Raw genomic sequence first — 72,089 nt, 5'->3', positions numbered from 1 at the left:
GAACTCCGAGGTCAACCGGATGGACGCCAGCAATCTCGCCATCTGCATTGGGCCCAACGTGCTGAGCCCGGAAAACGAGCACAGTCTATCGCTGGAAGCCCGGAGAGACCTGAACGATAAGGTTTGTGCCCGGCTATTTCTGAGAAACTTGACATCTGCTTGTCAGAGCCAAGCAGTGAGGTCTGCTGTGGCCCCAGGTCCACCCTCTCAGGTGCATCCACTGGATGAGACCCGGTAAAGCCAGGTCATCATCCTACGAGACAGGGGACAGTGATGCCCGTCTCCACCGTGGTTTCCAGAATGGAAAGGCCCTTTCACTTTGCTCTTTTTTGTGCATCACGCTCTGTCAGTTCAGCTACCAATCCGCGCAACTCCTTTAATGAACATTTTGGTTACTTTAATACATTTTTTAAATTCACAAAGTTAAAAGGCATAATCTTAAAAATGATTTTCACAAAGGTGATTGTTACCAATTTTCTGAATGCTCCTTTCAGACCCAGTAAACATCTGGTATGTTGATTTTGAAAGTGAAAATGCTGGTTGCTCAGTCGTGTCTGCCTCTTTTTGACCCCATGGACTAGCCCACCAGGCTCCTCTGTCCATGGAATTCTCCAGGCAAGAACACTGGAGTGGGTAGCCATTCTCTTCTCCAGGGGATGTTCCCAACCCAGGGATCGAACCCAGGTCTCTTGCATTGCAGGCAGATTCCTTACCACCTGAGCCACCAGGGAAGCCCATTTTGGCACCTCCCTAACTGCTGACCCTCCCTGTGTCCCCCTTGGTAAACTTCTTCCATTAAAAATAAATAAAGATCTCATTAAGCTGACAAGATATTAACTTCTCCTCACAGGTTAAGACACTGGTGGAATTCCTCATCGATAACTGCTTTGAAATATTTGGGGAAGACTTTCCAGCACATTCCAGAATTGCTTCTGATGACTCCCTGGAACACACGGACAGTTCAGGTATGGAATCTGTTCTCAGTTGACTCTGACTATGGGGTCAAGTTCATGCCTGGCTACAAATCCAGCCCAGTAACGTACAGCACCCCTGGTATCTGAAGAAGTCAGCAACACACATCACCAAATCAGAGTAGACACAGGTCTGTAGGGAAGTCATCAAGCAGGGAAACTTTTCTCTTGAATTTTCCTGCACTATTTCCTCAGGCTGCAGCCTGGCGCCTTCCCCTTCTTATTCTAAATCATGAAGAACTGCTCCTTTTACAGAGTAATCTTTGGCTAGAGGATTGGGGTAATAAACTTTTGTTTCCACACAATGGAATATGGGTCTAATGTGGGTCTGTTTAAATAGAGATGAAAGTGAAACTGTTAATTGCTCAGTCCTGTCCAACTCTTTGCAACCCCATCGACTGTAGCCTGCCAGGCTCCTCTGTTCATGGAATTCTCCAGGCAAGAATACTGGAGTGGGTAACCATTCCCTTCTCCAGGGGATCTTCCCAACCCAGGAATCGAACCCAGTTCTCCTGCCTCGCAGACAGGTTCTTTACAGTCTGAACCACCAAAATGGGGATGGATCCAATGAAAAGAGCCATCCAGAGGATCAGCTTTTAAATCTAAGACCAATAAATTTTCAGAGGAGCGCTGTTTTCTCTGTTTTCTCATTTTTTTGCTCTCTCTCTCAACCTCTCTCTCTTCATTTTCCTACTTATCTTCTCCACCTCAAAATAGTAGACATGGAAAGAAACAAGACTTGAATGTGGCCAGTTGTCTTTCATAACAAGCCCCAAATCAGCTTAGCTTCACCAAATTCCCTAGTGCCATACTTGATGTTAGTAGGGTGGACGGTGCTAAAGTGAATTTCTAGAAGGAACTGAACAAAAACTCAGCTGTCCCTTACCTTCCCCCAGACATGTCGACCCTGCAGAACGACTCAGCCTACGACAGCAACGACCCTGACCACGACGTGGAGCCTGCGGGCTCCCCGATCGCGCAGCCCCCAGGGCCCCCGGAAGTGGCTGCTGGCGGCGTGGAACCCAGAGCCCCGCTGCGCCCTTGGGAGACCGTGGTCAGCACCACGGCCAGACTGAAGGGCTTCCTCGGGCAACCTGAGCGGAGGTACTCGGACCCCAGCGCTGCATCCTCCCCGGAGTGCCTCGAGGGCAGAAGAGCAAACCCGAAACTCACGCGAAGCCAGGACGACTTCACCGCCGTGGCCCAGGCAGCCTCCCGCTTTGCCGGCGAGGAAGCCGAGGACCCGTTTCCCGAGGAGGTGTTTCCTGCAGCCGAAGGCCGGGCCCAGAGGCCCCGGGACCTGGGGGAGCAGAGCCCGACTCAGGGCTCGGTGTCACCGTGTGCACGGGTCCCCAAAGCCGCCTCCAGTGGCTCCCTGGACGCTTTCTCCGACAGCTCGCCCCTGGCCTCTCCTTCCAGCCCCCAAAGAAACTTCTTCACCAGACACCAGTCTTTCACCAAGGCTGAGAAAAGCAAGCCCAACAGAGAAATTAAAAAACACTCCATGTCATTCTCCTTCGCCTCTCACCAAAGAGTGCTGACCAAAACGCGCAGCTTTGGAGCCGCGAAGTCCAAGGGCTGCCCCCAAGACCAGGAGAAGCGAGGTTCCAGGAAAGAAAGCCAGCTCGCCGGCCGGATCGTCCAGGAAAGCCTGTCGGACGCCCTCGGCCAAGCCGCGCTGGGCTTTAACTCGGGAGCCCACACCCTCTCGGTGGAGGATGTGTTCCGGCTGGTGGATCAGAGGCACCCCGGCCGCCCCCCCTCTTACGAGGAGGCCGTGCGGCTCCAGGCGCTGGAGCTCGCCTCCCGCGGGGGCCAGACGGTGGGCAGCCTGAGGGCCCGCGTGCTGAGCCTGGACGCGGGGCTGCTGCCTCCCCTCCCTGCCCACCCCCACGGGGACTCGAGAAACATCCGCGGGCCGGAGCCCCTGGACGGGCTCCGACGGGGGTCAGGGACGGAGACCTGGAGGCAGAGCCTGCCCGACTGCGCTCCTAGGGACGCGGCAGGACAGGTGACGGTCCCCAGGACATCCGAGCTGCAGCGGCTGAGAACCGCGTCCGAGTCGCAGCAGAAGGGCAGGCAGGCCGTCCTGGCCCGGCGGTGTAGCCAGCCCGTGTTTGACGCCGAGCAGCTCCGGTTCGCTAAGGAATCCTACATCTAGCGGGGGGCCCCTCTGTACACAACGGGAACTGCCTTTAGACTTGTTTTCCGAAAAGTCGTGAATAAGCTCCTCTGGCAGGTTGTGTCTGAGACCTCCTCCGGGAGGACAGCCACACAACTGCACACCAGCAGTCTGTGCGCCTGATTTGTACAATGTGTAGCACATGTATAAAACGCATTCTAGACAAGGCATTGGGTACACGTACGCAGATGCGTGTGTATATATTTGTTTGTGAACTTGCGCCAAACTGCATTGCTGTTCTTGGCCTCCTGGAGGTTTTGTTTTTTTTTTTTAAGTGGTTAGTGTCTAAAAATAATGTTTTCTGTTTTTGGCATTGCCTCAAACGGCACGCCAAGTTTCTTATTTTCCACAAACTCCATTTAGGAGAACACGTCTAAGTCTCTGTTAGGAGTTTCCTCTAATAAGCCGCTTTGTGCTAACTAATCACCTCAGTAGGATGGAAGGAACAGACTGTAAGGAATAGAGTTCAGTGTTTGGAGTTATCAAAGGGCATTATAAACTCCAGTAAAAGAAAAAAAAAAAGGTTGTTGTTAACAATGCATGAAAAATACTTCAATGTGTCCTTTAACTGTCTAATTTGAAATTTGGGTAAGTTAGTGAAAATGCATTATATTATGCATCATTAACTGATGTCAAGCACTTTGAGTTTCTTTGTAGTTCAATGGTGTCTTCTCCGATAGTATGGAGGAAATTACTTCATACGCATTGGGGCGGTCGTATGTAAAACTTCAATATTATCTCACTACAATAAATTGCCTTCCTTATTTCAAAGTAAACATGTTCATTCTTTACTGATATGTTGCCTCCTCTCCCTCAGTTCATAGAAACCCACCAGAAAAATCATTCACACATTGGTTCACTCAACCAGCATTTATTACGTCTGCCCAAAATGCAGGAGACCTGGGTTCAACCCCAGGGTTGGAAAGATCCCCTGGAGAAGGAAATGGCAACCCACTCCAGTACTCTTGCCTGGAAAATCCTGTGGACGGAGGAGCCTGGTAGGCTATAGTCCATGGGGTCGCAGAGAGTCAGACACGACTGAGCGACTTCACTTTCGCTTTCACCCTGGTGGTACAGCGGATAAGAGTCCACCTGCCAATGCAGGGGACACAAGTTCGATCCCTGGTCTGGGAAGATCCCACGTGTTTTGGAGCAACTAAGCCCATGCACCACAACTACTGAGCCTGTGCTCTGGAGCCCATGCTCTGCACCAAGAGAAGCCACCGCAGTGAGGAGCCCACACACAGCAGCTGGAGATGGTCCCCACTCTCCAAAAGCAGAGAAGGCCCACGTGCGTAACTGTGAGTATAAATAAACTGTAAAGAAACAAGCATTTATTGACTACATTATTCTCCTTGAATAATGAGACAAGGAGATCAAACCAGTCAATGCTAAAGGAAATCAACACTGAACATTGATGGGAAGGACTGATGCTGAAGCTGAAGCTCCAATACTTTGGCCACTTGATGTAAAGAGCTGACTCATAGGAGAAGACCCTGATGCTGGGAAAGATTGAAGGCAGGAGGAGAAGGCAGAGACAGAAGATGAGATGGTTGGATGGCATCACCGACTCAATGGACATGAAATTGGGCAAACTTTGGGAGACGGTGAGGGGCAGAGAGACCTGGTGTGCTACAGTCCCTGGGGTTGCAAGGTCAGACATGACTGGGCAACTGAACAACAACTCCATTATTCTAGGCAGAGCAAGATGTGGATCTCATGTTTAAGAAAAAGAGACAAGCCCTGTTCTCTGTACAAATTTGCAAAACCATAAAAATGTACCTTCTTTAAGCCATTTTTGGGCAAACGGTCACTCAGAGGCTAGAAAATTTAGTGTACAAATATCAGTATTTCCTGGTTTTAGTGGCTTCAAGTTTTCAGTACTTTCAAAAATCATATTTTTACGATGCTCAGTTTGCTTGATTGTTAGCAAACCCAGTGGTAAAACATCATACATTAGGACATTCATGCTCAGTGATTAAGATATTTATCTGGTATCTTTGATACTGGACTTTGATTTTCCTTACTTCATCAGTTTTTCATAAAACACTGCATGTTTTTTATATGTTAAAGAAGGGATTTTGTGTTGGCTAGCTACCAGGTGGTGAAGACCTAGTCTTTTGAGAAGTGATTTATTAGTAACGTGATATACAGTTTACAATGTTCTCATCCAGACTGCTCAGATCTGTTAATCATGTTCAGATTTATTAATGTCATTTAAATACCTTATTAAGCACCACCGATCATGCATAAATTTCAACCGGTAGACATTCCCCCTTTAACTGCTGACTTAAGAAGAGCAATCCCTTTCCCATAATTGGACACTCAACAGTGGTAGTTGGGACTTGCCTGGTGGCTCAGACAGTAAAGGCAGTTTTCAGCACCTTTCAGTTCAGTGCTAAATATTTCAGGATTGAAAGAAAAATCCTCCATTGTGTTTTTAGCAACTTCTCATTGAGAATCAGAGAGTTTTCATCAATAGATGACTAACATGATAAGCTAGGTTAGCTCCTATCTATCTATTCTGTTACCATTGACCTGACCTCCACATGACCCAACTCAGATCACGAAAACTCTACCCCAGTTTCCTTATTTTACCAAAGCAGGAGTAAGACTGAAAGTCTTCTATTGCATGCAAGCAGTCTAGTTTATTGACAAACACTGATGAGCTTCTTGTAGTCAAAAAGCTACTGTATTTGCATAATGGAGAAGAAGGTATGATGTGTGTGTTAGTCACTCAGTCGTGTCTGACTCTTTGTGATCCCTTGGACTATATCCCGCCAGGCTCCTCTGTCCATGGAATTCTCCAGGCAAGAATACAGGAGTGGGTTGTCATCTCCTCCTCCAGGAGATCTTCCCAACCCAGGGATCAAACCTGGGTCTCCCGCACTGCAGGCAGATTCTTTACCGAGCCACCCAATGCACCGTGTGGTATTCTCAATTCTAACCATGAAGTCCACTTACTTTTTAAAATAGGAGAGCCCAACCTGGTCTCCAGGCATGGTCGTAGGTTAGGGCTGACATAACCAAGTATCACAAATGAGTAGCTGACACAACAGAAGTGTACAATCTCACAGTTCTAGAGCCTAGACCTGAAATCAAGGTGTCAACAGAGGGCTTGTGCTTGCATTGAGATTTGGGTGATATTAAAAAATGATACAATAGGCAAGGACCCCAGAACAGCACAGTGCTGTCCTCCATGGACCCTGTAAGGGCCACACAGTCATACATGGGTTTGACACTCTAATGCAAGGTGAATGGTAAAACCAGGTTGGAAGCCATGGCCTACGTAGGGGCTTTCAACCTAAATCCAGGTCTGACACCCACTTCTGAGCCACTGGACCTCTCCATCACCCAGGGTAACCCTGCGTGGGTCAGCTTGGGAGGGATCCCAACCCTCTTACCAAGGGAAGAAGTGGGGAAGCGTGTATATTTCATGTGCCTATTGGTAGACACTGGCATTATATGCCTTGGAATCTGGCTGAAAAGAGAATGTCTTCCTCTTGGGGAAGGTAGATTTTCTCTCCTCCTAGAAAGAAGGGGACGGGTGGGCTTCTGAATGCATCTGAATGAATTTCCAAATGCATGGTACACCAATTACCTGCCATCATGCCCTGTGCCCAGCACCACCCAGGACTTGGTCCAGAACCTGTGATTGTTAACCAAGCTGGGGGCTGGCCCTGGAACTGAGCACACACAATCGCCTGCCAGCTCAAATCCAGCAAAAATAACGTGTCACCCGGGGTCTTAGAGCAGTGAAGTGGCAGCCATGGCTTGTTTGCTAATAAAGCTGACAACAGTTATTGACCACAGTGCTGCCCATGGCTGAGCATGAAAACATCGAAAGGGTGGTCAGCACTGTTTACCCTAATGCACTATTAAAAGAGTACATTCTAGCTGAAGTTTCCTGATTGTGATCTCACAGGAAGGGCCGCCAGTACATGCTTTCCTCCGAAGGGTCAAGTGCTGGAAGTGATGGAAAGCCACATCAGATGAGATCTCACATGTTTTGAGTTTCTTTTTTAATTGACTTATGTAAGATCGTAACGCTTTATTTACAAAGGGAGAATTACTGAGGAATCAGAGTATAAACACTTTGCTAGAAGCAAAAGTAAATCACTTTTTGGCATGGTATTTCAAATGTCTGCATCATGTCCTCCAGACAAATGAAATGTGAATGAGGAACCACCAATGGGATGAAGAGTTACCCTCTTCCTATTACAGGCTTCAAAGAGAGCCCAGGTGAGACTAGCAAACCTGAAGAATCCAACAGCTCACCAGAAAAAGGAAACACAGAATGATCATATCTCTAGGAAAAGAAAGACAATTGTGTTGGCACAAGAATATGTGAGCCAGATTCACAGGGCCTGAGTCCACAGCCCAAATGGGCCACCATGGATCAGTTTCCAAACTATCTGAGCGTCGGTTTCTCCACCTGTAAAATGAAGATAGTCGTAGCACTGCAGCAGTTTCGGAGTGCACCTCACAGCAAACCCACATCACAACGCAGGAGCGGTCTGTATAACACAGCTTAGCATCCAGAAGGTGTAAAAGAATGTGACAAGTCAACATGGTCAAGATAAAAACTGTCTATGTGAATAAAACACCATAAACAAAATCAAAGACAAAGGAGAAACTTGGAAAAACATTTGCATCTTATATAAGGGAAAAAGAACTAATTTCCATAATAAATACAGTTCCCATAGTTTGATAAGAAAAAGAAACAAAATAGAATTCTCTTTTATTGGAGTATAGTTGCCGTACAATGTCGGGTCAGTTTCTACTGTACAGCTAAGTGAATCAGCCACACGTGTATGTATGTAAATACACACCCCTCTTCCTTGGATTTCCTTCCCACTGAAGGAAGAGCTCCGAGTAGAGCTCCTTGTGCTGTGTAGTAGGTTTTCATTAGTTCTCTACTTTATACACAGTGCTGTACACGTGCCCAGATCTGACAGACAGAGTGCCTGATGAACTACGGAATGAGGTTCGTGGCACTGTACAGGAGACAGGGATCAAGACCATCCCCATGGAAAAGAAATACAAAAAAGCAAAATGGCTGTCTGGGGAGGCCTTACAAATAGCTGTGAACAGAAGAGAGGCGAAAAGCAAAGGAGAAAAGGAAAGATATAAGCATCTGAGTACAGAGTTCCAGAGAATAGCAAGAAGAGATAAGAAAGCCTTCTTCAGCAATCAATGCAAAGAAATAGAGGAAAACAACAGAATGGGAAAGACTAGAGATCTCTTCAAGAAAATTAGAGACACCAAGGGAACATTTCATGCAAAGATGGGCTCAATAAAGGACAGAAATGGTATGGACCTAACAGAAGCAGAAGATATTAAGAAGAGGTGGCAAGAATACACGGAAGAACTATACAAAAAAGATCTTCATGACCCAGATAATCATGATGATGTGATCACTCATCTAGAGCCAGACATCTTGGAATGTGAAGTCAAGTGGGCCTTGGAAAGCATCACTACAAACAAAGCTAGTGGAGGTGATGGAATTCCAGTTGAGCTGTTTCAAATCCTGAAAGATGATGCTGTGAAAATGCTGCACTCAATATGCCAGCAAATTTGGAAAACTCAGCAGTGGCCACAGGAATGGAAAAGGTCAGTTTTCATTCCAATCCCAAAGAAAGACAATGCAAAAGAATGCTCAAACTACCGCACAATTGCACGCATCTCACATGCTAGTAAAGTAATGCTCAAAATTCTCCAAGCCAGGCTTCAGCAATATGTGAACTGTGAACTCCCTGATGTTCAAGCTGGTTTTAGAAAAGACAGAGGAACCAGAGATCAAATTGCCAACATCTGCTGGATCATGGAAAAAGCAAGAGAGTTCCAGAAAAACATCTATTTCTGCTTTATTGACTATGCCAAAGCCTTAGACTGTGTGGATCACAATAAACTGTGGAACATTCTGAAAGAGATGGGAATACCAGACCACCTAACCTGCCTCTTAAGAAATCTGTATGCAGGTCAGGAAGCAACAGTTAGAACTGGACATGAACAACAGACTGGTTCCAAATAGGAAAAGGAGTACATCAAGGCTGTATATTGTCACCCTGCTTATTTAACTTCTATGCAAAGTACATCATGAGAAACGCTGGGCTGGAAGAAGCACAAGCTGGAATCAAGATAGCCAGGAGAAATATCAATCACCTCAGATATGCAGATGACACCACCCTTATGGCAGAAAGTGAAGAGGAGCTAAAAAGCCTCTTGATGAAAGTGAAAGAAGAGAGCGAAAAAGTTGGCTTAAAGCTCAACATTCAGAAAACGAAGATCATGGCATCCAGTCCCATCACTTCATGGGAAATAGAGGGGGAAACAGTAGAAACAGTGTCAGACTTTATTTTGGGGGGCTCCAAAATCACTGCAGATGGTGATTGCAGCCATGAAATTAAAAGACGCTTACTCCTTGGAAGAAAAGTTATGACCAACCTAGATAGTATATTCAAAAGCAGACGCATTACTTTGCCGACTAAGGTCGGTCTAGTCAAGGCTATGGTTTTTCTTGTGGTCATGTATGGATGTGAAAGTTGGACTGTGAAGAAGGCTGAGCACCGAAGAATTGATGCTTTTGAACTGTGGTGTTGGAGAACACTCTTGAGAGTCCCTTGGACTGCAAGGAGATCCAACCAGTCCATTCTGAAGGAGATCAGCCCTGGGATTTCTTTGAAGGGAATGATGCTGAAGCTGAAACTCCAGTATTTTGGCCACCTCATGCGAAGAGTTGACTCATTGGAAAAGACTCTGATGCTGGGAGGGATTGGGGGCAGGAGGAGAAGGGGACGACCGAGGATGAGATGGCTGGATGGCATCACTGACTCGATGGATTTGAGCCTGAGTGAACTCTGGGAGATGGTGATGGACAGGGAGGCCTGGCATGCTGCGGTTCATGGGGTCGCAAAGAGTCGGACACAACTGATCGACTGAACTGAACTGAACTGTATATGTGCCAGTCCCCATCTCGAAATTCATCCCACACTCCCTTCCCCCTTGGTGGCCATGTGTTTGTTCTCTATAGCTCTGTCTCTATTTCTAACTCGCAAATAAGTTCATCTATACCATTTTTCTAGATTCCACAAGTATGCATTAATATATACTTGTTTTTCTCTTTCTAACTTCCTTCACTCTGTTTGACAGTCTCCAAGTCCATCCACATCTGCAAAAGGCACACATTCAAAATTCAGTTTTTAAATGTGAAAGTGATATGATCATAGAAAAAGAATAACAAATGGCCTTTAGACATTTGAAGAGATGCTCAATGTCACTCTTTTTTTAAAAGCTACACTAAGACACTGCTTCTCCCATTGGGTAGGCAAAACTCTAAAAGTTTAATGACACAGTGTGTTGGTGAGGTTGTAGGGGAACTGGTGATTCATGCATTCTTGTTGGAAGTGAAAACTGATATGACCCCTATGGAGCACAGTTTGGCAGGAAGTATTAAAATTACAAGTGCATAAATCATTTTTCTGATCGGTTCTGCTTCTAGGGATACACTTCATAAATAAGTTCTTAGGCATGCAAAATTATATGTGAATATTTTTAGCATTGTTTATAATGAATGATATAAATGTTTGTTTAGAGAATAAGTTATGAACAATTAATTTATGGCACATCCATACAGCTATAAAAATTTCTTTCACCTACTGATACAAAACCATCTTCAAGATATATCCAGCAGAAAAAAACAACATGTAACAGGCTGATGTGTACTCTATGCTATAATTTATCTTTAAAAGAAGGAATTAATAATAGTAGCTTACACATTGGGGTGGGAAATGGGAACTGAGATGATGGAGCCAGAAATAAGCAGAAGACGTTTCGATAATACATTTCCAAATCTTTGGTGTTTGAATGATATAACTCTATTACTTATTCAAATATTAAATAGAAAATAATGCTGCTGCTGCTGCTAAGTCGCTCAGTTGTGTCTGACTCTTTGTGACCCCAAGGACTGTAGCCCACCAGGCTCCTCTGTTCATGAGAGTCTCCAGGCAAGAATACTGGAGTGGGTCACCATTCCCATCTCCAGGGGATCTTCCCAACCCAGGAATCAAACCTGAACCTCTTAGGTCCCGCATTGGCAGGCAGGTTCTGTACCACCAGCACCAACTAGGAAGCCCATCTGGTGCTCAGCTAGTTTTCTCTGGGAACAGAAAAGGTAGATTGTGTGTGCGTCAGTCTCTTAGTCGTGTCCAACTCTGTGACCCCCTGGGCTGCAGCCCACCAGGCTCCTCTGTCCAATAGTTCCCATAAACTCATTTGTTATGTTATTTGTTTCCCATAAACTCAGATAAAGAACCCTATATAACTTCAGATTCACAGGGAAATTTTTTAGACTTCTGAAACAATGTGGTTATTTTGCTGTTTGGATAACAAACGCTTTTTAGAAATGTAGTTTGAACTATGCAGTTGAGCCTTTCGGATACATAGTTAAGTATCAGAAATCATGAAAAGTGATCATTTAACTTTGCTTAGAAAATCAACACATGTGAGCTCAAGTATGAGTAAGGGCTCGTCCTTTGAATTGGGCTTCCCTTGTGGCTCAGATGGTATAAGAATCTGCCTGCAATGCAGGAGACCTGGGTTCAATCCCTGGATCGGGAAGATCCCTTGGAGAAGGGAATGGTCAACCCACTCCAGTATTCTTGCCTGAAAAATCCCATGGACCGAGGAGCCCAGTAGGCTACCGTCCAGAGGGTCACAAAAAGTCAGACATGACTGAGCAACCAATACTTTCTTCTTCCTTTGAATTAGCAGCTTCATTTTTCTTACCGTGAAATTTTAACATCAATGTCAAACTTAGTGCAACAATCATTTAGGACATCAGCAAGTTCAAGATGACAAAATTGCCCTTTTGGGGAACACTATCAAATTTCAGTTAAAAGGGTTCCTAGGCCCAATTCCAACCTGTGTGTGGTAGAGGCTTCCCCACACCAACTAGCAAGTCGTGGAACACCAGCTGAGTGTCCTATGACTCAGCTCAATTCTGACACTATTTACCTGGAGATAACCTAGATTCCATATTTTAAGGGTTCAGTTCTATAAGACCCCTCCGTCCTATGTCCTCTTCAAGGGCCACCCTTCCAACATCTCCATGTGGTCACCCACCTAGAGGCTCTCTGAAGCCTCTCCCTTCAGGTTTTCATGAGGGTTCATTACACAACCATGATTAATTATCAATAAATCATTAGCCATTGACAACTGATTTGACCTCCAGCCCTCTCTCTAATCTGGTGGCTCAAGTGGTATAGAATCTCCCTGCAATGCGGGAGACCCGGGTTCAATCCCTGGGTCAAGAAAATCCCCTGGAGAAAGGAAGGGCTACCCACTCCAGTATTCTTGCCTGGAGAATTCCATGGACAGAAGAGCCTGGTGGGCTACAGTGTATAGGGTCGCAAACAGTCGGACAGGACTGAGCAACTAACACTTTCCGTTTTTCACATCCTCCTTCCAATCACCTGGCATGTTCTCCTCCCAACAAACCACTGTCCTTAGGTGGGATCCAAAATTCACCTCATTAGCATAACAAAAGACACACATCACTTCGACACTTAGGAAATTCTGAGGGTTTTAAGAGCTATGAGCCAGAAACTGTAGATGAAAACCAAATAGGTAGAAAAGTATTATGTTGGTCATCTGAGTGTCCAAATATATTTCTCATAAATCACAATACCACACAGTGAATTTCTTCTTAAGCCCAAGAAAAATGTAGAAGAAAAGTAAGATATTACATTTAATAAAATTAAATACATTATAATATATTAATTTAATAATAAGCAAAAAATAATAGCAAACTTGACATACTAATTCTAAACAGCATTAACTCAACACATTCTCTGCACGTTCTGATTCTTCCTAAATTCTTTACACACTTTTTTTAAAACTATTTACCTATTTTTATTTTGGGCTGTGCTAGGTTTTCTCTAGTTGAATTGCCGGGGCATCTCGTTTTGGCGCCTTCTCTTGCTGTGGAGCACAGGCTCTAGAGCGCGGGCTTCCATAGCTGCAGCCCGTGGGCTCAGTATGTGGGGCTCCCTGGGATCTGGCGCACGGGCTTAGCCACTCCAAGGCATGTGGGATCTTGTCAGATCAGGGTTGGAACCCATGTCTCCTATAGGTGGATTCCTTACCACTAAGCCACCTGGGAAGCCCCCTTTACACATTTTTGATGCATCTACATAACTTAAGCAGTTTCCAAAGGATGTTTACTGGTGATCTCAGAAACTGATCAAAAGCACGCCCCCAGAGTTCCTCGTTCACGTATCCCAACGGTATACGGTGTAGGTCACTTGAACTTTGTATTTTAATGTATATGATTCAAATCGAGCCTGTTACAATTAGGGAAGAGAAAGGAAAACAAGGAAGCTATTTTGAAAGTTTGAAACTTTTCACAGGTGAAAACAAGACGTGACTTAACTGCAGCAGGGAAGTGTTTTGACGTTACCAGTTGGGACAAGACTAAAGGTCTGAGTTACAACAGATCGATTCTCAGGACACTTGTTTCTCTTCTTGTTTTTCCCTCTTCTTCATTCCTAAATTCGATGCACAGCAGCATGATCTAACTGGAAGAGAAAATAATCTGGATGAAAGTCTGATCCTAGCTACACTTACTACATGAATATCATCTTGAGCAAGTGCCTGAACATCTTTGTATCTTTGGTTCTTCATCAGGATAATAAACAATTTTATTCTTCCATAGGCCTCTTTAAAAATCAGCTGCATTGAGGTTTAATTCACATATTGTGAATTAAACTGCATTCACTCAAAAATGTTCAGTTTGATCAATTTTGCCTGATATGTATACTCATGAAACCACCACCATCATCAAAATATGAAATAAATTAGTAATACTGGTATTGTCATGTTTGCTCATTTTGTTTTACCAATTCTGTTGGGTATGTAGTAGTATCTCACTGTGGCTTTAATTTGTATTTTCCATAGACTAACAGTGTTGAACATCTCTTCATATGTTTATTGGCCATTTGTGAAGTACTCAATCTATGCCTATTTTTTTTAATTGAGTGTTTAAGTACTAAGTTTTCAGCATACTTTATATATTTTATTGACAGTCCATTTTAATACTTCTTTGTGCTTTCAATGTTCTGTTTAATAAATTTTTTCCTCTCCAAGTCACAAAGATCTTTTATTCTGTTATCTGCTAGAAGTTTTATACCTTTTTAAGAGTCTACATTTATAGATCTAAATGTAAAAATATAGATTTTATTAATGCATTTAATTCTATGATCCATTATAAGTTAATCTCTGTGTATGATGTGAGGAAAAAAATCAATGTAATTTTTTTCCATATGGAAAAACTACTTTTTAAAAAACTTTTGATGACTAATAATAAACTAGTTTGGCGGGGGCGAGTTGGGGGGGGTAGGGGGAACCACACTGCATGGATGTGAGAGTTGGACCATAAAGAAGGCTGAGCACCAAACAATTGATACTTTCAGACTGTGGTGTTGGAGAAGACTCTTGAGAGTCCCTTGGACTGCAAGGAGATCCAACCAGTCCATCCTAAAGGAAATCAGTCCTGAATATTCATTGGAAGGACTGATGCTGAAGCTGAAGCTCCAATACTTTGGCCACCTGACGGGAAAAGCCAACTTACTGTAAAGACTCTGATGCAGAGAAAGATTGGGAGCAAGAGAAGGGAGTAATGGAGGATGAGATGGTTGGATGGCATCATTGACTCAATGGCCATGAGTTTGAGCAAATTCTGGGAGATAGTGAAGGACAGGGAAGGCTGCCATGCTGCAGTCCATGGGGTCTCAAAGAGTCAGACAAAGACTTAGCCACTGGACAACAACAACACTGGCATCAGGACCTTGGTTTGTTGTGGAAAGCTCAGCTTCTCTGTCCACAGGTGCAGAATCAAATCTCAGAGACAGAGTTCTGGGTGAAGCGGAAAAGGATAGCTTTATTGCTTTGCCAGGCAAAGTGGGCAAACCAGGTTCATGCCCTCAAATCACGTGTCCCAACTTGGGGAAGATAGGGAGAAGTTTTCTAGTAACTTTTCAAAGAGGGCATGATCAGCTTGTGGACATTCTTCTGATGGGTTGGTGGTGAGGTAGATAGGAGTCAGCATCATCAACCTTCAGATCCAACTGGTCTGGGGTCTACATGCTTGTGGGTAGCCTATCATCATTAACTTCTCCCATCTGGAGGGGGTTTCAATATTTGCAAAACAGCTCAAAGATACTGTTGCAGCTGCTGATGGAGAAATAGGACCTTGCCCCAAGCCTGCTCTTGACAGTTTCTCCCAGGTCTCACGTCCCCTCCCTTCCTTAATTTACAACTGCATGTATCTGCCTCATCCCTGGGTTGGGAAGATCCCCTGGAGAAAATGGCAGGTATCCTTGCCTGCAGAATCCCCATGGACAGAGGAGCCTGGTGGGCTACAGTCCATGGGATCACAAAGAGTTGGACATGGCCAACTGACTAACACTTTCACTAAATCTGCTCACTGGAACTGAGGGAAGGTCATGGAGTCTGAATGAAGGCTGTTTCCCATAATCAAAGAAACGGGGGACACAAAAAGGCTCTGTGCCCAGGAGCCCCACAGTGTATCAAGTTTCCCCAACCAAGGATCAAACTCATGCCCCCCTGCAGTGGAAGCGCAGAGTCCTAACCACTGAACAACCAGGAAATTCTCTCCAAATTCTCATATGATTTCCCATAAGCCTACTGAACTGTAAATTTAAATATTCCATTAAACTTGGGATTCCATTAACTTTTCTGTTGTTATTCCTTCAGATATTTTCCATCTTGTTCTCTTTATCCTCTTCTTCTGGAACTTCAACTATCTATATGTTAGCCTTTTTGATACTGTCCCACACATCCCTGAGGGCTCTCTGGAATGTTCTTATTCTTTCTCCATCTCCCCTTCCTCCTCCTCTCTTCCTTCCTTCTCCCCCACTTCGTCTTCTCTCTTGGCGGCAGGCCACTTTCTCCTGGTTCTTCTTGTCTTGACTAGTTTGGGATTATGACCCAGGCATTGTGAATGCTTTGTAGTCAAGACTGAGTTCTGCTGCATTCATCCCAACATTGTTGATACTTTGTCTTAACAGGCAGCTGACTTGATTCAATTGAAATGGCAAGCTCTGTCTCACCTGGGGTGGGTGGCAATGCAGATCTCAGTTATGCTGTCCCTCAGGATCCTTGAGGGATTGATTCTGGAATCCCCAGCTCCTCCATCAAGACCCCTGGATGCTCACAACTCTTAGTTGAGCCTCCTGTTCTCAGGGTATAACCCGCAGATAACCAGCTGTACTCCAAACCCTGCCTTGTGCAGTGTTCAAACACAGAATTCAGGTCACCTCTCTTCTGGGCAATCCCTCACTTTCTCATTTCTCTGATTGCCCCAGGCTCCACCCTCTGCTTCCTTGGGCCAGAACACGATAGATCTTCCGTTGGGGTTTCAGCCAGTCACACATCCTTTTTGACCATGTCCCATCCTCCGGTCAGAGCTGATGCCAGGAAATATACACCTTCCTCTGACGTTCAGTGCCCCTCTGCCTGCATATCCCTTTGTTCACTCTCCATATCCCTTTGTTGATCTTTGTGGATTGTCTGGAGTTTATAGTTGCAATGTGCTGGGGGGGGGGGGGGGGGTTGGTCCATTCAGTGCCCACTCCGCCATACCACTGGGCATGTGTCTTCTCCAATATGTGTGCAACACCTAATAAAGAACTCTCAGGCTGATGTCCCTGACAACCTCCCCCCGCACTCCCTAGTAGGCTTATTGAAGGAATAAGATATGATCTTTCGGCATGTTCCATATTTAAAGTATAAGGAGGCATTTACACACGTAAAAATTGAGCAGCCTGTAAAAAGGCAATGCAGCCCAAACAAACATTATGAAAAATATATTAATGTCTTAAGGAACCAGAAACAACTCGAGGTCCTCACCTAGCGGATATATAGGTATTCCCTTTTATTTTCGCAAAAAGTGACAGAGTTTTCATTGTAATTCGAAATGAGAAAAAGCGTAGCTTGGTTTCTGGCAGAATTGTAGGTGATACGACACTTGGATAGCATGCATTTAATTGCTCAGAAACATTCTCTATGGCAAGATTTAAGTGTCTAAATCCTGAAAGTTACAGCAAACATCCACAGTCCTCAAAGCACACTGAGATGCACACGACCTTAATGTATTTCTTCTGGGATTTTTAATTATAAAGTTCAATAACTCCTTTAAAGACAGGAATTGACATTTCATCAGAGCCAAGCAATAAAGCAATCTGTAAAACTGGTCTTGCCAGGTGACTCAGTGGTAAAGAATCCACCTGCCAATGCAGGAGATACAGGTTCGATCCCTGCGTTGGGAAGATGCCCTGGAGGAGAAAATGGCAACCCACTCCAGTAATCTTGCCTAGAAAATCCCAAGGACAAAGGAGCCTGATGGGCTACAGTCCATGGGGTGGAAAAGAGTCAGACACAACTGACCACGCACACACACACAAGCCACAGGCAAAGGGACCCTGACCTGCTTTAGGCCACTGCTCGCTGCTTTGGGTTCTTGTGCTCATACTAGAAGCAGTCAAGAGGATTCTTTGTTTCCCTAGTGCCTGACACAGTGCAGCTTTCAAAATTGGACATCTGGCCTCAAAAGAAATTCCCGCTCTCAAATTGCTAAACCAATGTTGCTAAACTTAACAGCTCTTGCCTAAGAATTTTCACAGGTGTTCATTTGCATGCATACAATTCCTCTTGTTACATTGGCATTTAAACAAATTGTTTGAGTCCTGTTTCGAATCTAATTTGTGAATGTTGGTGTAATTTATGAACGTTTATGTCTGACCCCATAGGCGAGATAGTAATTTTTCAAAATTTCTGGCCATTCCCAGAGATTAAAGAGTCAGAAAATAGGCAAAATTTAAACTACCATCTGCTGGCCCCTGCTCATATTATCAAATGCCCAGGCTTTAAAAATGTCATCTTATTTAATACCCTTGCCTCTGTGGATGAAAAAACGTTGCTTGCCATATCATTCAACAAAGGATATTGCGGCCACTAAGCCAGCAGCCACTGGAGCCACCCCCAAAGATGCACCCAGAAGGCATTTAGGGTGGAGCAAAGCATAATACTGGCCCTGGAGAGCTAAATTTTCAAATTGCTTAGTCCTTAAGTCTTATCCAATACTCTTTAAGACCCCATGGACTGTAGCCCGCCAGGCTCCTCTGTCCATGGGGATTCTCCAGGCAAGAATACTGGAGTGGGTTGCCATGCCCTCCTCCAAGGGATCTTCCTGACCCAGGGATTGAACCTACATCTTGTACATCTCCTGCACTGGGGGTGGGTTCATTACCTGCTGAGCCATTGGGAAAGTTCATGGTGAATATCAGCATCTATATTTTATAGATAAAATAAGTAATTTGCCAAAGAATGAAGTTGGCATTTGAACACAGATATTCTGAAGACATGCTCTTTTTCTTCATACCAGCATGGGGTGGACGGTGGGGGTAGTGAGGCGGTGAGGAGTAAATACTCTAAGTTAGATACTGACTCATTGGTTCTTTCTGTAATAAACCTGCTATAAATAATCTGTAGTAGAGCTTCACAGACTTGAAATACTTTTAGAACCACAGAGTAATTCCTGGATTCAAATTAAAATCACATATATGTAAAAGCAATTTTGTCATGCAAGTCTATTTTTTCCCTGTGTTTTGAAACTGTAAGACACCCAAGCACAGTGGGTACAGGAGCGTGGTGGAGGGGCTGCCCCAAGGCAAGAAATCTGGACTCATGGGCCTTATCATAGTCTGCCAAATTCATTTCAAAAAATGTATTTGGGTTTCAGATCCTCTGACAAAAACAACTTTTATTTTTAAGAATAGGAAGAGTGAGGGGGGTTTTGATATCTTTTTATAGGAAATTTCCATCCACTGGCTTTAAATTGTACTTTTTATTCAAAAGCACAGCATGTTTTTATATTTAAAACTTCCTAGGAAACTGAGAGCCATTTTCTCACACTCTGAGTCATGGTTTTACTCTGACTAGGTGAACAGCATCCTCAAGGTCTTACTAGACAGACCCACTGAAACCTTCCAGATCAAAAGGAAATGATTGGTAAATAGCTGCTCCAGTTTTCAGTTCTTCTGTAGGAGATGGAAAAGCAGAAGCTACAATACTCAGTATTAGCATCAGATTCAACAACAACTTCTGAGAAGAACAAGGATTAATCTGAAAGCTGGGCTCTCTTAAATCAGACCCAGGTATTGAGGGGCCTTCCGTCATTTTGGAGAACAAGGATGCAAGCTCACAAACACAAACTTAAAAGCAAACAAAACTATGTAGAGAAACAAATCACGAATTATAAATTCAATGTTCACATTAGATAAGTTATCAATTGAATGAAGCAGTGGTTTGACAACAAACAAAATCCCCCTCTCAAAATTACATAATATTTTGATTAATAACCTCTAGACACATTTCATTAATGTTCCTTTTTCTTCATACCCTTTTAAATCACTTTTTAATAAGATTTTGTCTACAAACCCTTTTAAATTGCTTCTTCCTATAAAGATTTTATAAAATAAATAAACATTTATATAAAATAAATAAACATTTTCTGCAGAAAGAATAAAAGTTATATCTGGGTTTTTTTTTAGCTTACTTAATTAAAATGGTGTTCTCGTCAACATTAATAGTTTAGAATACTTTCAGCTTCTCAACTCATTATCAGTCATGTCGAGTACATTTTTAAGATTTTTGTCAAATTTAGAGAGATTTCCATTATTTCTTTCATATAGAAGCTGGAAAACCTGGAAAATCTTTCCACAGACCCTTTCTGGCTCCGTATATTTCAAACCTTTTTTCTCCTCAGGGACCCACATACTGTCACCACAAGGCCCTGTAAAAAGCGTTCTTACAGGGACTTCCCTGATCGCTCAGTGGATAAGACTCTGCCTGCCAATGCAGGGGACACGGGTTCAATGCCTGGTCCAGGAAGATTCCACAAGCCACAGAGCAACTAAGCCTGTTCACCACAACCAGTGAGCCCGCACTCTACAGCCTGCGAGTCCCCACTACTGAACCCGAGTGCCTGGAGCCTGTGCTCCGCAGCAAGACAAGCCACCGCAGTGGGAAGGCCGAGCGCCGCAACCAAGAGTAGCCCTCCGAGCCGCAACTAGAGAAAGCCCGCGCAAAGGGACGAAGACCCAGCATAGCCAAAACTCAAACAAACAATTTTTTAAACTGTTCTTATATGTATTCTTATTCATCTCAAGCTGGGCGAGCAGGCATAGTGGTCAGTGGGAATTTCTCTGCAAGGCCCTAGTACCCCAGATCAGCTATCAATGGCTTATCTATTCAAGAAGGTGACAGCACCCTGTATAAATACATCTCACTGAACCCGAAGTAAATGCATCCATAAGTCAACTTTCTCATATCCCAACCCCCAAAGCCCCATGGCCACTCCACAGCCATCCAAGGGCAGGGTGGTTGTGGGGGTCAGAGTGGAAGGAGACAGCAGTCTTAACTGATTACATTTTTAAATATCTTTTGCCAGACACAGATGTATAGAACAGTCTTTTGGACTCTGTGGGAGAGGGAGAGGGTGGGATGATTTGGGAGAATGGCATGGAAACATGTATAATATCATATATAAAACGAGTCACCAACCCAGGTTCAGTGCATGATACTGGATGCTTGGGGCTGGTGCACTGGTGCAAAGGGATGGTACGGGGAGGGAGGAAGGAGGGGGGTTCAGGATGGGGAACACGTGTATACCTGTGGTGGATTCATGTTGATGTATGGCAAAACCAATACAATATTGTAAAGTAATTAACCTCCAATTAAATAAATTTATATTTTAAAATAAAATAAAATATCTTTTGCAAATTTTTTCAAAGCCACATGACCATTGATACATTTTTGCCCCTGACCCTTCCTAAAACCTTAGGGGGAACCTGGGTAAGTAGAGGCTCTTAGCTCAAATGTCCTTTGCTTTTCAGTAAGGGCCACCCCTCCGTGTCCTAGCTTTTCGCTAAGAAAAGACTGAGGAAAATCATTCATGGCTCTTAAATTACTTCAGTCTTGCACCCACCCCATAATCACAGTCACAGAAGTTATCAGTTAAGTTATAGAGAGTGAAGGCTGAGCTCATAAGGCACCACGTTGGGGGCTTCAGGTATGTTCATTCATTGACACATCACAGCAACACAGAAATATTCCTCCCATGTTCAGATAAGGAAGCAGGCTCAGAATTACTAAGTGGCAGAGCAGGACCCAGGGCCAGCTCCCTGAAGCCCTTACTCTTTCTACCATAATGGCTGCTTCCTGAGGTCTCTTTTCCCTCCCATAACAAAGTGACACACACTTATAACAGAAAACATTTTCAGCACAGAGAAATAGAAGGAATTTTTAAAATTACCTATACTTGTAATGGTTTATAATTGTAAATACCTATACTGTAATTACAGTGACTGAAGCAATGAAATTAAAAGACGCTTGCTCCTTGGAAGAAAAGCTATGACAAACCTAGTTAGTGTATTGAAAAGCAGAGACATCATTTTGCTGACAAAGGTCCACATAGTCCAAGCTATGATTTTTCCAGTAGTCATGTATGGATGTGAGAGCTGGGCCATAAAGAAGGCTGAGTCCTGAAGAATTGATGCTTTTGAACTGTGGTGCTAGAGAAGACTCTTGAGAGTTCCTTGGACTTCAGAGAGATCGAATCCATCAATCCTAAAGGAAATCAACCATGAATATTCATTGGAAGGATTCATGCTGAAGCTGAAGCTCCAGTACTTTGGCTACATGATGCGAAGACGCAGCTCATTGGAAAAGACCCTGATGCTGGGAAAGATTGAAGGCAAAAGGAGAAGAGGGCGGCAGAGGATGAGATGGTTGGATAGCATCATTGACTTAATGGACATGAGTTTGAGCAACTCTGGGAGACCGTGACAGACAGGGAAGGCTGGTGGGCTGTATTCCACGTGGTTGCAAAGAGTCGGACACGACTGAGCGACTGAACAACAATACTTGTATTACACAGATACAACCGTAGTTAAGATTTTGGTATATTTCCAAGTTTTATGGAACCTAGAAATTGAAATTTTTTTATTAAATAAATGTATTTCCCCCATTTTTAAAGAAACATACATCCCTTGTCAAAAATATGAAAAATATTAAAAATTATATACAAACTAAAACACATCTGTATTAGTTTTCTAGGACTGCTATAATGAAGCAGGTGGCTTACACACCAGGAATTGATGGTCTCCTAGCTATGGGATCTAGAAGTACAAGATCACGGTGTGACTCAGGCTGGGTCCTTCTGAGGCAGTAAGGAAGTCTCTCCTGGCTTCTCCCCTAGCTTCTGGTAGCTCCCTTGGCTTTCAGAAACACCACACCACTGTCTTTATCTTCATGGGGCTTCCTACCTGTGGGGGTCTGTGCCCAAATTCCCCTTCTTAAAATGACACCAATCATACTGGACTAGGAGTCCACTATATTCCAATACGAATAGTTCCATAGTTCTAATTCAACTAACTCTACCTGCAAAGACCTTATCTCCAAGGTTCTGAAGGTTAGGACTTTAACATGAATTTGGGGGCGGGGGGAGAAAATTCAATCCATAACACCATTCCATGAGCCAAAGAAAATCAATGTTACAGTTTGAAGTGAAGTCTCTCAATCATGTCCGACTTTTTTGCGACCCCATGGACTATAGCCTACCAGGCTCCTCCATCCATGGGATTCTCCAGGCAAGAGTACTGGAGTGGGTTGCCAGTGCCTTCTCCAGGGGATCTTCCTGACCCAGGGAACGAACCTGGGTCTCCCGCACTGCAGGCAGACGTCTGAGCCACCAGGGAAGCAGTTTGCTGCTGCTGCTGCTGCTGCTGCTGCTGCTAAGTCGCTTCAGTCGTGTCCGACTCTGTGCAACCCATAGACGGCAGCCCACCAGGCTCCCCCTGTCCCTGGGATTCTCCAGGCAAGAACACTGGAATGGGTTGCCATTTCCTTCTCCAATGGATGAAAGTGAAAAGTGAAAAGGAAGTCACTCAATCATATCTGACTCTTCACGACCCCATGGGCTGCAGCCTACCAGGCTCCTCTGTCCATGGGATTTTCCAGGCGAGAGTACTGGAGTAGGGTGCCATCGCCTTCTCCAAGGGAAGCAGTTTAGCAGTTTCTAAAATACAACCACAAATTTTGACATTTCTCCTACTGAAAGTGGGATCTATGGCCCCTTTCCTTGAGTCTGGGCAAGTTAGCAACTGCTTTGAGCAGTGGCCCTAATTCTCAAGTCATCACAACCCAGGCACCAAACAGGAGAGTGGAAGAACTTCCAGAAGTTTCCAGCCTCTAACTATCAAATCATCTGCAATATGAGTCTTACCAACTGAGGCTCCAGGCTTCACAGGATAAACACAAACCACCCCCACGGCACCCTGTTCCAATTCCTAGCCCAAAGGATGTGGAGCCTGAGAAAATGATTATTACTGAAGCCACTTGTTTCTGGGGGAACTGGTTACACAGCAATAGTAACTAGAAATGTTATGATCTCAGCCTTTTTCCTGTTCCTTTATGAATATCGCTCCTGCTGAACTGAGTCACTAACTTCCTTGATGAAAAGGAAATGATAAATTGTGTATCTGCTTCTGAGATTTTCTTCAAGAAATAGAAAAATAGATAAGCTACATTTCTAAACATCAGCATCATATGTATACAATGAATGTGCTGGTTCCAACCACAGGTAACAAGGGGACATTCACAAGTCCCAGATGAGATCAAGCAAAGCTTCAGGCTGCGAAGGCTGCTAATACACGGTTTGCTCGTCTTGCCCAATTCAAAGTACCACAAGCCAGGCAAGCATCCAAGTTTGAAAGATGCAGAAAGCATGAGAGGTTCTTGGACATGAAACTGATCAGTACGCTGTGTTCAGATCTGTTCTGAGAAAAGGAGTGTTCAGTTCCTCTCAACACTGTATCTCAACCAGGTAAGCAGCTAAGACAATATTACCAGATGTTGGAAACCAAATCAGTTTTAAGCAGTCATCGAACTTGATATTCCTTCTGAAACAAGGGGTAAAGCATGTGGGAAGAGAAATACATTTTCTGGGAAATGGAAGTTACCTCAGGAGGAACAGTTCAGGGAAGCTTTGCAGGCCAAGTTTCACTCTCAGCCCCCAGAACTGACCAGACCACACAGAGGTCAACCAAGTAGCTACATTGTGGTCCAAAGTAAGGCTGGTCTCATGAGTCCTTCTGAATCATGGTTCCCTCATTACTGAGCTCTCATTTTGACTTCTCTTTTGTTACTGTTTTTGTGAGTGGTTTTTTTTTTTAATGAGGGACAGGATGGTCAATGGGCTTACCTGATAGCTCAGTTGGTAAAGAATCCACCTGCAGTGCGGGAGACCTGGGTTTGATCCCTGGGTTGGGAAGATTCCCCTGGAGAAGGGAAAGGTTACCCACTCCAGTATTCTGGCCTGGAGAATTCCATGGACTGTATAGTCCATGGGGTGGCAAAGAGTCAGGCACGACTGAGCGACTTTCACTTTCACTTCTTTCAGGAATGTCTGGTGCAAGGCTGCAGATCTAGAAGTAAATGCCATTGCCTTGAAAAATAATGGACTTTTTGAGTGCGAGGTTGTTCCCAACATTTTCCCTGAAAACTCTAATAGATGTTGTTTAATTGTCTTCTTATCTTGAGTGTTGCAGAAAAGCCTAAGGTCAGTGGGATTTTCATTCTCGCAAGGGGATTTGCTTCTTTTTGCCTGAATTTTCATAAGATCTGTCCTCTATATCCCTGTAATGTAAAAACATTGCCATTTGTTTTTCTTGGATTGTGGAGAACCCTCTTGATCTGTGTATTCAAGTACTAATACTTAGCTCAGGAAATAGTTGTTAAATTAAGTCTTGCTGTTCCTTCTATTGCACCATAGGAATAGCAGTCTTAGGTTGAATTATCTGCTCTGCTATATACCAACCATCTGTCTCAATGTGTGTGTGGTAGTCACTCAGTTGTGACTCCACAGACCACAGCCCACCAGGCTTCTCTGTCCATGGGATTTCCCCAGGTAAGAATACTGGAGTGGCTAGCCACTCCCTTCTCCAGGGGATCCTCAAGACCCAGGATCAAACCCAGGTCTCCTGCATTGCAGATTGATTCTTTACTGTCTGAGCCATCAGGGAAGCTCCAATAGGGTCAATATTTTTAATCCTTTACTCTAGTTCTGGGATTTCTCAGGATGGTTCTCTAAATCACTGAAGTGATACTCAACAACCTTCTCCATAATATGGATTTGAATTGTTATTGCATCATCAATATCTGAATCTCATGAGGACTCACGAAGTAGGGGGTACTTCTTAATATCCCCTACTTCGTGTTGATTCAGACACAGCAAGCTCTCAGAGCCTCAAAGTTCTAGGCATTCTCTCACCTCTTGGGCTTCACCCATCGTATTCTTTCCCCCCTCATTTCATCCAGCAAACTCCTGCAAATTCATATGACCTGATCTCCAGTGTCCTTTCACGCAGGAAGCTTGCCATGACCCCCAGCATGGGTGCGGGGTCCCTGTGCTCCTACAGCACTCTGTCCCACCCTGTTATCACACATCTCACACAATATGGTTACCCCACTAGACCCGTGAGGACAGTTCTATTCATCGTCTTTTTCTCAGCACCCCAGCACAATCACTGGCACTCAGAAGGCATTTTTGCCTATTACATCACTCCCTTTCAATCGCATCTAGCTGTCTTTCAAGTATTCTTTTTCTTGTGGTTTTCTGTCTTATTCATAGGTGGTGCCAGTGTTTTTAGGGATGCCAAACAGTCTCACTTCTAGAGATTCAGCTTCCTCTGACTATACAAAGGCATAGTTCAAAGGCATATAATCCAATTCTGAGAACATAAATACTATGCTTCAAAAAAAAAAACAGGAAATTAATGTAATACAGATTTTGTTCAAATTTCACAAAATTTTACGCTCGTGTCCATTATTTGATTTCATGTCTTATTCAAGACTCCAAATTGTATTTAATTCCATTGAGCAGCTTCAGCTGCATGCAACAAATTCTGGTAAATTCTCTTTCCATTTTTATTCTATTACATTTTCTAATCTTCCCTGTTATGGCTCCTTAGATACACCCATCATTTTAAAATGGGCATTTAATTTCCAAATACATGGGATGTTTAAAAGTATCTTTCATTTTCTTATTTTGGTATTACTTTCCACTTAAATGCTTTCTTCTCTGCAATCGCCCTAGGGGATTTTTCAGTCTCCTAACTTTATTGAGGCTTTCAATGGTTAAGTCAAAGATCCTAGTAAATGTCACATTGCACTTGAAAATATGTGTGTTATTTTCAAATATCTTTTGATATTGATTTCTAACATAATTCCACAGTGATAAGAGAACAGACTCTGTGATTTCAATACCTTTGCGGCTGCTGCTGCTGAGTCGCTTCAGTCATGTCCAACTCTGTGCAACTCCATTGATTGCAGGCCACCAGGCTCCCCCGTCCCTGGGATTCTCCAGGTAAGAACACAGGAGTGGGTTGCCATTGCCTTCTCCAATGCATGAAAGTGAAAAGTGAAAGTGAAGCCACTCAGTTGTGTCCAACTCTTTGAGACCCCATGGACTGCAGCCTACCAGGCTCCTCTGTCCATGGGATTTTCCAGGCAAGAGTACTGGAGTGGGTTGCCATTGCCTTCTCCAAGACAGCTGGCTATAGCTTGCCAACCTGTTACTGGCTTCCCTGTGGTCTTTATTTCATAGATTTTTCTCTTTAGTGTGATTTCTCTCATGAGGGATACAATCAGACCAGAAAAGGTTTGTCCAGTCATGAAATTTACAGAGATCCTCCAGGATGAACTTGTTCTTGTGTCCAGAAGGTACAAGGTGGTACTAAAGTCATTCTGACATTAAATACCAGGTTACAGGTTCCCTCTCCAAGTTCTCCTGTTTGTTGAGAGCTACATGTATACTGATGGCTTCCTCAAACCTCAGATACACATTTTCTCACCCACTGTGAGTTCTCACATAGTTCCAATGTGATGTGGAAAAACCCAAGTCTTTCCACAGTTATTACAGGAACTGGATTGCTCCCAAGTTAACAATTTATGCCCTATAGACCATGAAATTTTTACACCTTATGACCCTGGATATGTTCCAGCATCTCCCAGTTTACAGTCTGTAAGAACTTGAATAGAATTTGAATCCTACTGTTGTGTGAAAACTGTATAAATCTTAATGTTGAAGCACTATGAACCAATTCAACATAATTGAGATTTATACAGTTTTCACACAACAGTAGGATTCAAATTCTATTCACGTTCCTACAGACTGTAAACTGGAAGATGCTGGAACATATCCAGGGTCATAAGGTGCAAAAATTTCATGGTCTATAGGGCATAAATTGTTAACCTGGGAACAATCCAGTTCCTGTAATAACTGTGGAAAGACTTGGGTTTTTCCAGATCACATTGGAACTATGTGAGATATCCTTCCACTTCTCCATATGGTCATTCTATTAATTTTTGAGAGTTTGATATTGAAACTCCAACTAAAAATCCTAATTTATCTACTTTTAAAATAACTGCAATATACAGAACTATATGTAACTTTGTTCTGTATTTTCCAAGACTCCTGTAAATTTGTTATCATACTTTCATAATTTAAAAAATAAAAGAGAAACATTTTAAAAAGGGAAAAATGAAGGCATAATTTCTTTCCCTTGTTTGACAGCACTTTTTCCAGAGGCTTTAGCTTTCTCCTTTTCCTCCTCCTGCTCCTCTTCAAATAAGGGAATTAAGACTGGGTGTCTGCTGACCAATGACATCATAACTGCCCCCAGCCTCACTCCTGGGTGCATTTTAACTCCCCTTCTCAAGCTGAAAGAGACTGTTTTGTACAACTTTCACCCCACTCCCCTCATTGACATCTACTGTGCTTTTCTAAACAGACTATATATAAAGATTATATATAAAATTCCATCCATTTTATATAGGAAAGTTTATAAAACTTGCTTCTGGTTCTAAGAGAATTCAGGTCAGGATAATTTTTTTCAGATCAAATCTCACAGATAATTAAAGAGACTTCTGATAATGAATACATGTTTGGTTTAAAACCAATTCACTTATTTGGGGGGGGGGGTAAAACAAATTAAATATTATATGACTAGCAAATGCACCTAGCAAATATTGATACATATGTTCCTGAAGAGTTAAGTAAAACTAGGTTTTAATTAATACATATTCCAGATCAGTTCAGTTCAGTCGCTCAGTCATGTCCGACTCTTTGCTACCCCATGAACTGCAGCATGCCAGGCCTCCCTGTCCAACATCAACTCCCGGAGCGCATCCAAACTCATGTCCATTGAGTTGGTGATGCCATCCAACCATCTCATCCTTTGTCATCCCCTCCTCCAACTGCCCTCAATCTTTCCCAGCATCAGGGTCTTTTCAAATGAGTCAACTCTTCCCACGAGGTGGCCAAAGTATTGGGGTTTCAGCTTCAACATCAGACCCTCCAGTGCACACCCAGGACTGATCTCCTTGGATCTCCTTGCAGTCCAAGGGACTCTCAAGTCTTCTCCAACAACACAATTCAAAAGCATCAATTCTTCGGCGCTCAGCTTTCTTTATAGTCCAACTCTCACATCCACACATGACCACTGGAAAAACCATAGCCTTTACTAGACGGACCTTTGTCGGCAAAGTAATGTCTCTGCTTTTTAATATGCTGTCTAGGTTGGTCATAACTTTCCTTCCAAGGAGTAAAGCGTCTTTTAATTTCATTCCAGATCAGAATGCCTTTTTAAAGAATACCATTCTGAAATGTTTAAAATGAAGATTTCTTTTTAAAAATTATACCCATCTCTTTTTTTGGTAATTAAAAAAAATTTTTTTTTCAATTTCTTTAAATTAGGTACATTGATCCTACTATCTTAACTCTTTAAAATGTGAACTTATTGAAGATAAAATAATAATGTGACTAATTTTTAATAAAGACATGCAGATCCAAATATTAGACTGCTCCAGAACATTTGCTTTTTATTTTTTTTTAATTTGAAAGTCAGTATTCGTTGACAATGGCTTTCATCAATTTGAAATTCATATTCTCCTCACCAAAATCAAGGTAATTCATAGCACCTTCTTCTTCAGCTCCACCTTCTCACCTTCTCAAGCTACAGGATGCTGTATTGTGGATGTCCCACAACCTTCATAATATAACAATGTTCCCTATTAGGTGGAGAAAGCAAGTTGGAACCAAGGAGATAAAGACATCAGATGGAACAACAGAGGGAAGTAGGGGTGCCCACTTTGCTGTCATTCAAATCCCTGAGGGATCTGAATCAAATCTGAATCACAGCCCTTCTATCCTGTAGCACTGCCATTCCTGAAGTCACCTGAACTCCCCTTATAAACTTCAAAACATGCCCTTCTAGCCAAGCAAGAAACAGGATTCTTACCATTGCAAATGATAATCTTCACTAATACAGCTGCTTAATATTATATCTATACTGCTACAAACTTGGGCATAAGTGATTTTTATAAAAGTTGTTTTAAATCCTGTATTTATATCACACTTCACCATTTTCTAAACATCTCTGTTATACACATCTGTTTTGACATGTAAAAATAATTGAGTGAGATGAGTAAAGCGGCATTTACTGTTACTTTAAAATAATAATGAAAGATTTTAAAAAATCAGTAAGATGAAGAATCACTTAAATTTTGCCTGAGGTCACACAGCTAGTGACTGTAAAACTGGAGTTGAACCCCAGTCTTCTAACGCCCAATCCAGAGCTCTAAATCCAGAACCCTAACCTACTGATTCCCAGCCTTGCGTTCAATATGTCCTTTTAGGCCTGTGCACAGATGTCAAATATTCTTGGTTCAGTTAGTTGCTCAGTTGTGTCCAACTCTTTGCGACCCCAGGACTGCAGCATGCCAGGCTTCCCTGTCCATCACCAACTCCTGAAGCTCGCCTGCTCAAACTCATGTCTATCCAGTCTGTGATGCCATCCAGCCATCTCATTCTCTGTTGTCCCCTTCTCTTCCTGCCTTCAATCTTTCCCAGCATCAGGGTCTTTTCCAATGAGTCAGTTATTCAAATATTCTAGAGAGAACTTAAACAGAAAACTTTCTACAATGTAAACAATTATCTTCTAGTAGGTCTATTTTTAAAATGTGATTTAAAAAAAATAGTATTTCCTTAAAACAGGTATGCTTGTGCTCCAACTATTCTATTTGCCAAAAGAAGCTAATCAATTAGTGACACCTTGTGGCAAAAACTTATTAATTCATGAGCTACTACCGTCCAAAGGCCTCATGTACTTCACTAAGTAGTTAAAACAATAGCAAAACATCTGGAAAGAATAATCTGTGGTTACAGACTCTGCATCTCACAACTAAAACTGTCCTCTCTTTGTTCCACTTGGGCTCAGTTCCCACCACTTCACAGAAACTGCTATTTTTGTGAAGTTCACAGACAACTTCCATGCTGGCAAACCCAATGGTTACTTCTCAGTTCTCATCTTACATAACTTCTTACATAATAACCAGGCTGACTCCACCCCTTCTGAAACTTTTGGTTTCACCAAGACCACACTCTTTCCTTTTTTACTTTTAATGTCTCTAAAGCCCTCTGAACTCTCACCAGTACCAAATTCTTATCTCTAGCTCCAACCTTTCCACCCAATTCCAGACATACGTCTAAACCAGCAGTGTGACACGTCCATTTGATACTCCTCCAAGCATTTCAGAATGAAAAATGCCCACAAGAACTTCTACCCAATCGGCTGCATCTCAGTAAATGACATTAAATGATTGTTACCCCCATTTTGCAGATCTGCAATATGAAACACAAAAACATTACTTCGCCGGAAGCTATGGGGCTAGTACAGTGCAGGACCCGGATTTAAATCCTCACAGCACTTAACTGAATGCAAACGCAAAGACAGACAACTGTTATCACTCAGTTCAGTTACTCAATCGTGTCCGACTCTTTGCAACCCCATGGACTGCAGCACGCCAGGCCTCCCTGTCCACCACCAATTCCCGGAGTTTACTCAAACTCATGCCCATTGCATCGGTGATGCCATCCAACCATCCCATCCTGTCATTCCCCTTCTCTTCCTGCCTTCAATCTTTCCCAGCATCAGGGTCTTTTCTAAGTCAGTTCTTTGCATCAGGTGGCCAAAGTATTGGAGTTTCAGCTTCAGCATCAGTCCTTCCATTGAATATTCAGGACTGATCTCCTTTAGGATGGACTGGTTGGATCTCCTTACAATCCAAGGGACTCTCAAGAGTCTTCTGCAACACCACAGTTCACGCAGGGAAGCATAACCTTCACTTACACAAACCCAATCCTTTCACATCGCCAACACTAAAACCAGTGCATTTGCTGTTTCTAAGGACGGATCCGTCCCTTGATGCTTCATTTTTAGGGCAAGAGGAGGGCCTAAAAGACTCAAGAAGACGCGCACCCTTTACCAAAAATGAGATGTCTATGGGGCGGCCCTCCACGCCCAAAGACCGCCCCCTGAAGGACTAGCAACAGAGAGGTAAGCAGGGAAGGGAAGCAGAAAAGGGCAGACCAGCTACGCAGGCGGACTCTGGGGCGGGAGAGGTGGCAGTGCTCGGAGACAACGGGGAAGCCCCCCGGCCCGGCACTGGCACGTAACAAGAGATAGGAGGCTGGGCGCCATGCGTGTGCGGTCGTAGGTGGATGGCCCGGATCAGAGGTGCGGCGGCAGGCGCGGGAGAAGCGGCCAAGGGCGGTCCCCAAGGAGCGGGCTCTGAGTGGACGGCGCCAACCCAAGCCCCGCCGAGCGCCCCTCGAGAGTGGGGCCGCGGACCGTCGCCGCCGTCCTCAGGCCTCTGCTGGGGCCACCGGGCCCGCCTCCTTCATGCGCAGGCTCGTTAACCAGGAAGACGCGGGTGGGCCGAGTCAAGAACCGGAAGTGCCCGGGCGCACCGGCAACCTTCCCCGGAAGCCCGCCAGCCGGAACAGCCCTGAGGCCCCGCCCCTCGACGGAATGCTGGGTTGCTGGGCAACCGGCGCGGGCGCCGCGGGAGGGTTCGGTGGTGCACAGAGCTGTCCCTGTGTAGCCCCTACTTCCTGCCCTGGCAACCTCCCGGCCCGCCCGCCTCCCTTCTTGCCGCCCCTCCTCGCATCACGGAATCCCTGCCCTTGGCACTACGTGCACCTCTCCGGCTCCCACGACACTCTAGTGCCCACTTGCTTCGAAGCCAAGCTTCATCGAAAGGGAAGCGGGCCGACCCCGGGCGCGACCTCCACGTTGGCTGAGCGCGCCTCTCCAGCCATGGCCACCTACACCTACACCAGCCGGCCCCGGGCCCTGCCCTGCCAGCGCCGCCGTTACCGGGACGACCTGATGCAGCAGTGAGTGAGCAAACCGGCCCCTGTGGGGTGTCTCCCCATCCTGGGGCCGCGGGATCTTGGCCCTTTCGCCCTGGCAGAACCTGCCTATGCCGCTTTCCCTTCCCTGCTCTCTGAGAAATAAATTCCCTCCCTAAGGAATTCTACTGGAGAAGGAAATGGCAACCCACTCCAGTATTCTTGCCTGGAGGATCCCAGGGACAGAGGAGCCTGGTGGGCTGCCGTCTAGGGGGTCGCGCAGAGTCGGACACAACTGAAGCGACTTAGCAGCAGCAGCAAGAAACTCTCCTGTGTTGTGGAGGACTGAAGCAATAAAGGGAATTAGTTAACTTTTTAGTGATCATGATGCTGGCATGATTGATAACATGTGCAGGGAAACGACGTATTGAGTCAACAGATGTTTATTGGCCGACTGTGTGCCAAGCAGGCACCTTCTAGGAGCACCAACATACATTTTCTTACCTAGTCTCCAGTGCTGTGAAGTTGGTTTTATATTATGTATTATGCATATAAACAAACTGGGATACAAAGGTGTACCTCACAATAGCGTGTCCATAATGGGGGTCACATAAATCTCTTTTCACAGGAATCAGGTTCTCCTTCCATGTTGGACTGCGAATTGTACTTTTACTTCATCGGTATTGCAAATATTCAGGTATCCATATTTGGAAAGGCATTAAATATTATGGTTCTCTTAAAGTTCTTTCTGTATGCTTCAATTTTTGGCATCAGCAGAACTTTCCAAGAATGCAGGCTCCATGGAAGCAAGACCCTTTATGACTTCTATTCACTAAAGATCTGCCTGACAGATAGTTAGCACTCAACACAGATTGTTGAATTAAAGACTGAACATGAGTTCTTGATGCTTATTTCAAGCAGAGTCTAAAATCATCATTATCTTATTCTGACAGTAAAGACATTTGTTAATAAGAAATGTCTATCACTTTAAGAAAACCAAAATAAGAACATTTAAATTATAAAAAGATTCAGTTTTAAAAGGGACTCCTTGGAGAAATATTTCCTAGTGCCTTGAAGTGGTTGCTTACAAATCCTTCCTATTAAATCACACCAAGAGATGAAATAAGAATCATTGGTGGTTCCTTAGAAACAATTTCTCTTTTTATAGAATTAGTTGATTGGTATATTGAAGCAATCTGAATCAAGCCTTTGAGAGGAGTTCTTTTAGATGTGTCTTTTTGATTTTTCAGTTTACAAATTTATAAAAGTAATACATTCTTGTGAAGCAAATGGAAATTACAAATAAGGAGTAATAAAGGCAAAGTTAATTCTCTCTCACCCATCTCTACTCCCACTTCCCTGTTGTAAGCAAACTTAAACAGTCTTACTCTTCCACAGCTTGCTTGTGCACACAAAGAGGAGCATATGTACGTGTATATGGAAGGTTTTATTTCCAAAATGGAATCATTCTACACATATTAATCTGCGCTTGGCTCCCTCTACTTTTTTTCTCCTCCACGTTTTTATAAACTCTAATTCCTTTTTTCCCCAAATTTCTTTCTGTATACATGCACACGCAGATTTAATTTTTTAATATATGTACTCATTCATGCCTGTGGGCATTCTTAGTACAGCCTTATTCTCTAGCCCCTTCTCTTGCAAACCTGCTGTCCCTCTCCTGCCTCCAAACCACATTAATGACTTTGAATGAATACTTTGGTACTTTTCTCCAGACACCCATGTTTATGTGCACACGTATGAATACAAATATATACATACAGATACACATCTGTGTGGCCTTTGTCTACTTCATAACAATGTAGCATACATAATTCTCAACGTCTTCCTTCTCTCACCTAATTCTGGAACTTCCTTAATCAACAGTGCTATAAAAAAAATTGTTTTCTTAAAATATTTTCACCTTACTCTAAATCCTATTAAAAATGAGTTGACCTCAAAGACAAATATCATATGATATCACTTACATGTGGAATCTGCAAAAGTGATAGAATTGAACTTATTTACAAAATGGAAATAGATTCACAGACATAGTAACTTATGGTTACCAAAGAAGAAAGGGGATGAGGAATAAAGTGAAAATTTGAGGTTAACTACACACTGCTGCTGCTAAGTCGCTTCAGTCGTGTCTGACTCTGTGCGACCCCAGAGACGGCAGCCCACTAAGCTCCCCCGTCTCTGGGATTCTTCAGGAAAGAACACTGGAGTGGGTTGCCATTTCCTTCTCCAATGCGTGAAAGTGAAGTTGCTCAGTCGTGTCTGACTCCTAGCGACCCCATGGACTGCAGCCTACCAGGCTCCTCTGTCCATGGGATTTTCCAGGCAAGAGTACTGGAGTGGGTTGCCATTGACACTACTATATAAATAGATAGATAGCAAGGACCTAGTATATAGCACAGATACTTTCAGTATCTTGTAATAACTTATACTGGAAAAGAATCTAAAAAATATATATATGTATAATTGATATACTTTGCTGTATACCTGAAACCAACTCAATATTGTAAATCAAATATACTTTAATTTTTGACAATGAAAAATTGACTTTTGGATACCAATGCTCTATTACACTCATAATTTAGAATCTATGTTTTTATAGACCTGAAGAACCTGTGCATTATGGAAACATAATGTATGACAGAAGGGTGATCCGAGGCAACACTTACGCTCTACAGTCAGTACCACTGGTAAGTACAGTTTGAATTGTCTGACACAGAGTACTCCAAACTACTTGTGGTGAAGGACCAATTTTTGTTTCTGTCTTTAAATTTCTGATCTGTTACAGACTAAAACATTTATGAAATAAGGATGGATTGCTAGAAAAATGAAAGGGAAAAAAAATGTATGCAAATATAAGCCAGATAGTGGTTGGCAGGGAATGGGGGAATAGAGAAGTGTTATTTAATGAGTACGGAGTTTCAGTTTCACAGAGTGAAAAAAGTTGTGGAGATGAACGGTGGTAGTGGTTGCACAATGTGAATGTACTTAATGCCCCTGAGCTGTGCACTGAAAAATGGTTTGGTTCGGTTCAGTCACTCAGTCATGTCCAACTCATTGCAATCCCATGGACTGCCCATCACCAAATCCCGGAGCTTACTCAAACTCGTGTCCATAGAGTCGGTGATGCCATCCAACCATTTCATCCTCTGTCATCCCCTTCTCCTCCCGCCTTCAATCTTTCCCATCATCAGGGTCTTTTCCAGTAAGTCAGTTCTTTGCATTAGGTGGCCAAAGTATTGGAGCTTCAGCTCCAGCATCAGCCCTTCCAGTGAATATTCAGGACTGATTTCCTTTAGGATTGACTGGTTGGATCTCCTTGGGACTCTCAAGAGTCTTCTCCAGCACCACAGTTCAAAAGTATCAATTCTTTTTGCTCAGCTTTCTTTATAGTCCAACTCTCACATCCATACACGTGACTACTGGAAAAACCATAGCTTTGACTAGATGGACCTTTTTTGGCAAAGTAATGTCTCTGCTTTTTAATATACTGTCTAGGTTGGTCATAGCTTTTCTTCCAAGGAGCAAATGTCTTAATTTCATGGCTGCAGTCACCATCTGCAGTGATTTTAGAGCCCAGGAAAATAAATCTATCACTGTTTCCATTGTTTCCCCATCTATTTGCCATGAAGTGATGGGACTGGATGCCATGATCTTAGTTTTCTGAATGTTGAGTTTTAAGCAAACTTTTTCACTCTCCTCTTTCACTTTCATCAAAAGTCTCTTTAGTTCATCTTCACTTTCTGCCATAAGGGTGGTGTCATCTGCATATCTGAGGTTATTGATATTTCTCCCGGCAGTCTTGATTCCAGCTTGTGTTTCATCCAGCCCGACATTTCTCATGATGTACTTTGCATATAAGTTAAATTAGCAGGGTGACAATATACAACTTTGACGTACTCCTTTCCCAATTTGGAACCAGTCTGTTGTTCCATGTCCAGTTCTAACTGTTGCTTCTTGACCTGCATACAGATTTCTCAGGAGTCAGGTAAGGTGGTCTGGTATTCTCACCTCTTTAAGAATTTTCCACAGTTTATTGTGATCCACACAGTCAAAGGCTTTGGCATAGTCAGTAAAGCAGAAGTAGATGTTTTTCTGGAACTCTCTTGCTTTTTTGATGATCCAGTGGATGTTGGCAATTTGATCTCTGGTTCCTCTGCTTTTTCTAAATCCAGCTTGAACATCTGGAAATTCATGGTTCATGTACTTTTGAAGCCTGGCTTGGAGAGTTTTGAGCATTTTCTAGCGTGAGATAAGTGTAATTGTGCAGTAGTTTGAACATTCTTTGGCATTGCCTTTCTTTGGAATTGCAATGGAAACTGACCTTTTCCAGTCCTGTGGCCACTGCTGAGTTTTCCAAATTTGCTGGCATATTGAGTGCAGCACTTTCACAGCATCGTCTTTTAGGATTTGAATTAGCTCAACTGGAATTCCATCACCTCCACTAGCTTTGATTGTAGTGATGCTTCCTGAGGTCCACTTGACTTCGCATTCCGAGATGTCTGGCTCTAGGTGAGTGATCACACCATCGTGGTTATCTGGGTCATGAAAATCTTTTTTGTATAGTTCTTCCGTGTATTCTTGCCACCTCTTCTTAATATCTTCTCCTTCTGTTAGGTCCATACCTTTTCTGTCCTTTATTGTGCCCATCTTTGCATGAAATGTTCTGTTGGTATCTCCAACTTCTTGAAGAGATCTCTGCCTTTCCCATTCTGTTGTTTTCCTCTGTTTCTTTGCACTGATCACCAAGGAAGGCTTTCTTAGCTCTCCTTGCTATTCTTTGGAACTCTGCATTCAGATGGGTATATCTTTCCTTTTCTCCTTTGCCTTTTGCCTCCTTAATCCCTTAGTCATCTATTGTTTGTGTACTTGAACAGGCTTTGTTTGGACTGAAGTTGTTTTCTTTGTGAGCTAATGTATTTTTTATGGAAATTTCTGTCATGAAATTAGGCTAAAAAAAAGTTCAAGTGGTTTTCAATTTCTTAACTACACATTAAAATCTATTGAGGCTGAATGGTTACCTCAGTTTGCTAGGCATCAGAGGAGTTCATGGTAAAAAATCCTTGAATGAGGAAAAACAGTTTATTGTTTGGGATTCTGTACCCATTGTATTCTGGTTAACAGTCATACTTTGAAGTTACTTTTTTGTGTTTTACCAGATACCTTTGTAATTGCCTGACAAATTTCAGATAAATTTTTAATCACCAACTCACTGGTAAGTAGGATGTATTCTATGACAGATGCTTTTATGCCACCCAGGAATTGCTTTGGAGCAGCACTCCTACACACTTTAAGAAATATTTTCTAAATTTTCTAAGCCTTTTCTGTCATTCAGCCTGGGCAACCTGATCCTGTAGAGATTCAGAGACAGCAGCAGGTTAGGAGGAGGGCTTTTGCCAGAAAACGAGCCCAAGAACAGCTCAGACCACGTACACCCGAACCCGTGGAAGGCAGAAAACACGTGGATGTGCAGACCGGTATGTGGGCCCACGGCTTGGTGGCTCCTGAGAGTGTATGGTTTTCTGAGTCAGTTCATTTTGTTTGACTTTCATATTAACGTATCTGTTATGCCATCTAGTATTTCCCTGTCACGTGGTAGAAGAAGTCCGTTCAGTAAAAAAACTCATAGACTGAATATTGTTATTTTATTGGATATGGCTGAAAATGTGACATGGCGATTTTTTTGAAAAAGAGTATAAGGACCAAAATAATTCTCTCAGCCCTTTTCGCGTATGCTGTTCTCCAACTGGGAGTATTTCCTGCTTTTTGTAGCCCAGGATGAATCCCTCTTGGACTCGTGGAAGGTGGAGATCAGTATAGTTTTATTTTGGTATTTTGTCTTTTGAGAGAAGTAAACCCATTTACTGAATATCTGAAAACTGTATATCTGAAAATCTGAGTTATTAGTCCAAGCTTTACTAATCCCGGGGCTTCCCGGGTAGCTCAGCTGGTAAAGAATCCCCCTGCAAAGCAGGAGACTCCAGTTCGATTCCTGGATCTGGAAGTTCCCCTGGAGAGGGAATAGGCTACCCACTCCAGTATTCTTGGGCTTTGCTGGTGGGTCATGTGGTAAAGAAATCCACCTGCAACATGGGAGACCTGTGTTTGATACCTGGGTTGGGAAGATCCCCTGGAGGAGGGCATGGCAACCCACTCCAGCATTCCTGCCTGGAGAATCCCCATGGACAGAGGAGCCTGGCGGGCTACAGTCCATGGTCACAAAGAGTCGGACACGACTGAGCGACTAAGCCCAGCACAGCACAAGCCTGTTTAGATCTGAGTCCCCCACCTCTCTCACCGTGGCCTCTTCTAGCTCCTTTTGCTCTCCATTCCCTTGCATCCTCCCCGGGGCCACACAGGCTCTCCTAGGCTAGTGCCAGGCTTTTCCTACTTATCTGACTGTTGTCAGCTGTGGGGGTTTATCTGGACCCATGGCGTCCAGCCGTGTTGTTGACAGAATCTTGGTAGTCAAGCAATACTTGATGTTTTCCTTGGACATAAAATGTAACTACCTAAGATTCACCCTGCCAAGATGGTGAGTGGATTCACCAGAGATATTTCTGGATAGTAAGGACAAAAGGTTGAGGACCATTCCAAGCTGTTTCCTACCTTGAGACCAAGTCTAGAATAAGTATATGTCTGTGATTAGCCAATATAGTTGTAATTCTATGAAAGCTAAATTTTAGTCTTTACTTACCCCATCAGAATATGAAGTGATAGAATAGCAGCCACTTCTTGTTGAGTACTTCCTGTGTCTCAGAGACGGTACCAGGTCCTTTACCTGTGTCTCCTTTATCATTATGAAGACTGCAGGGGGCTGATAGCCATGATCCCTTCTGCAGGTAAAGAAACTAAGACCCAAAGAGGATGTAATTGCCAGGTCCTCTGTTCAACACCTGACTCCGGTTCTCATGTCGTTTACATGATGCCATACTGCCCTGGCCTCATGTAAATTATTCCTAAGGTGAAATTTGTTTTCATATGTCTGTTTATGATGTGTAGGCTAGAGAGAACGTCCATAACACAATGATGTGATACATAGTTTTTTTTACATGTCCAGGAATTTTCAAACCTTTGAACATCGACTGTCTTAAGACTTTGTTACATGGGTGGATCATTAACTTTCCATCCCGTGTTATATTTTGTGTCTTATATACATCTATAGGTTCATGTTCTTTAGTTCTGTTTTCAAATACAGAGTTAAAGTCGCTCAGTCATGTCTGACTCTTTGCGACCCCATGGGCTGTCCATGGAATTTTCCAGGCCAGAATACTGGAGTGGGTAGCCTTTCCCTTCTCCAGGAGATCTTTCCAACCCAGGGATCAAACCCAGGTCTCCCGCATTGCAGGCAGATTCTTCACCAGCTGAGCCACAAGGGAAGCCCATTTTAAATACAAAGCTCAGTGATCTCTCAACATTTAGTAAATATTCTAGCCTGACTGACTCTGTGGTCTTCCAAATATATAAAAATGCTTAGTACACTATGTGGATTGAACCCCACATTTGAGCACCTTTATTTCAAGATTTATATTCTGATCCATTCATTTCTGTTTTGAAGGGGCTATAGTTTCAAATTCTTGAAAAAGACCAGAATTTCAAACTCAATGTATATGGTATTCTCTTAGAATTATACCTTGAAGAAATTGCTGACCGCATAATAGAAGTTGATATGGAGTGCCAGACAGATGCGTTTTTGGACAAACCACCAACACCACTCTTTATTCCTGCCAAAACTGGCAAAGATGTGGCCACCGAAATTCTAGAAGGAGAGGTATAGTACATCATTAGACTTCCCTCTGTCTTCTTTATGAAGAGTTAGATTTAATTAAAACCTTAACGTAAGTGCAAACCACCTCACAGTCAGGAAGATTCTAAATACTTACTGCATTTCCTTCCAAATGGTGTATGGGTTTATCCTGAGCTACCCAGAAATGTTTTTAAATATCATGATCGTTTACTTTTTAGTCTTTAAAAAAAAGATTTAAATGCCATGATCTGATTTTCCCCCTCTGCTGATCAGAAATAAAAAATTTTAGAAATGTGTTTAGAATATTTACATATTTAATTTTTGTGTGTTTGCATACTTGCTTAATGGATGAACATAAGGTAGATTTGTACCAAATGAGGAAAAATAATATCTCTGGTATGAAAGGTTCCACTGCTAGTTGCTGGTTGATTATATAAGTTTTATGAAGATAATTCTCTGTACTAGGAAAAAAGTCCGAAAATAATTAATTTTTATATCAGTGTGGAATACACAAATACAGGCCAGTTTCTGAAACTGAAGAAGAGAAGGCAGTGCACATAATGACTTTAGTGAGATTTAAAACTCGAAGGAATTCGAAAATATTGTCATTGAATTAGGAAATAAAATAAGTCTTCATAATCTATACAGAAGACTATACTTGCCTCTAAATCCTAGGGATGAATCACCAAAGTATCCATTATTCTTGTTCCTTTGTTCTTCAAACTGTTATCAAAACGACCAATAAAAATCAAGCAGAAAAGATGGAGAACAAGACAGACAAAGACATTTCCCTTGGGTTTTAGAGTTTTATTGGAAAATTATTGAGAATGAAGGTTTATTCTTATGATTGAATAGATCTTTTTATAACTTTGACTCTTACCAGTTTTTGCCTGTAAAGAGCCCCTTGTGCCTTTTGGGCTGTTTTGAAGATTAGAAACAGTAAATTACCAGCTCAGTGTCTGGCACACAGAAGACCCTCAATAAGTAGGATCCTGTTATTTATTGCTGCTTTTGTGGATATTTTTTTCGCTGAGCCTTTAGTCCATGATTAAAATTTTAAATTTGTTTTGTGTGTTTAAGCTGTTTGACTTTGATCTTGAAGTTAAACCAATGTTAGAAGTTTTGGTGGGAAAGACCATCGAGCAGTCTCTTCTGGAAGTGATGGAAGAGGAAGAGTTGGCGAACCTGCGGGCCAGTCAGTACGCATATGAAGAGCTTCGCAATGTCGAGCTTGCTGAAGTCCAGCGGCTTGAAGAGCAGGAGAGGCGACACCGGGAGGAAAAAGTAGAGAATTTTCGTTTTCTCTCTCAGACAGATTTCGGTTACTTAAGCAATTATGTTCAAAATCCCATGTAGAGCTAACAGGTCTTGGCAAACATGTTAGAAAAGACCTGTAGTATTTGTTGTTCAGGTCTCTCCTACAGATCACCGATCTTTCATGAACAATTATATTTTTAAAATTCCAGTTTACATAGATGTACCTAAATAGAGATGGACTTCCCAGGTGGCTCAACAGTAAAGAATCTGCCTGCCAGTATAGGCAACCCAGGTTCTATTCCTGGAGAAGGAAATGGCAGCCCGCTCCAATATTCTTCCCTGGGAAATCCCATGGAGAGAGGAGGCCTGGCAGGCTACAGTCTATGGGGTTGCAAAGAGTCGGACTAAATAACACCAACAACCTAAATAGAGTTCCCCAAAATTCCTGCAGGTCACAATTTAAATTACACATGTCCCAATGAAAGGCACTCTTAAATATCAAGAGTCCTAGAGAAGAAATAACATCAGTTTGCCGAAAATCAATGGCAGAAAAGGTGGCAGGGAAAAGTGGAGTGTATTTGGGTAGATGCGGAGTAAGAAAGAGGATCTGGAAAGAATTCTGGGTCTTTTTCTCAGTGACTAGCTCTGCTCCACACCCTTATACATACACCTACCATCCGAGTCTTTACAGAATATTTCTTCAGATTATAAGGTTTTTAGAACCTTTAATAAGAAAAGTTGTAGAATCCGATCATTAAATATGCCACAAACCTCTAGTTAGGAATCACTAGGCTCAGTACAGTTTAAGGTGAGTTAAACACTGGATGGATAAATGATAAAGAGTTTCCAAACACCTGAAAGGGCTCAGAGTCTAGCTTCCCACACGAATAGCTCAGTTGTTGGAACATTCTACTCCAAACCTAGTCAGGTGGACTTTCAGTTTTCCTCCAGAATGAGTAACTTTGTAAAGAGCATGGGTCTGTTGATAAGGATTGTGCAAATGCACGATTATATGTTCACAAGTATAAGATGAATCCTAACAGTCAGCTTTGTTGAAATAATTGGTGAAGCTTTTATCAAAGAAGAGTTAAATTTGTTTGTTTACTGTTTGGTGGTGTGTGCATGCTCAGCTGTGTCTGGCTTGGACTGCAGCCTGTCAGGGTTCTTTGTCCATGGAATATCTCAGGCAAGAGTACTGGAGTGGGTTGCCATTTCCTCCTCCAGGGGACCTTCCTGACCCAGGAAATGAACCCACGTCTCCTGCCAAGCAGTTAGATTCTTTACCATTGAGCCACCTGGGAAGCCCTTATTTACTATTAGGAAATGTTTTCAAATTTTAAGCAAATATAAATCTGGTTGACTTGTATTCTTCATTTTTTATAATATATATTATTTACTATTAGGAAATATGAAAAAACAAAGAATACAAGTCATCTAGATTTATATTTACTTCAACTTTGAAAATAGACTAATTAGAAAATATATTAATGTTCCCATTTCTGCATGGGAATAGAGAAGGTAGTTCATAAGCTTCACAGATTTCATATGATCTATAAATAGCAACAGCAACAAAAAGGTTTTATAATTTTCAGAACTTTACAAATTCAAAGAGTCATTATAAATGAGACAATTTATTGGCCCAAGTTTTTTAATCAAAGATGTCTAAGCAACTATAATTTTCATATCAGCAATACTTTATAATACTAATTAAAAATACAGGTAACTATTATTATTCTTTGATTTCAGTCAGACATGTATATCCTGAAATTACTTTACTTGAAAATGGATCAGGAAATGAGTTTTACCTTAAGCATCATCTCCTCTGAATTCAGTACCTACTTAGCTGTTGAAATTCATTAAAATATTAGTGAAAAATACGAACTGATCTTAGACACCTTGCTGTCCTTTTTTGGGCACAAATATAAGTACAAATTCTCACACTCATGAGAGTCGGTATCGGGGGAAGATATAATAGCCACCTGTGATGGTGTTTTCCTCTGGGCAGGAACGTCGGAAGCAGCAGCAATGGCAGGTGGTTCACAAGCATAACGAGACTTCGCAGAAGATCGCGGCTCGAGCGTTTGCACAGCGTTACCTGGCCGACCTCCTCCCATCAGTTTTTGACAGCCTTCGGGATGGTGGCTACTTTTATGATCCCATTGAAAGAGGTTTGTTGGAGGTCTTTCGTTAGATTAACTGTTGCAATAAGCATCCTGCTAATGGTTTGAGTTCATGTTGTGCCCATTTTTGTTTTGAATTGGAATCTTTCTTTACCAGCTGAGCCAAACAGGAAGCCCAAGAATACTGGAGTGGGTAGCCTATCCCTTCTCCCAGCGGAACTTCCCGAGCCAGCAATCAAACTAGGATCTCCTGCTTCGCGGGCAGATTCTTTCCCAGTTGAGCTATCAGGGAATCTTTCTATCTCTGGGCCAAATTTTAAAATCAGTTATAGTTGTTTTAAGAAAGTACCATCACTAATAAGAGGTGTGTTACAAAGATTTTAGAATGGTTACTGAGAAACAACATTGGAGAGTAGAAAGAAATATGGACCGGATGTCCCCCATAACCCCAGCTCCTTGTTTCATCTCACATAGTGCCTATAAAGTCAGTTCTGAAGGCTTTGACTCCGGGGAAGGCCTCATAATTTTGCAAATACCATTTATACTTCAATGGAAAGGTAATGGAGCAGACCACATAGAGAGAATACTACACAGCAAAAGTGAGACTATACGAGTCTGTTTGACATTTTATAATAAGAAAACAAGGCTGATATATCTGTAACATTAGGGGAAAGAGCACAGGTTCTTCCAGTTTGTAATGATTCATAAAAATCACTTAATGAAATTAACTTTTTAAATTACAGATATTGAGATAGGATTCCTCCCATGGCTAATGAATGAAGTTGACAAAACCATGGAGTACAGCATGGTGGGAAGAACAGTGCTTGACAGTAAGTTCTTTTATGTTATTGAAAAGTCATCTCTGAAATTTTTCGGTAAAAAGAACATAGGGAAAAAGGATGTTAATTTTACAGTTTTGGTTCTTAAAGTTTCAGTATATCAGTTCTATTCACAAAGTGAACTGAAGTCGCTCAGTAGTGTCCGACTCTTTGCGACCCCATGGACTGTAGCATACCAGGCTCCTCCATCCATGGGATTTTCCAGGCAAGGGTACTGGAGTGGGTTGCCATTTAACAAAGGTACCTATTTTTACCTTCAGTATTATTTTTGGTTCTTGTATAATTTGATCAGAATTAACATCTTCTGTCATTACTTTATAAATCATATTCTGTTAAAACAGGCATTGAATAGAATTCATATTAAGTGGCACAAAAGGTATGTATTGCTTTGGTCATGATACAGGGAAGGCACAAGGCCTAGTGAATGTTTTATACTCATCTATAAGTGAGCGTTATAACTACTAAAATATGAAAAGTCGTAGTGATTTCTGTACATGCAATTTTCAGTGTTGATTCGTGAGGTGGTTGAGAGAAGACTGAACCTCTATGAGCAGAAGGAGGGCAGGCACGCCCCTGTGAGGCCTGAGGATGGACTCGGCGGTCCCGGAGGAACGAGAGAGCCCCTGGTGGGTTTTGAATCCTGGGATCAGGGTGCATCCCAGGCCCAGAGACCCCTTCCAGACAGAGACTCCCTACAGAGAACGCCATACGACACAAGGTACATGGAGAGAGTGTCGTCCCGGGAAAGGAGGCTCGCTGAAGAAGATGATGAACTGACAGAAATGAGGAAGTCCTCCAAGAGGGAAGAGCTGTTGCAGTAGAGGGGAGCCTCAGTGCCGTGGAGCCCGTCGGCAGCCAGTCAGCACTGCAACCAATCAGGTAACAATGCGTGAGTCCCCTCAACTCATGGAAATTATGTTGTGTTTAGTCAGCGTGTCTTTTTGTCTCATGGACTGGGCAAATCAAATATGTTGAAATAATAAAACTAATTTTTTAAATGAAACCTTATTTATTTAATAGTAGACTCTTTAGGAGCTATACTATAACTCGAATGAGAACTATGTCTAATTTCAAGCTTCCTATTACCGGTATATATAACCAATATTTGTTTCCTTACTCCTTCCATCACCCCTATATAACCGATATATTTTTCCTTATTTGTCCCATGACCACTACATATCGCTAATGCATTTTTCTTTAGTTTTGTAGTTTCTCTCTCTTTTTTTAGTAAGTATGATATTTAATGTTAGATACCAGTTCTGTTAGCTTTTCTTCTCTGTAGAAAAACTGTTTAATTTACCCCAAGCAGGAATCCCTCAAGTTTGGGTTCCTGAAAGCCACAGGGCTCTCTCCTTCCAAATACCAAGAAATACACCCTTGTCTGTATAAAGTTAAGCCGTTACCCGTTTCATCTTCAATATTCAAGTAAAGTTCTCATCTATTTGTTCACATTCTTGCTATTAAAAAATTTCAGGCAATACCAATGAAGCTAAAGGTCCCTCCTCAGATAGCCTGTGTCATCCATCCGTCCATTCTATGTACCAGCCAGGCCTTTTCTGAGATATTTCTGTAGATAAACATTTGAACATCTGGCAAAATATGGGTTATAGTACTTGCATCTTCACCTAACAGTTTATCTTAGACTTTTCAACATCAGTACATATAAATTTTTTTTTTAATGTGGTCAGATACAACTGTATTATAGGTAATTGCCATTTGACTTTTTAATCTGAACTTGTTTGGTGAATTGAAAATCATAGATATTTTTTACCTCTAAAGTTATGTTAGAGATATAAAACTCTGGCTTAAAACTCAACATTCAAAAAACTAAGATCACGGCATCCGATCCCATCACTTCATGGCAAATAGATGGGGAAACAATGGAAACAGTGACAGACTTTATTTTCTTGGGCTCCAAAATCACTGCAGATGGTGACTGCAGCCAGGAAATTAACAGACACTTGCTCCTTGGAAGAAAAGCTATGACCAACCTAGATGGTGTATTAAAAAGCAGAGATACTACTCTGCCAACAAAGGTCTGTCTAGTCAAAGCTCTGGTTTTTCCATTAGTCACATAAGGATGTGAGAGTTGGACAGTAAAGAAAGCTGAGTGCTGAAGAATTGATGCTTTTGAACTGTGGTGGTGGAGAAGACTCTTGAGCGTCCCTTGGACTGCAAGGAGATCCAACTAGTCAATCCTAAAGGAAATCAGTCCTGAATATTCATTGAAAGGACTGATGCTGAAGCTGAAGCTCCAATACTTTGGCCACCTGATGCAAAGAACTGCCTCATTGGAAAAGATCCTGATGCTGGGAAAGATTGAAGGCAGGAGGAGAAGGGGGGGCAACGGCAGAGGATGAGATGGTTGGATGGCATCACCAACTCAATGGACATGTGTTTGAGCAAGCTCTGGGAGGTGGTGATGGACAGGGAGGCCTGGCATGCTGCAGTCCATGGGGTCACAAAGAGTCAGACACGACTGAGCGACTGAACTAAACTGAAAGTTATATTAATCTCTAATCAGTGATGTCTTCTGAGGCTTCAGATAGATATAGTCTATTTTTCTCAGAATATTTATAAATATATAAGCTGTCAGTGGTTTGAAATAGCTTGCAGTTATTAACACATTTACCTTAGTTTTTTTTTAAACATGGCGTTAAAAATACACAAGAACATCTTTCTCCATTTGTAAAAAGAACTGCGCTGTATGTCTCAGTAGCACTTTTCATGACTCTCAAACTGATTTCGCACATTTTATATCCGTACATCATTTTAACGCCAGAGCAGCCCTTCTGGGGTAGATGTGACGACGTTTTTATTTTCACTCTCGATCAGTCATCGGTCTGTTCAGTCAGCGAGTGTCAACTGAGTGCCTGCTGTGTGCTGAGCACCACGAGGAGGGTGCAGTTACAGCCTCCCGGTGGAGCTGAACAAAACAGTGGTGAGAGAAGAAACCACGGCTCAGGGATTCTAAAGGATTCTCGGTGAAGTGACTAGCCTAGCAAGAAATGGGGTGGAAGCTGGAGCCCAGATCCCCTTCCTTCCAATCTGCTATCCTTTTCTTCTCAACAGCCTTGCACTTTTTGGGAGGTACGAAGAATGAATAAATTATTGAATCAACAGCATTTTTAAAAATGAAGTCTGTCCCCTTTGATTGCTGAGTTAGTTCCGTCTTCTTAAACAGTCTGTGATTATCCTAGAATTTGTTGCTGCTGTTGTTCAGTTGCTCAGTCGTGTCCAACTCTTTGGACTGGAGCCCGCCAGGCTCCTCTGTCCATGGGATTTCCCAGGCAAGAATACTGGAGTGAGTTGCCATGCCCTCCTCCAGGGGATCTTCCCAGTCCAGGGATCCAATCCGCATCTCCTGCATTGGCAGGTGGATTCTTTACCACTAAGCCACCAGGGAAGCCTCAATGATCATCCTGAAATTTACAAGATACTAATTTTGGTGATAAGACCAGGAATTTTTTTTTTTTTTTAATTTTAAGAATGCTTTCAAAATGGAGTAAAGGTTGATTATCTTCTACAATTCTAATCCTCCTTCACAGTAACACTCTGCAGATACTTCACTAAACTTCTCATTCTGAGTGCCATAATTCCATAAGTTAATTCAGTTTATTAAAGAAACCTAAGTCTGTAGACCCCATACTGAAGCTGGTTAAGCTTAACTGCGTATTCCATCCTAGAGAGAAACAAATAATCAAGAGGTTAGGACACTGTCCCTGTGAAAAAACGTGGAGAAGCTGGTGATACATTATCTGTAGAAAAAGAAAAATATTGAGTGGAAACTGAATTATCTGTGCTCACATTTGCTCATGCTCTTCTTAGGAGTTCTGGTCTTTTCTGTTTTCAGCTAACACTAAGCTAAGAGAAGCCGAATAGTAATAAAATGGATAATATGTGATAAATTTCTAGAGATTGTCCTCCCCCAACGTCAATTCCCAGATCACTGAACTAGACGAGGCAGGTAGAGTCATTTCCTCCAGTGCAGGCCTAGTGGTGTGTAAGCCATTCTGACTTGCGCTGAGCTGAGGAACGCTGGCGTGGCCTGGGAAGTCACTCAGCAGTGCAGCGTGGTCAACAGCACACACCAGAGCCAGACCGGCTGGTCTTGAGTTCACCACACGCAAGGAGGTTGCCCCTTTAGTTAGGGAAAAGAACTGGTTTATTTTGAAAGCAGATGAGAGAGCGGAAGTGTTGCAGAAAGAAGTCGTATTTGGAGATGATAATTCCTCTAAAACTCGTAACGGGTGTGGGAGGAGTGGCATAGCGTAGTAAAACGCCATGGTATCGTAATCGTCAGAAGGTTAATCGTGCTCGTTTCTTCTCACCTTAAAACTTTCATTTACTTGTCAATGTTGTTAAAACGTAGCAATCATATCAGCTAAATTTTTAATCTACAGCTTTTAGATATATCTTTCATATGCTTTATTTACTATGCAAAATCTGATATATTCTGCTTTTCCCTTTTGCTTGTAGGTGAATCACAGCAATTTTTATAAATTGCTATAAATTTTTATAATTTTTAATGTATTCTAGAGCTCAATAGCCATAGCCATTTATCTCAGTTTATTTAGTATAAAAGCATTCTGGGGGCTTGCCTTGCAGTCCAGTGGTTAAGAGTCCAAGCTCCCAGTGCAGGGCCATAGGTTGCATCCCTGGTTGGAGAACTAAGATCCCATAGGGCACACAATGTGGCCAAAAAAATAAAATTTTAAAAATAAAGGCATTCTGAAAAAGCCCAAATAAGCATTTAGTTTCCCCATAGACCAATTAGTACCTATTGTTTTTTTGCCGTAGCTCCAAGATCTAACCAGAATCAACCTTTTCCAAGTTTGTTCGCAGTCAGAGACCCAAACAAAAATGTTACAGATCAGGTGTCACTATCATGAACAACTGCTGTTAATGCTGTTGGATTGATGTCTATAATTCTCCCTTTGAATTGGCACATATTTACCTTTTTGTTTCAGTGCTTTCCACTTACAAATTAAAATTTAATAAACTGATAGTTCAGATGATACTTTTTGTTATCCTTAAATCTTAAAAATATAATTAATGAAATGTGTGACTTAAAAGATATGGGTATTACTGGCTTCCCAGGTGGCAGCTAGTGGTAAAGAATCCACCTGCCAATCTGGAGACACAGAGATGTGGATTCGATCCCTGGGTCTGAAAGATCCCCTGGAGGAGGAAATGGCCACCTGCTCCAATATTCTTGCCTAGAAAATTCCATGGAGAGAAGAGCCTGCCAGGCTACAGTCTGTGAGGCTGCAAAGAGTCAGATACAGCTGCGTGCACAGGCACACACACAAGATACAGTCATGGTTATAGGTTTGCTTATAAACAAAATCAGTCAAGATGTTGAAATTTCAGTATAAAAATATAACATTTAAAGAATTTTAAATTCTTTTTGAAAATAAAATTTGAAATACTAATACATTTTTATTATAATATGCATTGATAACATGTTATATATTATATTATATATTTTTATTTTTGATAATGATTGTATATGATGGTCTTCTAACATTTTAGATTATATTGATACCTATTTTTTACCACTAGGTGTCAGTAAATCCCTAAAGCAAAATTAACCTGCTTCCAACTTCAAACATAATTTAAGGACCATAAAGAGACCGTGATAGAGAAAAGAGTTCAAAAATATATTGTACTTCTTGGAGAAGCTAGGCTCACACTGAGTATTTTATCTTGCCCCCAAGTTATCTGCCAGCTCTATAGGGGTGGCAGTGGACTGCACCCTGTATCGCAGACCCTTAAAATGGTAGTGTCAGCATAGACTTTAGCTATCATATAGTCCAGCCTCCTATCCAGTACAGTATCCTTAACAGGTGGTCACTTGGTCTTTGTTTAGTCACTGAGGATGGGGCTTTCCCTTTATAAGCTGCCCTAGAACAGCAATTCTCACATAGTTTTGTCTCCCCAGGCTCAAGACATGGTAAATACTTACTCAAGTACATTGTTGCACAATTCTCATTATTAGAAGTTTCTTTTACACTGAGTCAAAATCTGTCCCGTTATGCGTGGTAAATCCCCTCAATCATATCCGACTGTTTGCAACCTTATGGACTGTAGCCCACCAGGCTCCTCTGTCCATAGGATCCTCCGGGCAAGAATACTAGAGTGGATCGCCATACCCTCCCTCCTCCAGGGGATCTTCCCAGCCCAGGGATCAAACCCACATCCCTTATGTCCCCTGCATTGGCAGGAGGGTTCTTTACCTCCTGCCACCTGGAAAAGTGCCACCTGGGAAGCCCCTGTTCCATTATAACCTATGCCTTTTGGTTTATAACCTATAATCAACTGGCATGATTATGGTGGAGAGAGACAGAATGATTTTATTTACATACCAGCCCTATCCTATACTCCAATAGTTTTTTGGGGGTTTTTTTCCCCAGATTTTTCTTTCTCCCAATGAAGTACCACCACTCATCCCAATTATTCCTCATAGAGAATAGTTTCAGAACTTTCCCACTCTCCATCCTGGTTACTATTACCTTGAAATTTCTGTTTGGTCAAAGTCATCTTAAAACATGTTTCCCAGAATTAGATATACTACTATAGATATAATCAAACTTAGCAAGGAGTATTGTGAAACGTTGTCTCCCCTGATTTGGATGTTACCAACTCACTTCCTCTAAATTCAGGTGTCTAGAAACCTCATTTTTAGAGCGTAAGAGAGAGAAGGCCAAAGTGACTTCTGAGTTGCCATTTTGCCATGGACCATCCAAAGCTATTCCAACATCACTACCCAATTTGGCTGTTTTGTAGCCCCACAGTGTATTAGAAGTAGCATATTAACAAGGAGATGGGGACCACTATGGGAAGACTGTAGGCTAAAACTTATTAGGGAAAAAAGGTACATGGAAAAGCAGGGGAAAATAGATAGCTCAAAAGGCATTAGCAGTCTGAGACCAAAGTTGAATATCCCTCAGCAGGTCTTGAATACATGATTACTTTACAACACAGGACAGAAATTAGTGTTTATGGAAGACGGACTCTGGAATTGGTAGAGTAGGGACCTCTGAAAATCAGCTCCTCCATAAAAGCAACAAGAACACAAGCCAAAAAAAAACCTGTCAAAAAATAACATTTTTAAAATTCGGGAAATTAACCAAAGACTTGGAACAGTGAAGAGCATTTATTCAAGGAAAGTGGCTGAATCTCCAAAGAGTCAGCTTTGTGGCATTTTAATTTGCCCTATTCCCATCCCATTCTTCCCAGCTCCACAATAACCTTGAAAACCAACAGACTCAAAACCATGGTAACTGAGAAAACCAGCAGCCTGTCAGCCACTGGAGGGACTAAAACATGCCTAGAGCTCCCCAGAAAAGCCACATCCCCAGAAAACTGTCAGTATGTGACCTGTCTGGCAGCTCCCTGGATAAGTTCTTTTAAGGGCTTATCTTTATTTGACCTGACTCAGAGCTTGCTCGGTGAGGAAAGTCCCAGCAGCAGGGCATTTGTTTAAAAATAGAAAATCAGCAATCAGCAGCAATAGTCTACCCGGGGTGGAAATGCGAGTTGAAGCAAACAGGAGGCTGACCAGAATACTTGAAAAGGAAATCTGAGGCATGAGAGGTCCGTAGGGGGTTTTGAAAAGTTTCAACATATTCCCAGGAATCTGTAAGTAGAGGGTACTTTGTAGAGCTGTTTACAGCCCAGAAAAGACCTGGGAAGACCCTCACCTCTCATCTCAGGCTGACATCGAGGATCTGCACAAGCAGGAGCTGAGAGCAAAGTCAGAGTCGTAAACTGCTAAAATATTGGAGCCATGGCTTAACACACAGAGAACCCCTCAGGGCAAAGTGTAAGACTTACTGATTCAGGATATTTAAGAAAGCTCTTTAATCATTAGCTACCTGCTGAGCTAGCTGAGCAGACTTCAGTGGCAGCGCAAAGAATACAGGCTTTATAGAATTTGTTCATGAAGGCCATCAAACAGACAGACACCAACAAAAAACCTAAGCTGAAGAGGTAGAGCAAGGATTTGATATCCAGAGTCACCACATTTTGACTCTTCTGAAATGTCTGGGTTTCAGCCAAAAAAATACAAGACATGCAAAAAATAAAATATGGCCTGTGCAGAAGAAAAAAAAAAAAACAGTTGATAGAAACTGTCCCTGAGAAAGTTCAAATTTTGAACCTACTTGACAGACATTAATTAGCAATTGTAAATATGTACAAAGAACTAAAGGAAACCATGTATAAATAAAGTATGAGAATGATTCTCACCAAAAATTGAACATCAAGAGATAGAAATCATAAAAAGGAACCAAATAGAAATTCTGGTGTTGAAAAATGTAACTGAAATGAACAATTAACCAGAGGGTCTCAGATGTGAACTGTTAGAAGAAAGAAGCCATGAAGTTAAATCAAACTGAGATTATCCACTCTGAAATGAAGAAAAATGAAAAGAGCCTCAGAGACCTGTGAGGCACTATAAGAATACCAGTAAGCACACAGTACAAATCCCAGAAGGAGGGGAAAAAAAGAACAAAAAGAACATCTGAAGAAACCATGGCTGAAAACGTCAATGGGATGCAAAAAAAAAAAGGTTAATATTTACACCCAAGAAGTTCAGTGAATTTCATGTATAATAAACTCAAAGAGATCCACAACTCCTAAGGGACAAAGACAGTTCTGAGACAGTGTTGGGGAGGGGGATATTCCGCCCCACCCATCTTGAGTTCTTCTGGCTGGTCTAATCATTAAATTGCCACAGGACAGATTAACAGGAGGAAAAAAAATCAATTGAATTTGTATGCACAGAGGTCTCATAGAAATAGGACCCCAAAAGTCACCAAAACAAATTGTTTGAGTATCATTTTTAGACAATTATTACAAATAATTATTTGTAAATGTTAACAAAACAAAGGGGCTTGTGCTTAGAGCAGCAAAGAAATGAAGTAACAGTATTTCTTCACACAGCTTAGCTTTGAATCCCTAACTGTGTTGTTAAGGATGCTTTCTACCCTCCTAGTGTAGGGAGGGTACCTTCTTCATATGGGAGATTTACTTCCCACTCTTAAGAAGTAAGGAGTTGGGGGCACAGTGGGTTTTTTTTTTCAACTGACTGTTTCTCAAGTAACTTTAATTCAAAATCATCAGTATACCACTGAGGCATATTTGGGTGCAGCATGCCTTGGGCCTCAACAGCAGTAAGACAAAAATAGCTCATCATATACAAAGACTCCTCAATATTAGCAACTTATTTTTATTCAGACACCATAGAGGTCAGAAGGCAATGAAATGATATACTCAAAAGTGCTAAAAGAAAAAGATGCTATTCAGGAATTTTATATCCAACAAAACTGTTCTTAAAAATGCAGGAGGAAGTAGGCAATCTGAATAAGCCTATATCTGTTCAGTTCAGTCACTCAGTCATGTCCAACTCTTTGCAACCCCATGAATCACAGCACGCCAGGCCTCCCTGTCCATCACCAACTCCCAGAGTTCACTCAAACTCAGGTCCATCGAGTCGGTGATTCCATCCAACCATCTCATCCTCTGTCGTCCCCTTCTCTTCCTGCCCCCAATCCCTCCCAGCATCAGGGTCTTTTCCAGTGAGTCAACTCTTCCTATGAGGTGGCCAAAGTATCAGAGTTTCAGCCTCAGCATCAGTCCTTCCAATGAACACCCAGGACCGATCTCCTTTAGGATGGACTGGTTGGATCTCCTTGCAGTCCAAGGGACTCTCAAGAGTCTTCTCCAACACCACAGTTCAAAAGCATCAATTCTTCGGCACTCAGCTTTCTTCACAGTCCAACTCTCACATCCATACACAACCACTGGAAAAACCATAGCCTTGACTAGACAGACCTTTGTTGGCAAAGTAATATCTCTGCTTTTCAATATGCTGTCTAGGTTGGTCATAACTTTCCTTCCAAGGAGTAAGCATCTTTTAATTTCATGGCTGCAATCACCATCTGTAGCCTTTATTAAATATATTGAATTAATAACCTTACAAAACAGAAAACACCAGGTCCACATGAGTTCTCTGGTGAATTCTACCGAACACCATTTAACAAATTATACCCGTTCTCTACAGTTTCTTTCACATGATAAAAATAGAAGGAATACTTCCTAACCTACTCTATAAGACCAACATTAAATATCAAAATTAGACATTGCAAGAAAATTATAGACCAGTATCTCTCGTGAACCTAGTTGGAAAAATCTACAGCAAAATACTAGGATATTGAATTCAACGATGTATAATAGAAATTATATACCATGACTTAGTAGATTTATCCCAGGAATGCCAGATTGGTTTAACATTTCAAATTCAATTAATGTAATCCATCACAGAAATAGGCTTAAAAAGAAATACCGCATGATCATATCAATAGATGCAGGAATAGCATTTGACAAAATTCAACACCCATTCATGATTTGGAAAAAGAAAAATCCCTTAGTAAGTAGAAATGAGGGTAATTTTATAAGGAATAGCTACCAAAAAAAAAAAAAAAAGACATGTTAGGGCTAACACCATGGTGACAAACTAGAAGCTTTCCCACTAGGATCAGTTATAAAGCAAGGATGTCCTCTCTGACCATTCCTTTTCAATATACTGAGTCCCAGGTAATGCAATAAAACAAGGAAATAACAAGTATATAGATTGACAATGAAGAAATAAAACTATTTGTTTGCAGATGACATGCTTGTCGCTGTAGAAAATCCCAAAGAATCACCAAAAAGATTCCTGAAACTAATAGTAAGGTGGCAGAATGGAAGATTAATATAAAAATCTATCACTTCCTATATATACCAGCAATTGACAGAGGAATTTAAAATGAAAATCACTAGCATTAGAACCTCCCCAAAATGAAATACTTAGTTATAAGTCTAACAAAATGTGTGTAAGATTTATATGAGGAAAACTACAAAACTGGTGAAAGAAATCAAACTAAGTGGAGAAACATTTCATGTTGATGAATAGGGGGACTCAAGATTGTCAAAATGTCAGTTCTTCCCAACTTGATCTATAGATTCAATGCAATCCCAATCAAAATCCCAGCTAATGAGCTTACAGATATCAACAAACTGATGATGTGGAGAGGCAAAAGACCCAGAAGAGCCAACACAGTATTGAAGGGTCAAAACAGTGGGCATTTTGCAAGGATTGGACCGTAAAGAAGGCTGAGCACCAAAGAACTGATGCTTTTGAACAGTGGTGCTGGGCAAGACTCTTGAGAGTCCCTTGGACAGCAAGGAGATCAAACCAGTCGATCCTAAAGGAAATCAGTCCTGGGTGTTCGTTGGAAGGACTGATGCTGAGGCTGAAACTCCGATACTTTGGCCACCTGATGTGAAGAGCCAACTCATTGGAAAAGACCCTGATGCTGGGAAAGATAGAAGGCAGGAGGAGAAAGGGACGACAGAGGATGAGATGGTTGCCATCACCAACTTGATGGACATGAGTTTGAGCAAGCTCCGGAAGGTGGTGATGGACAGGGAGGCCTGGCATGCTGTAGTTCATGGAGTCTCAAAGAGTCGGATATGACTGAGCGACTGAACAGCAGCAGCAAGCCAAGCACACTGGGAACAGCAGAGACCTCCCTCAGCCCTATAAAAGGCATTTAGGAAAACCCCACAGCTAACATCATGGCCTAATGTGAAAGACTGAATGCTTTTTCCCCCTAAGATCAGAAACAAAACAAAAATATCTATTGTTGCCATTTCTATTCAACATTGTACTGGAAGTTCTGGCAATGGCAATTTGGCAGGAAAAATAAATGCGTCTAACATCCAGATTGGAAAGGAAAAGTAAAACTCTCAACTGCAGAAGACAGTGTCTTGTGTATTCATTCATGCGTCCTCAGTCGTGTCTGACTCTTTGAGACCCCACAGACTGTAGCCTTCCAGGCTCCTCTGTCCATGGGATTTCCCAGGCATGACTATCAGAGTGGATTGGCATTTCCTCCTCCAGGGGATCTTCCCGACCCAGGGATCAAACCTGAATCTCCTACGTGTCTTGGCAGGTTGATTCTTCACCATGGTGCCACCTAGAAACTTTAAAATTGACAAAAAGAATACTAGAATTAACAGAGTTCAACAAGTTTTCAGCCTATAAAATCAATAGTATGCAAAAGTCAATTATATTTCTACATATTAACAGTTAACAGTCTGAAAGGGAATTAAAGTAATTTTATTTATAATAGCACCAAAAGGGATAAAATACTTAGTTCAGTTCAGTCACTCAGTCATGTCTGACTCTTTGCAACTCCATGAACCGCAGCACGCCAGTCCTCCCTGTCCGTCACCAGCTCCCAGAGTCCACCCAAACCCATGTCCATTGAGTCGGTGATGCCATCCAACTATCTCATCTTCTGTTGTCCCCTTCTGCCCTCAATCTTTCCCAGCATCAGAGTCTTTTCAAATGAGTCAGCTCTTCAAATCAGGTGGCCAAAGTATTGGAGTTTCAGCTTCAACAGCTGTCCTTCCAGTGAACACCTAGGACTGATCTCCTTTAGGATGGACTGTTTGGATAAAATACTTAAGTACTAACGATCAGAGAGGTGCAAAACTTACATAATGAAAGCAACAAAACTGATGAAATAAAGACGTAAATAGTGAGTTGGCCAAAAAGTTCATTCAGGTTTTTCCCAAACAACAACCCAATTTTAAAATCAGCAAAGGATTTGAATTTTTAAACAAATAGCTAATGAGCACATGAAATGTATTCCACATTATTAGTCAACAAGGAAATACAAATCAAAGTCAACATTATTACACTGCTTCATACCCACTACTAAGATGGTTAAAATCAAAGTCAGACAGTAGCAAAAGATGATGAGGATAAAGAGAAGTCGGAAAGAGAAATCTCATCCACTACTGATGGGATTGTAAGATGGTACAGCCACTTTGGAAAACAGTTTGGCAGTTTCTTAAAATGTTAAACATACAGTTACATAAGTCACTTCAGTTATTTCCAGTGAGACCCTATGGACTAGCACACCAGGCTCCGCTGTCCATGGGATTGTCCCAGCAAGAATACAATTACATGTTTATCCCACAATTCCACTCCTAGGTATTCCATTTCTCCACCCAAGAGAAATAAAAACACATCCATACAGAAATGTGTGCATGAATGTTCATAGCAACATTGTTCCCAAAGGCAAAAAATAGGAAGAATCTAAATACCCATCAAAGAATAAATAAAAACTAGTCTATCCTAACAATGCAATATAATTTGGCAATAAAAAGAATGAAGTGCTATTTATGTGCTATGACATGGATGAACCTTGAAAATAAATTATACTATGGAAAGAACCCAGTCATAAATCACATTATGTCAGTTTATTTACATGAAATGTCCAGGTGCCAGAGGCTGAAGAGGGTGTAACTGAAATACCTGCTAATGGGTATTAAGTAATGAAATGTTCTAAAATTTAAGTAGTGGTCATCGTTGCACTGATTTGTACACTTTAAAAGGATGGAAAAGCTTAGATTTAGCAGGATTAAGGTATAGTCGTGTGTGTGTGTATTATATGTACGTATAAAATCATATCAGAGACATTTTTTAAAACCTTAGACACCTCCCTAGTATAATCCTCTCTCCTTCACACTTCTCTTTTTTCTTTAATGGGATGTGGCTATCTAGGGTGGTGGGCATGACTTTGTAAAAATAATTTTATGTATTTGTTTTTGGCCGTGGTGGGTCTTCATTGCCGCAGAGGCTTTTGTCTAGTTGCAGTGAGTGGGGGCTACTCTAGTTGTGGTGCTCAGGCTTCTCATCGCTGCAGCTTTTCTTGGGGAACGCAGGCTCTAGGGCACACAGGCTTCGGTGGTTTCAGCCCCCAGGCTTGAGAGCACAGGCTCAGTAGTTGTGGCGCACAGACTTAAAGTCACTCCTCAGCATATGGGATCTTCCCAGATCAGGGATCGAACCCATGTCCCTGCATCAGCAGTCAGATTCTTTACAACCCTGAGCCACCAGAGAAGTCCCCTTCACACCTACTTCTTGACACATGGACTGCATTGCCCTTCCATTCTTAAACCTCCTACTGTTTTCAAACCCTTGCTTGGTAGTCTGGATTTTGTCTTCATCACTCCCCTGAAACTGGTCATTCGAAAGTCTCCAGTGACTTCTCAAGTTTCAGATCCAGACCTGCTTATCTCACTGACTTTCGCAGTAATTAACATTCCTCAGCCCTCCTGGGTGAAGCCGAAGCTGTCTCTCCAAAGCTGTCTGTGTCTTGGTCTGTCCCATGTGCTCTTCTTCCTTACTTTCTCTGCTGGTAGTCAGCGTTCTCCCTTAGTAGTCAGGTTCTCTTCTTCCTTACTTTCTCTCTCACTTAGTGCTTGGAAACCGCACCCCCCACCCCGAGGTCATCTCATCATTGCCCACTACTCAACGCCCCCACACTCTGGTGAGACTCAGCCCTGGGCTCTAAATCTGTTATCTCTAACCATCTCTGGACCGCTCTGTCCAGAACTATGAAGAGCCTCAGATTTTATCTACTTTCAAGTTAAGTTAGCCTCCAGAGATTCATGAGTGCCGGTAAATTTTGACGTAAGACTCCTGAGTCAGAGACATGGGGTTATGTGTAACTCACCGCGGTAGCAGTACCCAGAATATCAGCATTTTTGTGCTGGTTCTGGAGCCCTTGTTGCGTCAAGGCAAAGTGAAGACCAGACGGAACTTGCCCATGCAATGAGTGGCCGTAGGGGAGAGGAACCCTGAGCTCAGAGAGCTCCAGTCTTTCGTAGTGGGCAGCAAGCATGCCTGCTCTTGGCTCCAGAGGGAGACACTGTCTTTTTCTTCAGAGATTATTCAGGTTTTCGTCAAAGACTGTTTGCTATACAAACATCCCTGAAAAGAAAGTATGAGACAAAGGGCAGTTCATGCCTTGCTGTCAAGATGGGCAGAAACCCTTGGAGAGTTGTTTCAAGTTTCAATTTGCTATCACACTGGCGTCTCAAATTCGAGACATCGTTAAACAAATCCAACATCATTTTCTGAACTGTTTCCTTTCTGTCTTCACTATATTGAATTAATAGTGCTACCCACCATTGATTTCCTGACTTCCATGCATCAATATGGGCTTAAAGCTGAAAAAAATACTTGTAAAAGAAATGCAAAAATCTCGATGGCTTAAGCACAACAAAACTTTATGTTACGCTCATGTAAAACCCAGTTCAGATGTTCCTGGGATGGTGACTCTCCTGAGAACCTCCCTAGCAAAAAAATATATATATATCCAGGCTGTTCCTGTCTTGTGGCCCCGTGATCCTGTGGGTTCAGGGTCTCCTTGGCTTAATCGTACATGAAGTCCTTCGATTCAGCAAGATTTCCTGTTCTGTCATCTTCTAGACCATTGCAACCTCCTGCCTCCAGTCTTACCGTCTCTCACTTTTACTCTGGCAGTCCATCAGAACTTTAGATCTGATTGTATCACTTTCCTCCTGAAAATCCTTCATTGTCTTACCACTGTGTACAAAGTGTAAAGTCCAGACTCCTTAATAGAGGTGAAGGCTCTCTGTGATCTGGCCCTGACTGTCCAGGCACGTTTCCTGTGACTCTCGTACACGTACCCTTTGTTCTCAGCAAACCGAATTACTAACGGTTTCCTGATTTTTATTTCCTCTGGTTGGCTTCTCTGCTTTTGCACCTGTTGTTCGTCTTGCCTATGAACCTCCTCCAACCACTGCACCACACATACACAGACACACACACACAGACACACCATTTGCGTTTAGCAAACTTCTCATCCTTCAGTTCTCAGCTAAAATGTTCCCGCTTGGCCTTCCTTGGGATGCCAGTGGTAGCGCACGTACCAGGCCTGAATAGTACCCATGGGAGGAAACCTTAGGAGCAGGGACGAGCCACTTCCCCATTCCCCATCACAGTGGGGTTGGGCAGGGGTCACTGACTGGGGCTGAGCAGAGTATTTGACTCCAGGAGAGAAGCCTCAGCCCTGTGTCATGATGTGCCAATGATCAGCTGCACAACAGGGTGAGTCCCAGGCCCTCCTCTAGCATGGTCAGGGTCTAGGAACCAGGCGTGGTAATGGCAGCTGAGTAACGGGGGGGACCCGTGATTTCCAGCTCTGATCTGCCACTCAGCATTCCATCAGGCCTGACTACACAGCCTTAAGCACTCGGCGATGATCCATTTCCTTACAGCAGATGGAAGGCCCCAGTGGTCCCGTTCCATGGAAAGGCAGCTCCAGCTCTGAAAGGCCAGTGCTGCCGAGGGGGCATGTTGACCCCTACTTCACGGTCCACCTTCCTTCATCCAAAGGCTGTCCCGCTCCTTGTTCCGTCAGTAGGCAGTGAGCAGTGCGTGCATGCTCAGTCGTGTCTGGTTCTTTGCAACTCCATGGACTGTAGCCCGCCAGGCTCCTCTGTCCATGGGATTTTTCCAGGCAAGAATGCTGGAGTGGGTTGTCATTTCCTGCTCCAGGGGATCCTCCCAACCCAGGGATCGGACCCACATCTCCCGCATTGGCAGAAGATTCTTTACTGCTAAGCTACCTGGGAAGCCCTGTTCCATCTCATACCCTTTCTCCGATGGGGGCTTCCCTCGTAGCTCAGTTGGTAAAGAATCTGACTGCAATGCAGGAGACCCCGGTTTGATCCCCGGGTCAGGAAGATCCGCTGGAGAAGGGATAGGCTACCCACTCCAGTATTCTTGGGCTTCCCTTGTGGCTCAGCTAGTAAAGAATCTGCGTGCAATGTGGGAGACCTGGGTTCAATCCCTGAGTCAGGAAGATCTGGAGAAGGGAAAGGCTACCCACCCCAGTATTCTGGCCTGGAAAATTCCACGAACTATATAGTCCATGGGGTCTCAAAGAGTCAGACACGACTGAGCGACCTTCACTTTCACTTTTCACCCATAAGGACCAAGAGGCCAGTCCTTGACGGGCTCTGAAGAGACATTGCAGAACAGACTAGCGGCCGTCAGATCCGATCCAGGGAAAAGAGGTCACAGGATCAGAGCCAGCATCATGGGTGTGGCCCTGTGTCCTACAGGTTTTATGTGGCTCAAGCTTGATTTAATGTCCTGTTGTCACTATCTTGAAATTTTTAATAATTTTTGAACAAGGACCCCACAGTTTTATTTTGCGCAAGCCCACAAATTGATGTAGCCAGGCCTATCATTGTAAACAACCATCCTTCTCATCCGTGTATATGAGAGACAGACTCTTCTAACTCACCATCCGTGTTGAACCACATACAACAGGATGTACTGGCGAGCCAGCAAAAAGTCAGGCATGGTCCTCTTATCTAGATCCCCCCTGGCCAAGGAGGCAGGCCAGTCTGCTGAATCTCTGTGCCTTGGGAAATCTCACTGGCTCTTTCACCAAGCACAGCTGACAGACCGGTATCATTGTCGGTTCAGTTACCCCCAGCCAAGAATGAAGCCACTTGAGAAATTGTGTCTCCGAGCTCCCTCCAGCCTATTCCGGCATCCCAGGAAGATAGCTCACTCACCCTGGAGCTGAAGAATGACAGTCTGGATGATGCCACGTGTGGTCCCGGGGGTCAGTCGGTCAGGGGCCGCTTTCCCCAGCAGCGATCACAGCGATGCCGAGAGGACAGACACCACGGTCGGCAGCATTGCTCTCCAGTACCCTCCGTGGCACCACTGTCTTCCTGGCAGATGGAGCCTGGCCTGCTCAGCCCCAGGAGCTAAGGTCCATTGCTGGTGGTAGTCCTACCTCAGACCTATCCCCAGTTACACAGCATTACGCCTGTTCATCGGCCAGTTTCTACCACCAGACTGAGCTGCCCGAGGACTGAGATGTGCTTTGTGTTTGAATTTTCATTGTCCACCTTGGCATCAACCAGTATCCACCGCATGAAAAAAGCCAAGCCAGCATTCGTCTGGCTTAAACTTAAACAAAGCTATTACATCAAGCTCAGTTCATTTCATTGTTTTCTGTGGTTTTCTGACCCCCTGGTTTGCCAGTAGCTACTCTTATAGTTTACCTCCACGCAGCTGTCATGCTTGCAGTGTACAAACAGTGCTTGCCCAAATAACCCGTGCCTTCTTCGCTTTTCCATGTAGCTAGTGATATTTTTGTTATCAACCTAGTTTTCATGCCTCCTGTGACTTTGGTTTTTTTCCCCTGAATTTCTAGTATCTGATCTCTTTTTTAAATAAGATGAATCATTAAAATGTACTATTTCAGTTGCTGTTACTAACATCACCTCAGAAACTCATTTCAGAAGTAATTTTGGTGGTTAAGTTAATTAAGCACCTCATTTTTGTCAGTTACCTTGTTGGATAAAACTAAGGAGTTCAGTGCTTTAAAGGTAAACTGAAGCATCCACGTGGTTGGGTGTCTGTGTTCTCTGTAATACAGTCACCCCGCAGGATGGAGAACAGGGTCCTTTCTCAGCGGTTCAGCTGAAGCCACTGAGGAGGAGGCAGGAGGCGCCCAGTGCAGGGCTCAGAGGGGCTGCCACCGCCCTTCAAGGTTGCAGGGAGCCAAGTACCTCAGAGGGAGGCTCCTGTGGGGGCGACGGGTGCACTGTGTGGTGTCTAGGCAGTAAAGACACTCCCAGGGAACCACGTAGGAGTTTGACGTGTGATCCCCAGAGCTGGAGTTAATTGCCTCTGAAGCATTTATGAACTGTGGTGCTTTTGAACTGTGGTGTTGGAGAAGACTCTTGAGAGTCCCTTGGACTGCAAGGAGATCCAACCAGTCCATCCTAAAGGAAATCAACCCTGAATATAATTCATTGGAAGGACTGACGCTGAAGCTGAAGCTCCAATACTCTGGCCACCTGATGGGAAGAACTGACTCACTGGAAAAGTCCCTGATGCTGGGAAAGACTGAAGGTGGGAGGAGAAGGGGATGACAGCGGATGAGATGGTTGGATGGCATCACCAACTGGATGGACATGAGTTTCAGCAAGCTTCAGGAGTTGGTGATGGACAGGGAAGCCTGGTGTGCTACTCCTCCATGGGGTTGCAAAGAGTTGGACATGACTGAGCGACTGAACTGAGCTGAAGAGTTTGTAGCAGACTTTAAAGAAGTGTCACCAAATAATAAAGAATGGATTTACATAGCCTGTCAGAAATGACAGGTGCGTTCAGAGTCCCTTCAGGACATTTCAGGGCAGGACCTACCTGCCCCTTGTGCCCATCCGCCCTACTTATCAACAGCCCGGTGACTTGAGCATCCAGTGGGTGAAAGTGCCAGCCGGTGCCTCAGGTGGCACTTCCCTACCATCCCTTAGAGCCTCCCTGGTGGCTGAGGTCAGCGCACACAATTTTTCATCAGTGTGTAGGTCACAGGAACCGCAGCCACCTCCCTCTTGGGGTCTTTGAGGAACTCCCAAAAGCTCTTTTTGAAAGAAAGAGCCACGGTCTTACACTCATGGTCCAGGGGCCCCCTTATGGCAGCTGCCTGCCTTGGCAGGGCCGCCCTCGCCCTGACCCAGCTCTGAGGGGTCAGAAACAGGCATTCATGGCAAGTTGGGGAAATTGGGAAAAGAGAGGAAGAGCCTGGCACACCAGCCCCAGCCCTCTGCCACCCCACCGCAGAATACCAAACCTAAAGCTGGCTGAGTCTCAGAAGGGAAAGAGCTTCCTCCCAGATGAGAGTTGGACACAACTTAGCGTTGAACAACAGCAAGACTCAATTATTAAACTTTCTTAAACTTTTATTTCTTGGATTTTTTTTTTTTTTTTTTTTTTTTTTTTTTGCTGCACCAGGACTTAGTTGTGACATGTAGGCTCTTAGTTCCCTGACCAGGGTTTGAACCCAGGCCCCCTGCATTGGGAGCTCGGAATCTTCACCTCTGTACCACCAAAGTGAAAGTCACTCAGTCACGTTGGACTCTCTGCCACCCCATGGCCTGTAGAGTCCATGGAATTCTCCAGGCCAGAATACTAGAGTGGGTACTCTTTCCCTTCTCCATGGGATCTTCCCAACCCAGGGATCAAACCCAGGGCTCCACATTGCAGGTGGATTCTTCACCAGCTGAGCCATAAGGGAATACTGGAGTGGGTAGCCTATCTCTTCTCCGGGGAGCTTCCTGACCCAGGAATCAAACCAGAACTGAGCTATCAGGGAAGCCCTTGGGAAGTCCCAATTGTTAATTATTCTGGAGGTTTAAGTATATTAAGAGTGACCAGAAAAGGTCTAAAATGTGCCCAAGATTTCATCCAAGAAGCTTTTCACACAAGAGTCCCCAGCGTGGGCTTAACCAGCCAGTGGAAGGAGAATGAGCTTGTGTTCTGCCTGCCCCGCCTCGAGACCAGCTTGCTCAATAATCCGCTTACACTGTGTAGGAGTAGAAGGTATTCATTACCTGCTATGAAGGTCAACTTCTCAGACACTGCCACCCTGTATAGATTCTTTTGTTCTATTCCACAATCATTTATCTTTCTCTAAACGTAATACAGAGGGAATGCAAACACACACGTTTATAGCCGATCGCGTTTCTAAGCAGACGTAAACCAGGTTGCCATCTCGCCTTGGTAAATTGGGTAGTTTACCAAGGGTTTACCCTGCCGGCAGGGTTTCGGCAGGTGCCTGAATTGTAAGGGAAGCCACTGTAATCAGTAGAAGGTATCAGGTAGTGACTTCACATCTTTTATTCTGATTCCTTTAGGAAGAGTTCTTTTAAAAGTTTTTTTGTAATGACAGAATCCATACCATGTTGCACAATGCTGAACTGAATCAACCTTTTTGAGAGAGCTCAAAAAAGCTCTTGATATTTATCTTCAAAGAGATATATCCAGTTACCTGTGGGGTTTTTTTTTTAAGTCTATCAGAAAATTTAAATGGAGTTTAAAAAAACTTTTTTGACATATACTTGATTTACTATGTTGTGTTTCAGGTGTACAACAAAATGATTAAGTTATGCATGTATACATGTGTTCTTTTATTACGTTCTCTTCCATTATAGCTAATTGCAAGATATTGAGTGTAGTTCCCTGTTCTGTACAGTAGGTCCTTGTTGGTTATCTGTTTTGTATGTAGTAGTGTGTATATTTTAATCCCAAACTCCTGATTTATCTTTGCCCATCTCCTTTGGCGACCACAAGTTTGTTCTATGAGTCTGTTTCCGCTTCATAGACAGGTTCATTTGTGACACATTTTAGATTTCCATAGGAGTCATATCAGATGAGACTTGTGTTTCTCTCTGACTTACTGCACTTATATGATAATTTCTAGGTCTATCCATGTAGCCACAAATGGCATTCTTTCATTGTTTTTGTGGCTGAGTATGCAGGTCAGAAAGCAACAGTTAGACCTGGACATGGAACAGCAGACTGGTTCCACATCAGAAAAGGAGTACGTCAAGGTTGTATATTGTCACCCTGCTTATTTAACTTATATGCAGAGTACATCATGAGAAACACTGCACTGGAAGAAACAGAAGCTGGAATCAAGATTGCCAGGAGAAATATCAATCACCTCAGATATGCAGATGACACCACCCTTATGGCAGAAAGTGAAGAGGAACTAAAAAGCCTCCTGATGAAAATTCAGAAAACGAAGATCATAGCATCCAGTCCCATCATTTCATGGCAAATAGATGGGGAAACAGTAGAAACAGTGAGAGACTTTATTTTGGGGGGCTCCAAAATCACTGCAGATGGTGACTGCAGCCATGAAATTAAAAGACGCTTACTCCTTGGAAGAAAAGTTATGAGCAACCTAGATAGCATATTCAAAAGCAGAGACATTACTTTGCCGACTAAGTTCCATCTAGTCAAGGCTATGGTTTTCCCAGTGGTCATGTATGGATGTGAGAGTTGGACTGTGAAGAAGGCTGAGCACCGAAGAATTGATGCTTTTGAACTGTGGTGCTGGAGAAGATTCTTGAGAGTCCCTTGGACTACAAGGAGATCCAACCAGTCCATTCTGAAGGAGATCAGCCCTGGGATTTCTTTGGAGGGAATGATGCCAAAGCTGAAACTCCAGTACTTTGGCCACGTCATGCGAAGAGTTGACTCATTGGAAAAGACTCTGATGCTGGGAGGGATTGGGGGCAGGAGGAGAAGGGGACGACTGAGGATGAGATGGCTGGATGGCATCACGGGCTCGATGGATGTGAGTCAAGTGAACTCCGGGAGTTGGAGATGGACAGGGAGGCCCAGCATGCTGCAATTCATGGGGTTTCAGAGAGTCGGACACAACTGAGCGACTGAACTGAACTGAGCTGAATGTTCCGTTGTGTATATGTTCCACTTCTCTATCCACTCATCTGTCGATGGACATCTAGGTTGTCTCCATGTCTTGGCTATCATAATTAGTGCAAAAACAGAGGTGCACATATCTTTTCAAATTATAGTTTTTTCCGAATATATGCCCAGGAGTGGGACTGCTAGATCATATGGCAATTCTATTTTTAGTTTTTTGAAACAACTTCATACTGTTATCTACCGATTGACATTCCCACCAATAGGATAGGAGGGTTCCCTTTTCTCCACAATCTCCCCAGCATTTGTTGTTTGTAGACTTTTTAGTGACGGCCATCCTGAGTGGTGCGAGGGGGTGCCTCACTGTAGTTTCAATTTGCATTTCTCTAGTAATTAGCAGTATTGAGCAGAGTCAGAGAAGTGATGTGGCAATGGAAGTAGTGATGAGTGGCCACAAGCCAAGGAATGTGAACAGCCTCTAAAAGCTGGGACAAAAAAATTGCTTCTGTGGAGCCTCCAGTAGGAACTAGCCCTGCCGATGCCTCAGAACTGAGATAACGTGTGCTGTTCTGGAGTTGCTACGTGGTCATCTGTTACGGCAGCAATAGGAAGCAAATACACTCAATAAATGTCGTTAGTGGAAGAGCAGTCAGATGAGCAAATTTTCAGAATTCCTCACACTGCAGAGGTGGCTTGAGTAAACTGTCTAAAAGCCAAGACAAACCTGTGCTTCAGAGTGCACTGGTAATTGACATGCCTGCTGTCCTGCTGTCAGTGATGGCATAATGCTGGCCACCATCAAGTCCTCTCCAGGAGAATTTTGTGCACTTAGGACACTTTTTATTTTTCGCATTTTGTCAGATTCATAGGATGCCTTTTCTTTTGCCACATTCAATCACTATGGAAGAACTCGACCCATTATAATGTAGAAAATGCTGGATGCCAGCAAGCACCAGGTCAGTGGTTTCTCCCTGGGCCATCCCAAGTCATCCAGACAGCCTTGCAGGCAGTGAGTGGGTGCTCAGTAGGTATCCGTTGAATAAACGAGCAGTACGAGGCCCCATCAGGAGCACTGGCTCTTGTCCGGGCCCCTGCTTGGTGGCCGTGGAAGGGGAAAGCCCTTCAGGTCTCTCTTCTCACTCTCTTCATCTGTCCACCAGGGGCTTCGGCTGGATGATCTATCAAAGCCTCTTCTGAATTGCTGATGACTGTGAAATGCCAGCATCACACTCACTTACGTCACATCTCATTTACTCCTCAAAGGCAGTGGTGGATGGAAAAGAACTATCTCAAAAATCCTCCACCACTTCCATCACGATCCTCCCGCCAGCGCCCACTTTTAAAGTCAGTACAAATGTCATCTCCCTGGAGCCTCCTGAACATTCTCCAAGGAGCCTTTTCTGGAAGGGTTGGACGAGCTGTGCAGCAGGGCTCCAGCCACAGCATCAGTTCAGTTCAGTTCAGTCGCTCAGTCATGTCCGACTCTGCGACCCCATGAATCGCAGCACGCCGGGCCTCCCTGTCCATCACCAACTCCCGGAGTTCACCCAAACTCATGTCCATCGAGTCAGTGATGCCATCCAACCATCTCATCCTCTGTCATCCCCTTCACCTCCTGCCCCCAATCCCTCCCAGCATCAGAGTCTTTTCCAGTGAGTCAGCTCTTTGCATGAGGTGGCCAAGTATTGGAGTTTCAGCTTCAGCATCAGTCCTTTCAATGAATATTCAGGACTGATCTCCTTTAGGATGGACTGGTTGGATCTCCCTGCAGTCCAAGGGACTCTCAAGAGTCTTCTCCAACACCATAGTTCAAAAGCATCAATTCTTCAGCACTCAGCTTTCTTCACAGTCGACTCCTGGCTGCTGCAGTCATAGACATTTGTAACAGACATTTAAGGGCGCCAAGTGCTTCGAGAAAAAGACAGCCAAGAGCATGTGAGGCTTTGTCAGCACGGAGACTAAGAGCTGGTGGGTAAGACTCAGAGCCACGCTGAGCTCCCCGCACTGAGCATGGAGCTGCAACCCCCCGCTGCCCCAGACCCAGTGAGCCCTGTCATTGTTCCCTTGATCCAGGGGGAAGACCACTGATGCTGAGGAATTTGGCCGGGACTCACACCCAGCCAGCTGGCTCCAAAGGCCCCCTCCCCCACACTGCCTCCACTAAGCTGGGCAGTTCCAGCTCCACAGTTAACCATGTAAGTGAATTAGCAGATAGGAGGCTACTTCTAGAACCTCAGTTTACGCGCTGACTTTCCAGAGAGACCTGATGTTGCTTTTTGAAAAAAAGGTACATTAGCAGCTGCATCTTCAGATTAATCCAGTGCTACTTTTCTGGCCATATTTAGACCATATAGAAGCTCAAAAAGTTTGCATCACTTTAAAAAAGTGACTGTCTTCACATTGCACACAGGATTTACTTAATGACAGAGCTAGTTCCACGTAAACGAAGACAATGGAGTAACAGTTTACATGACACTGAAATCGCGTAGTCTTCCGAGAAGTCAGGAGGGAACAGTTACTGTGCGTGCTGCTGCTTTTCTTCTTTTCCTTTTTGGAGTGTCCGGTGAGTTGCTATGCATGGGGTTTTTTTCCCTAGAGATATTTGTGAACAAACATGCCCCCAATTCTAATGAAAAGTTATTGTTTCTTTTTTTTTTAAGGTTCAGGCTCCCCTTCTTCAGTTACTACGGACAACAAAATATCCCTGAAATGAAATGACTCATCTTACTTCTAGTCAATTTTTCAAAAATCTTACTTCTTCTATTTAGGAAAATTTTAAAAAGTTTAATGGCAAACAAAAGCTGTCTAAGGCACCTTAAGAACAGACTATACAGAGGACTTATAAATACACAAGTTTGTTCTTTTCTAATACTTTTTCTTTCTTGTGTTGTGTGCATGCTAAAATGATTCCTAACAAGGTAAGTGAAATATGTTTAGGTGGTATAGCTACATAAATTATAAGATAATTTCAGTAGATCTAGAGATTACAGTGTTATAGATGCTTCAGCGTTATTCATGTATAAAGTGTTGGTCTTTCCTTTAATAACGTTCATGTAAATTCTTAAAGCATCATGCATTGCTTTCTGTCGGGGGCCGTGTCAGCTAACAGTCTCCTCTGGACTCTGTCATTTGGGTCATGCTTCCTTCTCCTGAAAAATGGGTCCCATGGAAAATCATATTGTTGGACGAGGGTTCTGGGTTTTTTCAATGAGAGAACTGTCTTATATTAAGTGTGATTTTTATGTATTTGTATGTAATATGTGTATGTAATTTCACAGATCTTTATCCAAGATCACTCTTCATCCTTTGCATCAAGAAGATTTTGGCCACAACATTTTGAATCATCTGTTTTCATTTTTTGGATGGAGGAAGAAGGGATAAATGAAAATATGAGCATTTCTATTTTGTGGTTGATTCATCTTTTCAATATAAATTATTCATAAAACCCTTTTCTTAACGCTGTTGTTTTCTCTAGTGAGTCAGAAAAAAAACAGAAACCACTGTCTACTCCTTTCCCCTGTAAACAAAAAGCCAACATAAAAAGATAGGATTCAATAAGAAAAGGCATAAGTATGGCCTGTCAGACAGATGACAGCTTATTTGTAGAATGATCAGAGAAGATTCAGCTGCACATTTGAAGGAAGAATTGAGTGTGCACGGCTGTACCACGGGGAGAAAACAGAGTTAATCTTTCTACTGTGTCATTTATTTATTCAGCAAATATTTATCCAGTCCCTACTGTGTATCAGGCTCTTTCTTTGTGATGAGGAACACAATGGTGAGCAATCAGAGAAAGTGGCTACCCCAACTCTTGAATCTCCTGGAAAAATCTGTCCACGCCCCACCAACCCCCGCCTCTATCAGCAACGCCACCAGCCCCACTATGATCATTCTGAGATACACCTCAAAGCACGTTTTCAAACAGCACTTTCTTCAGTGAATGTACATTGTGATTCAGCTGGTCTGGGTGGGGTCTGGGTATCATTTTTTTTTAAAGCTCCCCAAAGTTAGTGGGATGTATAGCCACATGCCCTGCTGAAAAGTTGAAAACCTCTCCCCATTGTTTCTTCCCTGGGTTCTTGCCTCAGCGGTGGTTTCTTTAGTCTCATTTGACCCAGAATATACTTCCCAATGTTCCAGAAAAAGTAGGGTTGGAGCCAGTGAATTATGGCATGACTAGACCCCCACCATGTCGGCCAGCCTGTCAGCCCCCAGGAACAGCAGCTGAGGGGGGCGAGGGGTGTGGGCCATAATCACAGTGCTGCCGGGATACAGCTATCATTGACCCCAGCCGCCCTCCTGAGCCACCTGGTATGTAGTTCGGTTAGAAGCGTGGGTGAGAGTCCAGACCCGCTGGGGGGAAATGCCAAAAATCTGTCCGTCTTATAATTAAATGAGCATAACCAAATTGTATCCTGCTTACTTTGGTGAGTGGCAAAAGCAACTTATAAAATTATGTAAAAACCATCTATTGCCTTTTACTCAGAAATTTAGGCAGTATCTAGGTATCTGGTATCTAGGTTTAAAGAACATAGGGATTTATGTTCAGGGACTATTGGCCAGAGTGAATACTACAATATTAAAATAGCATTATATAATAAAAACCAATGAAGTAGTAACATTTCAAGTTTAAATCAGGGTTATCCGTTTTAATTGATCAGTTACTTGGTGTGATTACACACACACACACACACACACAGTGCTTTCATGTCCTGTAACTATCTTTGGTTGACAATATAATTTAATTAACGGTGGCTTATGGTTTAGGTTGATGATATAACGTAAGCTGTGATAAACTTCGAAAGGTGGGAAAGCTTCACAGTAAGCGTAATGTGGTCTCAAAATCCTGACGTGTAACTCATCGACTGAAAACTTCGTATCATGTTCTCTTAAAGCTGATCCATAAGCCCCAGGACATACCCCACACAGCATGTGAAGTGAAATGAAAGTCACAGAGTCGTGTCCAGCTCTTTGGGACCCCATGGACTATCCAGTCCATGGAATTCTCCAGGCCAGAGTACTGGAGTGGGTACCCTTCCCTTCTCCAGGGGATCTTCCAAACCCAGGGATCAAATCCAGGTCTCCCACACTGCAGGCAGATTCTTTACCAGGTAAGCCACAAGGGAAGCCCAAGAATACTGGAGTGGGTATCCTATCCCTTCTCCAGTGGATCTTCCCGACCCAGGGATCGAACCAGGGTCTCCTCCATTGCAAGCAGATTCTTTACCAACTGAGCAATGAGGGAAGCCCATACAGTACTTTTAAAAATAGAATCTTGGGACTTCCCTGGCAGTCTCGTGGTTGGGACATCATGTTTCTACCGCAAGGGGCAAGGGCTTGGTCTCTGGTTGAGGAACTAGGATCCCACATGCTTCACGCAACCAAAGAACGGGGAAAAATTTTTAAATAAAAATGGAGTCCCTACACTCCAAGAGCTTCTAAATGACGCAAAACAGTTTACATTTTAAGTTGCTGCCTGGGTGAGCAAAAG

The 72,089-nt window shown here is 42.9% G+C and overlaps 2 protein-coding genes across 7 annotated transcripts in view; both read left to right on the top strand.

The window, feature by feature from the left end:
• The window catches only part of TAGAP (T-cell activation RhoGTPase activating protein), a 9,531-nt gene extending 5,602 nt beyond the window's left edge, over positions 1–3,929 (top strand). Inside the window, exons 8-10 of the mRNA XM_018053423.1 lie at positions 1–121; positions 851–965; positions 1,868–3,929. The exon at positions 1–121 is cut by the window's left edge and continues 75 nt beyond it. Coding sequence (XP_017908912.1) covers positions 1–121; positions 851–965; positions 1,868–3,132 — 1,501 coding nt within the window. The 3' untranslated portion in view covers positions 3,133–3,929. The remainder of the gene's footprint in view (positions 122–850; positions 966–1,867) is intronic.
• RSPH3 (radial spoke 3 homolog) lies at positions 31,395–70,208 on the top strand. Of its 6 annotated transcripts, none has more exons than XR_001918562.1 (10): positions 31,395–32,533; positions 35,106–35,193; positions 37,839–37,980; positions 40,129–40,274; positions 41,331–41,534; positions 43,513–43,675; positions 44,371–44,457; positions 44,974–45,345; positions 69,009–69,161; positions 69,259–70,192. XR_001918562.1 is itself a non-coding variant. In XM_018053422.1 (8 exons), the coding sequence occupies exons 1-8, from the start codon at positions 32,037–32,039 to the stop codon at positions 45,285–45,287; spliced, it is 1,641 nt and encodes a 546-aa protein (XP_017908911.1). In that variant the 5' UTR covers positions 31,395–32,036; the 3' UTR covers positions 45,288–45,469. The 6 variants fall into 6 exon arrangements, 1 of the variants encoding a protein (XP_017908911.1); XR_001296111.2 differs by having other exon boundaries at positions 69,009–69,516; positions 69,877–70,183; XR_001918561.1 differs by having other exon boundaries at positions 69,009–70,201.

The sequence above is a fragment of the Capra hircus genome, chromosome 9 (genome assembly GCF_001704415.2).
Source record: "Capra hircus breed San Clemente chromosome 9, ASM170441v1, whole genome shotgun sequence".
Classification (NCBI taxonomy): Eukaryota; Metazoa; Chordata; class Mammalia; order Artiodactyla; family Bovidae; genus Capra; species Capra hircus.
Note: the sequence above shows the minus strand (reverse complement) of the source record. Positions and strands in the feature narration are given on the sequence as shown.

Excerpts from the sequence above, each read along its gene's own strand:
- RSPH3 (XM_018053422.1), top strand. The coding sequence starts at position 32,037 with ATGCGCAGGCTCGTTAACCAGGAAGACGCGGGTGGGCCGAGTCAAGAA. Across the intron at positions 32,534-35,105 it reads CGGGACGACCTGATGCAGCA|ACCTGAAGAACCTGTGCATT; the intron begins GTGAGTGAGCAA and ends ATGTTTTTATAG. Across the intron at positions 37,981-40,128 it reads ACACGTGGATGTGCAGACCG|AATTATACCTTGAAGAAATT; the intron begins GTATGTGGGCCC and ends GTATTCTCTTAG.